We start from the raw sequence: 72,089 nt of genomic DNA on the forward strand, positions 1-72,089 counted from the left end.
TGAACGGTTAATTTAAGTTTCAGCTCGTGTTTTAATGCAGAAATAAAATTCATTTTTTTGCGTGGATTCTCCTTCAAAGGCGCTGGTCTTTAATTTTTGCCTTTTGCATAAAAAAGTGACCGAAAATATCCTAAGGTTCTGAGTTCGAACCTCAGCTCAGAAAAAAAACTATTCGCAAGGCAAGTTTTTGCGAAAGTTCTTCCTCATAAGGCAGAATTTAGTTATGCCTTAAGACAAATTATGCCTTATAAGGCATAGCTTCTATAGTATTAGTTATACCTAAGACAAAGGTTATGTCAGACAAGGGGTAAAGTTATGTCTTAAGGCATAACTTCTATATAGAAACTATGTCTTAAGGCATAACTTACCTTACGATTTATATATATATATAAACTTATAGGGGGATACCCAATTTTTCAATAAGTTAAATTTTTCAATAAGTTCTTTCAAAAGTTCAAGGGACAAAGCAGGAAATTAATGTTGTTTTCAAATAAATTTTTAACAATCCTACTCGGTACTTCCTCACTCCTATATTTCTCTTCTTATCATGTAGTTATATTTATTAATTTTCTGTCTATCTCCCAATTAGTTTTTATGAACAGTACTACGAGTAGTACCGTGAACAGTACTATGATTTGTCACGAATCTTGTTATTTTTTTTTATTTTTTTTTTATTATTATTATTATTATTTTGTCACGAATCTTGTTATGTTGTTCATCTCTTTCTCTTAACGTTTATTCTTAATAACAGTCTTCTTTAATCACACCCTGGTAACCACGGCCAACATCGTTCTTTATTATTTGGACATTAAAACGGCCTCTTTAAAACCTAGGAATTTACAGGTTAATCCATCGATGTTTTTAAGAAGTTAAGAGAATAACCATATACTAAGAATAACAGATTCATGATGATAAGGAAATAATTACTTAAACATAATAATCACAAAAATAATTTACATAATAGGGAGATTAGTACAGAAAACATAGTAAATAAACTTACATGGTTTGAAGAAGGAGAGAGGTTTCCCTTTCGGGGAAACCCCAAAAACTACTTCACACTAGGGGGTAGTTATTACAAACTTAGTACTAATTTACAATAGGTGTTTATATTACACAGGTTTTGGACTGGGCAAGGGATTGGAGCATTTGATGAAAGAGAAGGGGAATATGAAAGTTTTTTTAGAGAGAGAGGTGGTTGATGCTCTTCTTGGTGATGTCTTTGCTTCTTCACAAATGCTGCTATTTATAGGTGTCTGGCGGACTTCAACTTCAGATTTGAAAATGCTTAAAGAATCTCTTGAGTTCAGCCGGGTGCTCTTTGGGCCCCATCGTCACATGAACTTTTTCAAAAGAAACTTTATTTACTTGTCCGCTTACTGTGAAAGAAACTTCATTTACTTGTCTTTTAGCTGATCTGTCCGTTTACTGTGGCTGATCTGTCTATTTACTGTGGCTGATCTGTCAATTCACTGTGGCTGCTTTATTAAAGTTGCTTTTAATAAAGCCTTCTTTTTCTGCAAATGTCTGCTAGCCGTTGATTTTTTCAATGAATCTTTCAGCCTTTTGTATCATCATGACTATTTCCTCCACTACGTTTGTCTGATTACATACATATATATATATATATATATATATATATATATATATATATATATATATATATTTAAGTGTCTAAATTATGTAATGCAATAGAATCAAAACTCATTCCCGAATCGTAGTCGTTTGGGTCTTGTTCTGAACTATGGACTGGAGACATCCTTGGACTTGGAGATAGTTCTGGACTAGGGTTCTTGATTATATGCTTGTCTTGTTCTGCTTTTGTTTGGAAAAATCTTTCCAAAGTCTCTTTAACTATATTTTCTATGTTGTCATTTTTTTTCTTTTTTGCAAGTATGCTTTTCTTGGTAGAAATAGCTCCTTGCGTCAATGTCTTTGGTAGTCTTCTTCTTGTCTGGAGAGATGAGCATCCCTCATCTTCACTTTTTGGCAAAGTGACAGCCATCAACGGATTTGATGAGTCTTTACCGGCTACCGTTTGAACCGGACAAGCTGTATCTTTATCCGATACAGTGGATCTATTTGCATTCATTGGGGAATACACACCCGTCTCATCCATTTTATTCTGAGATGGAGAACTCTGAGATTGCATTAATTCGAACTTAACCGCTTGTAGTCTTTGTTCTAATGTCTTCACTTGATCCAAGAGTTTCATTTTTTCTTGAACCAATGTCTCTTTCTGCTGGTTTAACCTTTTGACCACGTTAGTCATAGTAGAGCAGTGATGACAAAAAATTATTTTGTCTGTATCTTTTTGTACATTGTACTGAGGGATCTGGTCTGGGTTTTGTCTGAGAGCTGGAGAAATATAGTAGTTTGGACCCAATACTCCTCTAGCATAGTCTAATGCTTCAGTGAAATTATTAAATCCTTTAAAAAGAGGTTTTCTTATGTCTTTGATAGAGTCTACAACTTCTATCCATGTTTGAAAAATACCATTAGTTTTACCGTGAACTACAACATAAAATTTAAATTTTTTATCTAAATTTCGGTCTGTAAAATACTGACAAAGAGAATTTATAGTGGCTACAAAATGTTTAGCATCTTTTCTATTATGCGAAATCCATAAATTATCCACTAAGCATCTTTGTTGTCTGTCTATTACGTATTCTGGTAATACTTTAAAAGTCCAGTTTGATGGCTGAAAAGCTACTAAGTTATTGGCTCCGAATTGTATTCTTTCCATAGTATTTCTTTCTAATAAAGATGTAGGTTTAAAATGGAGGTTACCTAATACTGTCTGCCTGTATGTATCTTGGGTTGAGGCTATGCCTTTCCCCTTGTCTGCTGTCTGAGAACTGGAAGGTCTCATGCTGTTCAAATAAAAATTTAGTTAGCAGTAATCTTTAGTCTACTTAATTGGTCTGATAAATTATTATCTTTTCCTTTTATATGTTCAAATTGTAAATTATAAATAGAAATAGTATCCATAAAGTTTAACCATCTTCGTCTACTCCTACTTTTATCATTAATTTTTTGATAGAATTTAACTATGGCTTCGCAGTCTGTTCTAACTAGTATTTCTGGTTTATTTAGGATATATAGTCTAAAACTATTTAATCCATATATTACAGCTAGAATTTCCGCATCTATACTACTCATATTTCCTTTTTCTTTATACTTACCACTTTGATAAGCACATATCTTTTCTTCATTTTTATTACTATATTTATTAGGTTTTGCTTTTAGTACTGCTCCCCATCCTTCGAAACTACCGTCTGTTTCTATAATTAAGTAGTCTGTTTCTAGAGGCATATTTAAATCGGGAATGTTCTTTATTTTTTCTTTTATTTTTTGTACCAATTTAATGTCTTCAGTATTAAAGTGTTTTTGACCATTAGATGCAGTCTTTGAATACAATGGGCCTGCTATCTTTCCTAAATCTTTTATAAAATTTCTAGCATAATTGACCATTCCTAAAAAAAATTGCAATTCTTTCACATTGTCTAGCTTATCTGGCATTTCTAAAGCTTTCTTGGCTATATGAGGTTGTAGCTTTATTTTTCCTTCTCCTAGTATTACTCCTAAAAAATTTATATAATTTTTACATAATTCCATTTTTTTCTTACTAATTATTATTCCATTTTCTACAAATAGTCTAAATACTTTTTGTAGGTGTCCTAAATGTTCTTTAATATCTTTACTAAATACTAGTATATCATCTACATATACTAATACAAACCTTTTGTATTCTCCAAATATACTATCCATTTTTCTTTGAAAAATTGGTGGAGCTGTCTTTAATCCAAATGGCATTACTAACCATTTGAAATGTCCTTCAGGACAGGTGAATGTAGTCCATTCTATACTGTCTTCATGCATTCGTACCTGTCAATATCCTGATTTACAATCAAACTTGCTAAATATTTTCTTTCCTTGTATTCTATTTATTAATTCTGTTTTGTCTGGTAACTTATATCCGTCTGTTCTAGTATTATCATTAAGTCTTTTATAGTTTATTACCATTCTTGCTTTTCCTCTTACTATTTCGCTATGATTTCTTACCATAAATGCTGCAGATCTATGTTTAGAAGTAGATCTCCGTATCACTCCTAAATCCAATAGTTCTTTTATTTGTACTTTAAAATCTTCTACATCTTGATTTGTTGCTTCAATCGAAGCTGTTTTAATTATATAGTCTGGATTTATTATATCTAATTTACATACAATCCTATTATTTTTCCAATGTTTTAATGGTCTTTCTCCTATAATTTCTATTTCATCTAGTATTTTTATTATATTATCTAGGTCTTTTTGATTTTTTATTATTCCTATTCTTTCTATTCCTGTTTTGAAATTATATAACTCTGTTTCTATGTCTATTAAAGTATAATCTTTTTCCAATGAATCCTCTTCTCCTAGAATTTCTTCTTCTTCTTGTAGAGTTAAATTTTTTATTTCTGGCTTGTCTTTACAACATGTATTATTTTCTTGACATTCTTTACAACAACTATCCTTTTTCCTTTGCAGGTCTGTAGTAGGTATCTTTTTATGACGGATCCTAATTTCAGTCTTAAGAACTTGTACTGGTGTATGGGTAATATTTTTTAAGAACATTACTCCATCTCTTGTAATGATACAGCTGCCATTATTATGTAACATAAAGTCCAATCCTATGACAAAGTCTACATTTATATTAAGGTCTCTTACCCATATCTTATCCATTTTATAGCTTGGTTTGTAAAATTTTGAACATGTATTTATAAAGCTAATGTAGGCCTTATGAACATAATGTGTATATATGTTATGTCTTCCATCCATTTGCATGGCTGCAACTGGTTTTTCTAGAATTTTTATTAAATTAGGTGGAACTATTCTTTTATTTATTATGCACTTTGTGCACCCTGAATCTACTAATGCTAATGTTTCTATCTCATAATCATCTATTTTAATCCTGGCAAGTATTTTTATTGTTCCTAATTTTTTATCTTCATTACATACGAATGCTTCATGATCTTCTATACTCATTAATTCTGCTTGAGAATCTTCTGGTATTATTCTTAATTGTTTCATTATTGGTTGTATATTTGATAATCTTATTTCTTCGTCTTCACTATCTACTTGTTTTTGTTTTCTTTTTTCTAGGTTACATAATCTAGTTTCTAATTCATTTATTCTTGTTTCTAATGTTATTATTCTTAGATTAATAGTAGGGTCTTCAATTTTCTTATGAGTTTCTTCTCTATTTATTTTTGTCTTAAACTCTTTTTCTATGCACATTGTACATCCTTCTATATAGCAATTTTTACATTTAGCTCTTTTGTCTCTACTAGGATACCATTTACAAAAGAAACATGCATTACTATCCAATCCTTTATTTCGTTCGAACTCATGGTTACAGTCTTCCGCTATATTTGCCAAATTATCTATTGCTTCTGATTCTAGATTTTCTAATCCAATTTCATTTATTAATTCTTCTGCTTCTGAGTCTGACGAGTCTGTTTTGATTTTTTCTTCAGTGTCTACACTTACAATAGAATATATACTCTCTGTGTCTGACATATATTCGTCTACATTTATTAATGTTTCTTGAAAATCTTCAATTAACTGAGAATTTCTTGTCTTATTATTTATTCTTTTTGGACATGTATTTGCTAAGTGTTCTACACTTCCACAAGTAAAGCATTCTAGTTTATTTTTATAATTCCTTTCTGTTCGATATTTTCTTACATGCCTATTTCTGTCTAAATAAGGTTTTCTGGCTGCTGATTTTCTAAGATAATATTTCTTTCTATTATATTGAGGATAATTTCTATTATAATGTGTTCTGTATTTTTTATGCCTTTTCTTTTTGTAATTGTCCTTATCGTAGCTTTGTGTAGTGTAAACCACGCTTTTACAAAAGTTCATTTCATTTTGTTTTAGCTGTTTTTGTATCTGTATATGAGTACATTTTTCTTGTAGTATATCCATTATATGTTGTATTCTATGTCCTATAGACCATTTTAGATTAGGATTTTGTACTACTCCGTCTCTCTTATTCCATCTATCTTCTATTTCTCTTCCTAAGACTCCTGGTAGCTTATTAAATAATTTTTTACCTAATTCTTGGTCAAACGCATTTCCACTAATAGTGCAGTAGTAAAAATAATCGTTTAAAAATTTCTTAATATGAAACCAACTACTTATACTCAGTTGTTCTAATTTTATTATCACATTTCTTTGTAGTACCAATAATCCACTATTTGGGTCTTCCCCTGTAATTAAAGTATGTATTTTATTAGTAAAGTTATATGGATTTTCTCCCATAGATACTAAGTGTTGAAATTCCATTGGAAAATTTTCTTTATAGGCTTCCCATAAAGCTTTGGCTGATTCTCCTAAAAAGGTTTCTAAATATTTATACATTGTTTCCGCGTCTGTATCACTATATGTTTTTATATAGTCTGCTACTATTATTCCCTTCCAAAGATCTATTACTGAATTCCATCTTTGTGGATCATGTATTGCTATATTTAATATTTTACCTTTATTGCCTCCTTCTTGAAGAATAATGGGTTCTTCTATAGGCATTCTTTTTCCTGATGGTTTAACATTGTCTATAGGTTCTCCTGCTGTTCTAAAAACTCTTCTTCTAGGTACATTTCCTGTATTAGTATCTACAGTGTATTGTTCTCCAATAGTTGTTCTTTGAAACGGACTAGAACTAGATGCACTGGATTCCATTAATTCTTTTTGACTTATTATCGAGTCTATTTCTATTTCGTCATCACTATATTGCATATCTTCTAATATTCTATCGAATTTATCTGATTTCTTTTGGTATATATGTTATACTCTATATCCCCAATTATCAGTTCGGGCTTCACATAATTTAAAATGACTTATGGTTTCTTCTATTGTTAGTTCTCCTAACTTACACCCTTTACATCTAAAAAGCATATTTGTGTTTTCTTTTTGGAGTCTTTTTGCTTCTTCTATAGCCATGTCTACTTCAAAATCTTTTTGTATTAATTCTATGTTCATAAAGGTTGACTCAGTAGTTTCATTTTCATCTAGAGTACTTTCTTCTTCCATGTCCTTTTGTGGCGTATAATTATAATTAGTAAAACGTATAGATGTTTCTCCCTTAGAATTGGTGTACATTAGATGAGATTCTGGCTGTAGAATCTTTTTTCTATTAAAATCTTCTAGATTCCATTCCATCCCTGCATATTCTTCGGGATTTATCTTTATGGGTTTTATTAGTCTTATTCCTCTATTTCCCATTACCTCTACTACATCTTCTACCTTAATTTTAAATTTTGTATTACTATTATTAGTCATTTTTCCTAGGAATCCTACGCATATTAATAAATTATTACCATTACACATTTCTTCATAGCCTTTGGTCTGTATTCCTATTTTTATGTTCTTTCCAAATTCTGCTAAATTCATTATAAAATCTGGGCTAATATAAAAGATTCCTCCATTATTTGTCATGTCTACCTCCGTTAGTCCTATTATTGATTTCTTCATGTCTGACCATCTATCGTCGTAAATCACTATTAGAACTTTAGTTCCTAAGTTCTTTCTAGCTAGTCCTTTTAATCCTACTACTATTAATCCCATATGCATCAAACTTCTTCCAGTATTTTTTATTTGTCTTACAGCTGTTGGGTCTATTAAACTTATTGTATTAACTTTAGTTCCTATGACTAATAATTGTTCCTCTCTATAATGTCTATATAATTGTGCTGTTCTTGAGAACTGTCCTATATTATATAAAATTTTTGGATTTAATAGTTTTAATTGGTTTTGTTGGAAAATTTGTATATCTCTATCTACGTCTATTACCTCACTTAGCTGTTGATTGTTTTCTTCTGGTGTTCTTCTACTTAGAATTCTTGATAAGAAATTATTATATATATATATATATATATATATATATATATATATATATATATATATATATATATATATTTTACTCTGTTGGGATTCTATAGAATAAGGCCTAATTTTTGCCCGAATTGGCCTAATATGCTATGAAATTTTGTCTTGCGAAATCTTCTTTTTTATACTCTGCTGGGGCTCGAACCAGCATCTCAGGGGTATTTTCGGCCACTTAAAGTGCCGAAGGACAAAAATTAAAGACCAGCAATTTGAGGGGCAAAAATTAAAGACCACCCCCGAATAACGCCATTTGTGCGAATGACCCTCAAATTGGATAAAGTATCTCTAATTAAAACACGGAAAAATTCAAGCGCAACGTGATAGAGTTCAAAACTTTTACATGTGAAACTAGAGTGTGTTGGAGTTCAAGAAATTACCGGAGTTTGAACTGCATATTTCAAACTCCTAAAATTTCATAGAGTTTGAACTGTCTTTTTCTCGAACTCTAGAACAATGTCATGGAGTTGTCCTGTACTTCCACCATTTTAAAAATCAAAATTTTCTACAATATATTTGGTTTTGTAAAATTTTAAGCAAAAGCAATCTTAATCAATGTCATATATAGGTCACTTATAGGCAAGATGTATCCCCGTTAAGACTAGTTTATCAACCTCTAGTCCTATCAAATTTAGTTTTATTACTTTTATAGAATGGAGATGGGATTGTTAGAAAAATATTTCCTTGGCTTAATAATTGGAACATGATTAAGAAAGATTAGTAGATCGTTAATCATAATTGGCACTAAACTTCCACGTAGCAATCAACACCAGACATTCAACTCTCACCCATCCCTATAATATTTTACTCTATAAGTCAATCTTTAAGTATAGATGGTAATTGTTCTCCTTTATGTATGATAATTGCTATGACGTGCTATAACGTGTCAATTGTCATATAGCTTGGTATTAATTTTAATTGAGTCTCCAACCGTTTCATAAGAAAACACAGAGCATAATAGATTTTTTAAATGTGTAAATACTTTATCCTCGAGATAATCTTCATCTCGTTTGGTGGAAAGCTTTAATAGGCCAAGTTACTATCTACACTTCTCTATAATAACATTTTATTACTATGATCAAATATTTTTTAAACTATTTTTCATATGATGTTATATTATAATATTTTCTATAATAGTATTTCGCTATAACAATTAAAAAATATTTGAACAAACTATACCGAAATAAAGAGATTTGACTGTACTACTTAAGTATTTGAGTTTATTAATGTAAGACTTGGTTTTGAACAAATTAGATGACTGATGGAATTCCAAATTAATTAGATAGTCGCTATCCAAATTCAGGGGAAAGAAAAATAAGAAGATCAAAGATATCTTAAATTATCCATGAACCGCCCTTTTAAACTTTGTTCCATTAATAAATTAGCATAAGCAAGAACAGGATCATCATATATCATACTTGCTATCTGGTACGTCCCACGTTTGAAAAATATCGAACACGTTGATATTACACGAAAAGTTGGTCATTGTGGAATCCCCTTGTTTTGAGCACTCTTGGTTTTGACTATTCCCGATTTTTAACAAACATAAGGTAAGTAATTTCTACGGTAAATTAAATTGCACAATTGTATAGAACTTTATAAACTGTTAAGTGAAATTAGATTTATTTTATAGTGGGGGTGTGCTCGTGAAGAATGGAGGAAGGGAAATTAGAAAGAACATTTTGTAAAAATACGCAACCGCAACTCCTTCATGTTGACGTTTCGGAACAGTTCAATTGGATCTACGAATCGAATCTAATTTGTTGTCCTAATTGGATATTACTAGCAGTACTTTTTTATGTTTGTACTTCTCCTTTAAAAAAGAGAGGGAAAAAAACAAAGAAATACTATACAAACATCAAAACAACTTGAGCAAATTATTTGGGTAACTTGATATGAAGTTTTCTTATCAATAAGAGAAGCCAGCCAAAGTAGTTACTAATGCAAATAATAAAGAATAATAGCATAGCTGCTTATAAAAGGGTTTGGCCTGCAAGCAATCTAATCTCAAATATTAGATTGAGATTAGATTGGTGGAGTGGTAAGTATTTCTTCATCCTTAATTAGAGGTTTCGAGTTTGAGCCTAGGATATGAAATCGTCTTTATTAAAATCGATTTACTCCATATGAGACTTTCCGATATGAATCAGGATTTAATCGGGCCCTAAGCATACCGAATACCGTCTCAAAACCAAAAAAAAAAAAAAATCTAATCTCAAATATTTCTTAAGGAAACCAATCACTGAAATGATTTGATGAAATTTTCAAATATGTGTGGCTAAACTGAACTCCTGAATATATGTATGTGATGACAATAAAAAGAAGAACAGGAGTGACGGAGACAAAGGGAGGAATGGGGACAAAAGTCCAATAATACGTCTGTCCATACACCTTAATCTTATCTAGTACTACTAGTCTTTTGTTTTTATTAAATAATTTTTAGTCGTATGTATTTTGGCCTTTAAGGATATATGGTATAGTCATGTTCATTTTTATTTGTCTAGAAGGAGTAATACTGTATTTCATGAGTGGGTGACGCAAACTCCTTTTGTGATATATCAAATCCCATTTCTATCTCTGTTCGATCATAACCTAAATTTTGTGTGGTAAGGATGTTGGGTTTGGTGGAGCCTCTACTACCCTTCCCACTATATTATTTTTCTTCTTATTCTCATCTCATATCAATATCATCATCCCCTTTGTAGGGGTCCCCATATATAGATATTGGAGTTTTGAGTTTAAGTTTGTCACAACTTTATTGTGTGAACCCATTTCATGATATTGCCTCTATAATGGTTCAGTACAAGTATTCATTTTAAATGAGTCTCTTTCTTGGGGGCCGCTTGGCTGAGTGAAGCAGTAAAAAATAAATAACCTACGGGGTTGTTTATACCAAGATATTAGGTGGTTTATCCCGATTTAAGATTTGAGATTAAATTTATCTCATGTTTAATTGGAGGTGGCTAATAAATTGATAGTAAAATCAGGATAACTTATTCCGTATAGAAGGTAAGATAAGTTATCCATGTTATAGTTCTGGTTTTAATCCCAGAATTATAATCCTGCATTATTCCGGCCAGTTTCAAACCAAATAGCCCCTAAGAGTTCTTCCTAGCAGCTTGAAATTGATATAAGTTCGGTTAAACTAATCCAGTGATATGCGTAATTCTTCCTAGCAGATTGAAATTGATATAAGTTCGGTTAAATATGCGTCGCATAGTGTAATATTGTTTATCCGCGATGTTTCCAAAATACCTCACACCATTATAATAATCTACACCTTATAGGTAAACCGGTTTGTAGACGGGCAAAGATACTAGGCAGGGTCCCACACCATTACTTGGTCATATCAGTATTTGTTTTGTCGAAATTAGATATCAGCTGTTGGGATAAAACAACTCAAAAATACTCTTAGCATGGTTTAATATTATTCGCTTTAGGCCAAGCATATACGAATTTTCCTGAAAGCTCACATCCATAAGTGTTTCCTACACGTCCTTCTATGTAGTTTCAATTACCAATGTGAGATTTTATTTGCACATCTAATAATATCTTCTACATAACAATTTTTATCATCCATAGTAACTAAATGATTTTTTTATACTATTAGGGGTCGTTTGGTAGCTGGACAAGAGTCAAGTTATTCATGTATTAGTTTCTACATTAACTTATACCATGTTTGGTAGCTAGTAAAGAGACACCTTATTCACGTATTAATTTCTGCATACTTATACAACGGTTGATAGCTAGTTAGGAAGTAAGTTATTCATGTATAAAATTAGTACGGCGTTTGGTTTGCAATTTAGAAACCTGCAAAACTAATATATGTATAAGTTATGAGAGAATCTATGTATTATTTTATGAGGGGTAGAAGATAAAATAATTAATACATGAATAAAAAGTTGAAATGACAATATTGCCCTTATCACCCCCACTTAAATGCTTTCCTTTTCTAAACAAATTTTTATATATTTTAATATTTCGTAAAAAAATATTTTAATTTTAATTGTAAACAAATATTTTAATTTTAAAATATATATAATATTTATTAACTTTAATATAACAAACCAACATTCAAACAAATAATTATACATAACTAAACTCTGCCTAACTAATACCTACATAATTAATACCTGCATTACTAATACCCGCATAATCCTAACCAGCTAGCAAACGACTCCTTAGTGTATATAAATTAGTACTAAATCGTAGCATTAACAGAGTCATAATGAGATTCCTGTCAGCAATTGTCTCACGTTAGGAAAGAGAGGTACCCTTTTTATTTTAGCAACATAGATCTCCGGGCTCAAGGCAACTTGTGCATCATCTATTCTTTCTCCCCATATGGAACACTATATACAAAGACGTGGGAAGAAGAGAATATTTGCTTCACTAGTTGGCGACAAAGTAAAGGTTTTTAGCAGTGAAATTCAGGTAGAATAAATTTTTAAAATAGTCGCAAGCCTTGTTAAAATGCAAAAGGATGATGATGCTATTTGTATTGGGAAGAAAGCCCTACTTTCACTCACACTCTGCCTCCTCTCTTTTATTTAAGCTACATGCATGTTAACTTAGAAGTATATACTATACACTTTTTTTTCTGTGGCGCAGAGCAAACCAGAGGCAGTATCGACATTTCATACATAGATTTGTGTGAGCAGCTAGCGTGTATACATGTTATGATTAATGTCATTATCCCTATAGCTAATCATATTAATTTAGTTTAGTCAGTAGTTAGTCCCTGTCATTTCATTCATTATCCCACCCGTGATCTCATCACACACAGAAACACATGGCCTTTACTCTTGACTTATCTGTACCCTCAAAAACAAGATTTCATGAAAATCCAAAACAAACTCCTGATCCAGTGGATGAGTCAATATTTTAGTTCAGTTTCCCCTTTATTTTTTATTTATTTATTAATTTGGGAAAAAAGGGACTTAATAGAAGGATGGTGGTGCCTCTTGATATTTGTTGTTTGCAGTGTTAGGTAGATTTATGACAAGAAGAGCATAAATAGCCAAAAGGAAACTGTGGAAGGGAAACAGTAGTACTCATGAAAGAGAGGAAGATATCATACACTACTTTTGGCAGGACTTTCTTTGTAAAGTGATGAAACATTTTGTGGCTGAAGATCCAGTTTAGGACCGAGCATTTATTCATCAAGAAAATATCCCATCTTTGGTCTGAACACTAAAAAAGATAAGATGATGCGCACTTCCTGTAGCAAAATGTACTAGCAGTACTGCATTATCTTGGGCATATATCATATTCTATTTATAATATACACACACATCTAAAAATGGCTAAATACATGGTCTCTTAAACTTGGTACCTTTTGTGACATAGACACTCAAATTTTAATCCGTAACCAGATAGATACTTGAACTTGGCAAAAATATATCTCTTGAACACCCGTATATATAAAGTCAAGTGTGTGAAATACATTTGCTTATAATGTGTTAAGTGCACAAATTATTGAATGACACATGTAAATTCAAAATAATTAACAAATATAACTAAAAAATATTTTTATATAAAACTAAATAAAAAAGAAATATAATAAAGAAAAAAGAAAAACAGTTAAAACAGAAAAGGAAAACTCCCAGCCACTAACGCAGTTCCCAACTTTTTCATCTTCTTCCCCAAAAGGGAACCCAGCCCTCCAGTTAAGTCAGCGAATCGGACCAAACCTCAGACCTTCCCCATTTTTTTTACTCTCTCCATCGCAATTTATGTGATATAGTTTGACTGAATACGGAGTTTAAGAAATAAAGGAAGACTTTAGAATATTGTGGTCTAAAATAAGTCAAAGATATTTGTGTGGTTATAGATCATCTCGTTATGCGTGAAAAATAAAGTTTAAAGTTAAATTGTTGCCAAATAAAAAAAATGTATCATTCTTTTTGGGACAAACTAAAAAGTAAAGTGTATCATATAAATTGGGACAGAGGGAATAGTACAAGATTTCATATTTAGAAATATCCATTTGTTGGGTATAACGCTTAATTTACAGTATGCATATTAGAAAAGATAAAAAGATTTATTTGTATAATCATATTTAATTGGGGTTTATTCTGTAAAATTATGTTTTTGGTGATATAGTAACAATATAATTAAAAAAAGAAAAAGGTCTCTGTGAAGCTAATAGTGAAGAAGGAGTAAGCAGAAATAATGAAGACCCACATGGAATAATATTTTGGAATGTGAAAAATTAACTTCATACGTAAAGAAATTTGAGTAAAAAAAATGGAAAAAGAAAAAAAATCAGAATTCAAGCCATTTACTCGCTCATTTGTGCGTGTAAAACGTGTCTTTTGCCATGTCACAGTGATATGTTTAGAATATACACAAGTTCAAGTGTCTATCTGGTCATTAAAGCTAAGTTTGAGAGTCTACCTTACAAAAGGGGTCAAGTTTAAGGAGCTATCTAGGTATTTAGCCTCTAAAAATTCTTACATGGGAATTCAGAAAATAGAATATCACATCTGAGATTTGGACATGCAATCTAAAATATTGTCCAAGTCCCTTCTAACACTATACTACAAACTTCTCAATTCATAATCACTCAACTATATAGTTTTATCATATTCGTGCAGTATAATTTGCTAACGAAGGAAATTCAATTGAACCCTTCCTTATAGCTCCGCCTTGGCTGACAAATTTATCTAGCTATGCCCTATATACCAACCCTATCCAATCCACAAACCATTGCAAAAAGTGAGAATTAAAGTGATATATACGAAGATTCCACTAAGGAGCAAGAATTTAGCCACGCCAACTAACAACCTAAGGTCAAGTTGGAAAATAACAATTGAGTCATGTTTTGAATTATGAAACACAAAGTGATCAGAATTAACAGTAGCATATCATCTATTCATATTAGTACTCTATGTGATGATGCCCATTTTTTTTCTTTCAAAAAGGGGGATGGGACCAAGTAACAGGAAGGTGAAGGGTAGGGCATGGGTCAGCCTTTTAGTAAAACCCAAAAGGACGTCCCTACCACCCCCATACTTATGCACCTTCATGAACCGGCAAAGCGTGCTTCTATGTCGCTCTCTCTAGTGTTACATCCAAGTGCTATCATGTTGTTTTGATTTTATCATATGGACACACACATTCTTTGCATCTTTCTTTTCTTTTCATTTTTCTTTTTTTCTTTTCGGATTTGGATTCTTCTCCAATTATGATGTTAGTACAATTTTACATAGTATGTGTATCAATACTCTATGATTTTATATCCATGTAGATTATCTATGGCGCGGCAAGATGCTGAGAGTGACAGAGGAAACTAAAAAAAGAAAACTTGAAAAGAATGCAAAAATGATATCCTTAGAAGTTTCTCCTATCTTGAGAAAATTCGACAATTTACATCTATATCAAAATAAAAAATAAAAAAAAATAAAAAAAATAAAAAAATAAATATATATATATATATATATATATATATATATATATATATATATATATATATATATATTTTGCACGAAAATGATTCAACCAAACCCTCTTTTTTATCTTTAGCTCTACCACTCAATGTTGATTTCGCTTTCGTTTATACTTGCAGCCAACTAAACATGATTTTAAAATATATGCCAATTAATTAAAATGGTAAAATATAATGCTAACGAAATCCATCTCTTCCATATTCGTGGTTATGTGTTGGAATATTATCTTTGCCTTCTAATCCATCTGTACCAATGGGTACAGCTAAAAACACATCAAAGACAAAGCCAGCTCTATTATTCTTCCCTAAATAATTTAATTTGAAGTCTATCCATCCAACCAAATTTGCCTTATAAATGTGCACATGCTCTTATATATTCGAGGCCGTAGACCTCTATACGCAACTTTTAGTCCAACATAAACAATCAAATCGAACAATCAATGAATCTAAGCCCTGGGTTTCCATCACAGTTATAATTTAGTTAAGAAGCTAAGCTCATCACATGGTCGCATTCAATGTCCATGACATTATGTAATTCGCTTATTAGATGGTGTTGCGTTGGCTACCGTGTTGAGTTAAGGGTCGGATCCAGTTAATCAAAATCGATGGAAAATTATATTATATTAGTAACATTAATCATAAAGTTTAAGTTTAGTGCATTGATAATACATGTATATATTTTCACTATCAAGAATAGTTAATCTACAACAACAACAGAGTAACTTCATAATAAGTTGTCTAATATACCTTGAAAAATAAAGTAATAACCTGATTAATATTAAGCTGATGGTGTAAAAATATTTGATTTTTCAATGAGCTAACAACACATAATTGTTTGTTGATCTGCAACAATTGGCAGCAATAAGCATGATACAATAACTCAACAAATATGGTAATAATCTACCTGTTAAATTGTATTAATGGTATAAAAAATCATTAAATCCTTAATCATAAGCTAAGAACAAATTATTGTTTTGTTTATTTTAATTAGATTCGATCGTATGTGTACAATAATTGAGGCGTAGCATGATGTGGGTAAAATGTTGAAGATAAATTGATCAACTTTTGGAGTATACGAAGGGGTACCCACAAAACGTACGGCCAGGATCAGATCTATTGTCGGCGGGGCCAGGTGATGACACCTCCCTTCAAGGCCACAAGAATGGATGGGGATTGGGGACAATATCAGATACGACTATTTTTCACAACTATAAGGCAAAGGTTGAGACAACTGTGTATGCAACATAATAAGGTTATATTATATTATTGGATTCTTGTATTGCATGTGATTCCTTCCTAAGCTGTTATTTGATGATTGCCCTTAAACACCCCCCCCCCCCCGCCCTCCTTTTGTGGTGTGATCCACATATATAGAAGTATATATTATTCTTTCCCCCTGCATTATATGACAGTACAACTATATATTACTATAAGTTAATATGTTATCGTGATTAGAAAATGTTTAAAAAAGGTGTGCAGTGCTGGACTTGTCTGGGGCATCTCTTTCACAAATCTTAAACCACATTGGCTAAGGGGACTGGATTTGTTTGGCATGCTTCCTCCGTAGTCTAGGTAGTCTCTATCTCTATCTCTCCCTTTCTCAAAACTCCAAAAAATGCAACAACATTTGCTTTGATTTCTGTGTGATAAAAGAGAATCTTAAATTCTTCCTCCGCAGTACCTAATAATGCTATTTTATTCTTTCCTCTTTTGATTTTTTGTAGTTATATATATCTTTGGGGTCACTTTGGCAGTATATACTGCGGAATGTGAAGGCAAATTAAAGGCTATCACAGAAAGAAAGCCTAAGTCTCAAGTTTGGGTTGCAAGCTCTCCTGGCCTCAAAGTTCTTCCTCCTCCTATTCTCTTCTCTTCATAGAAGTACTACGTACGTTACAGGTAAAGACGCTCAATTTTGTTGTCTCTGCTAGTAGATTACTTATGTTAGTGATTTTGCCTGTAATAAATTTTGGAAAGAATAATAATTTCTTGTTCTATCGATCTTTCTTTCTTGATAAGCTAAGATTCTTTTTATGAGATGTTAACTTAATTTACATGAAAGGTTGCATGCGTTAGTCTGAAAAAAAAGATCTCGTATATCTGATTACAAACTTTGTTTGAGAATCAAAAATATTTTGTCTTGGTATATATTTTTCCTAATTACCTAACAAATGAAAAAACTGTAATATCGAAAGGATCCCCCCCCCCCCAAAAAAAAAAAAAAAAAACAAACAAACAAACACAGTGAAGCAGTCAAGGATAAGCACTGGCTTTAATTGGCTGAGATGCAGGTGGCATACAATAAACTACTAACTTAGAAGTGGCAAAAGATTATAGTTTAATTTGTCGAAAAATATCTGTATATGCACTTGATTTTACAGGAATATTGCTGTTCATATGACAGTGACGTATATCATGACATGCTCTATAATAGGGCATATACAGTTGATTTATATATAATGCTAGTATTAATTATTATTATTGCTGTGGCCCGAATGGATAGTAATTTGTATGGAAAAGAACGAACAATAAAAACAAACAAAATCATACATGCCAAAAAAGGGGTGAGTTAATTTCCTTGAGTCATCAAAAGCTTGTGCAACAAATTTGGAAGCCTGATATTTTCTTGGCCGATAGCCTTTGACGTCTATCAAATTATTAGTATTACATATATCATAGTTTAATGGCTACCATTTCTTTATTCATTTTTCAAGAGATTTACCCTGATTTCTGCTTCTTTTAGGTAATACATTCCCAATTTGGAGATATTGAGTCTAATTGAAGAAACGTCTCTTCTTCTTCAATCTTCTTATCAGAATTTCTTCATTTTTAAAATGGAGAAGCTTCTCAATCCATACGATAAGCATTGCATGAAGATGGCCATGTTAAAGCACGAAGAAATCTTCAGAGAACAGGTAAATTATTATTACTCAATAATTCTCCCACCCCCATATATTATTGCCACTGTATGTTGTGTTCACACGCATTCTGAATCACCGGACTCTAAATTTTGTATGTGTCTCTGATACACTCATATGCATGAATGTTAATTAGTTACATGTTTTTCTCAGTTGTACGAACTTCATCGTCTATATCAAACTCAGAAATCACTGATGAAAAACATGTCAAGTAGCCGGCCTCAACAAGTCAAAGATCATCAAGTGGTCAACCATCATCACATTAATCTTGACTCAAACAAGAAGGCCCCCCGTCAATGTATTGACTTGGAAATAAGGCCAACTGATCAAGAGCACATTGCAGAATCAGCTGGTCAAGATATTGAAGATGATAATCATGAACTGGAGTTAACTTTAGGCCTGTCAAGTTATAACAACCGCAGGAGAAAAACAGCTAATTTTGATTCTTCACCAAGTTTTTCTTCTTCCAATTCCACGGCATCCGCTTCTAGCCAAATAAAGCATACTACAAATTTAGCAAGAAATCCGAGGAATGACCTGAATGGACATAAATGGGGAGTTGAGAATTTACCCGTGTCGAGTCCGAGTTTCCAGCTTGGTGGAAGAACACAAAGTAATCAAAATGTTGAAGAGCAATATAGACAAGATTCATTGAATAATCCTCCTTGGCTTTTTCAAGTTTTGAGTTTGAATATGACTTGAAAGAGAAGAAGGGAAAAAGCAAAAAAAAACGTAACTAAGTACATTTGATCAATGAGCTGATGATCAGTCGGGTGTGATAAGATTTTAGACTTCATCCTACCGACTACTTCTGTGATTTAATTTGTGTGAATTAAATTTAGTATCTTTTGTTTCTTCAGTTAATAGTATCAATGGTTTCCTCATTTTTCTTCGCTAACGGTATTTTTAAGATTCAAGAGCCACCCAAAGCTGCTTTGATTTGAATTCTTGGCTATGTACGTATAGAATTAGCTTTCAATTCCTTGAAGGCTTTGTTGGATTCATAACCAGTTTGACCAAGCTACATGGAGGTTAAAAGCAACAAAAAAAAAAATGATATTTCTTTTTACAGATGTGAGGTGTCGGGTTTATATAAAAGTAAAATAGCTTTTTAAGTAAAAGAATAAGAATTTCCCGGAAAAAAAACTACAAATTTCTACTTTTCCTAAAAGTAAAAACGGAAAATTAATTTTTTTCCAAACAAAAATATCGCTACTATAAATTCATAGTATTTACCAAATCATCACTCATTTGTATAACTCATTTATCCACTACTAAAAAACTGTCAAAAATTGACGGAAAAAACCAACAGCCCACGTCGATTTTTTGCGATGGACAGCGTCGCTTACGTGGTTCGCCGATTTTTTATCCAATATTAAAAAAACTGACGCAGTTCTGATTTTTTTTTTAAAATAGAAAAAATATAGATTTTATGAAAAATCGATGCATTGCGTCGGTTTTCTATTTTATTTTAAATAAAAAACCGACGGACTACGTCGATTTTCTGGAAAATTTCCTGCATTTTCTGCAGCCACACTTGCACAAAAACCAGTACTAAAAGGTGCTCAAAACCAGCATTAAAATGCTCCAAATCAATTCTAAAAGAGCTACAACACATAAAATCACCCTAAGTAATAATAAAACACATCAAACACTATCTAAACACATCAAATACAATCTAAATAGACCTTCAACAACAACAAGCCCGTATAATCCCACCATGTGGGGTCTGGGGAGGGTAGAGTGTACGCAGACCTAACCCCCACCTTGAAAGGTAGGGCGGCTGTTTCCGAAAGACCCTCGGCTCTATCTAAATAGACCTTCAAAGTTCAAAAATATTTAAATGTCCAACCAAAAGTACCATTTACTAGTTTTAACATAAGTCCATTATGAAATTCAAACTACTACAACTGATCATCCAATGTCCGGGCTACGTAATCACCGTCATCATCATCTTCTGGGTCGGGGGGGGGGGGGGGGGGGGGGGGGGGGGGAAGGGGGCACACCAAATGGTCCACATGCAATGTGGCTTTTAACTTGTGCCTTGAGCGATTCAAGGCTCGTTTTCATGAAGTTACTTTCCTCAACTCTTTTTGCCTCAGTCTCAACTAATTTCCTATTAAGTTCAGCGATTTGCTGCGACCTGAACACCATCAAATCCCTCGGCTTGTTGAGAAGATCTTTCACCTCGCAATCCTGACCGAAGGCGACTTAAGTTGTTCCTTGGGTCTAGACCCTACACTCTACCCTTTTGTACTCCCCCAACTGCTCTACACCAAAAATCTATCTCTAATTCAAGTGGAGTTTGGCTGTACTGCTCCACATCTTGCATAAATTGCGTCTGTATATTAAAAAATGAAACTTAGTATATAACGAATATATCATAATTAGACTTATATATATAATTACTTAAATAATAAAATTATCACTTTTAGGGATGTCGAATTCCGGACTAACTAGTTCCCCCACAAGCTTAATCATTGAGTCCATAGCAGCTTCAGCAATAGTCCAATCTGATTTGATATTAATCATTCTAACTGCAACAGACAACTTAGAATGCTGACTCCGTACCCAAAGTGGACGACTAGCCTCTTCTAATTCTTGATAGAAGTGCATTGCTCACTACTAAAAAAACTGGTTTTCCCGACCTCAAAAAACCGACCTCAGTTGAGGTCGGAAAAAAACCGACCTCATGAGTCGTAATATTTATTTTTTAAAATAAACCGACCTCATGAGGTCGGTAATATTGTACCAAAATTTGAAAAAATAATATATCGACCTCACTAGGTCGGGAATTTATTTCATGATAAATATTATAACTTTATTTTAAATAAAAAATAAACTTATTAAATATACCGACCTCATAAGGTCGGTATAATTGGACAAATAAATTAAATTAAAACAGACTCAAATAAACCCTTCTCTCTCTCTCTCTCTCTCCCTATCACGTTTTCAAATTAATATCACACATCACTCAAATTTTTCCCCATTTCTCAATTTAAACTCTCTCTCTCTCTCTCTCTCTCTCTCCCGTCAACGTTTTCTCTCTCTCCCTACTCATCAGCCATCGCCCATCTCCGGTGACTGTCCTTCGCCCATCGTTAGTCGTCCCTATCACCGTCTCCGCCGTCGCCACCCACCAAAAAAACTCCTTTGTTCTGTCAAAGCTATTACCTGAATTAGGGTTTAAACATCTTCTCCTATTTGCACTGGTAAGTATCCCTCTAATTAATTATATGATTTCTTATTTGCAATTTTGCTTGAAGAAAAAGTTTTATTGTTAATTTTTTAGCTCTATTTTCTAATTGATGGTTGTGTGTTATGTTGGGTTTTCATTTCTCGAGTGCATTTGTTCAATAAATACAAATGTTAATTAACTGACAGTATAATGCCTTTTTTTTTCCGTCTTACTGCATAAGTTTACTTGATTTTGGCCAATTCATTTGATACTTTAGATGAGCTTGGAGGAGTCACTTAAAATGACTTACTTTAGATGAGCTTGGGGGAGTTGCTTAAAATTACTCACTTTGAATCCTTCTTGGTTTGAATGATTGCACCCATTGTTTGTGGTTTGGTTCTCTCGTTATTTATCTTTGATGCATCATTCATCTACTTCGATCTGTGACTTGATTGACATTCTTGGGATCTCTATTTCTAGTGTCTTAAAGTGTTTAACACACCTTCTATGGGTTCTCAATCTCTGTTTGTTCCCCTTCTACATTTTATTATGTCTTTAGTTTGAATAGAAGTTCATATTTGAGTAGTCTGTTTTGGTTCCTATGTGTATTTGTTATTCTTCAGAATTCTATTGTCATTCTAACGAGCCATTATAAATTTAGAAATATTCAGAATTTATTGAAACCTCCATATGTTCTTTGAGCCATTTCGACATTATAGAGATCTAAGAGGGGTAATGCACTTGACCATCTTGACGGTGTAGTGGTACGTTTTATGCTTTTTTCCCTTTTGTAGAATTTTACCTTACTAATCCTATTGAGGCAAACTAACATATCTGTGTACCATGTATACTAGTATACCATTTATTCATGTCTTTTAGTAGTTGTAATCTTTTTTCATGTTGTTTGACTAGTCTTGCTTAAAAGGGTGAACTTTGGTTGCATATTCTTGGCTTTTAGTAGCTGTACTCTTCTTTTTTGTTTTATGTTTTTTTTGTTGTTTAATAAATGTTTTTAGTCTTCCTTTTTTCTCTTTCTTGAACTTCTGTGATACTTTTGCATATTCACTCGAGAGAAGAAAAATCAGAAGGTTTTGAGTTTCTTTTGTCAATGTCAGATGTAAAGTTAGTTGAATCTAACCCTTTCCTCAAAAAACTGAAGTATAAATAGCTTCCATTTCTCCTACTAACTAACTACATACAGTTTGCTATTGCTGCATTTCAGCTGAATTGCTGCTAGGCAAACAGATGCCATAGTCCCATGGACCTTTGTAACTTTTTCCTGGAAAATGATTGCTATCCCATTAAAGAAACAGATGCTTCATTTTAGGTAAAACATTGCTGCTATGTGTTTGGTGTGTTGTACATGCCATTACACTTGTTAAAGAACAGATTGCTACACTTGCTTTTCTTGAGAACTGAGGTTAAGATTCCTGAGGCTTCTGCAGAAACTGCTAATTACCGACCTCATGAGGTCGGTTTTCTGGAAAATTTTCCCAGAAATTGCAAATTACCGACCTCATGAGGTCGGTAAAGTTTTTAGTCGGGTATTAATTAAATAAATAACCGACCTCATGAGGTCGGTTTTATGCAAAATATATCATATATTCATATAAATTACCGACCTCAGGAGGTCGGTAAACTCGTATGATTATATAATTAATATAATTTACCGACCTAATGAAGTCGGTATTTTATTTAATTAGTACCCGACAAAAAAACTTACCGACCTCATGAGGTCGGTAATAATTCCGACCCACTATTTTCCGACTTGATTTTGAGGTCGGTTTTGAGGTCGGTTTTTGGCCAAAACCGACCTCATGAGGTTGGAAATTGTCATTTTTTTAGGTCGGTAAAACCTGTTTTTTTGGTAGTGGCTTTTTCATTAGGAGGTTGCTCAAAATTTGGCTCAGGTTCAAACCTAGATTGTACGCCAAAAGCATCGTTAACCGTATCATTAACTCTATCATATTGGACATGACTATATTCCTGCGGCACACTACTTTCAGCGATATTATAAAATATACCATTGACCCCCTCAGTCTCTCCATGATTAGTCCAAACATAATATTTCTCCTTAAACGCACGACTATATAAATGAACCCTAACCGCTTCCGATTTCAAATACTTCAAACACTGGCAACGAGAACAAGGGCACCTAATTACCCCTTCATTTTGAAAAGGGTGAAGTGACATTGCATGTGTGATAAACCCATCAACAAATTCATCATGTACACCCATACGATCATTATTATTCATATTATACATCCACATTCGATCCATCTACAAAAATATACCTATAAATTATTGAGATTATAGAAATATATTATAACTTAAGAATTCTAACTTAAAATATAACTTAAGAAAACACAATCCCAACCAATTCTAACTTTGAATTCTCAATAACAATTCTAACTTTAATAACATATGGATTCTAACTTTAATATGACTTTTAAAAGCACAATCTCAATCAATTCTAACTTTAATAACTTATGGATTCTAACTTTAATTTTAAAAATTGAAAAGTAAATCTAGTCAAATAAAGTCTACATTTTAGTTTAGAGGTTATAGAAATATTATAACTTAACAATTCTAACCTTGAAAAGCACAATCCCAACCACTTCTAACTTTGAATTCTCGATAACAATTCTAACTTTAATAACTTATGGATTCTAACTTTAATATAACTTGGAAAAGCACAGTCCCAACTAATTCTAACTAAGCTAACACAAATACATTGACAACAACAACAACAACCCAGTGAAATCCCACAATGTGGGATCTGAGGAGGGTAGAGTGTACGCAGACCTTACTCCTACCAAGGTAGGACGGCTATTTCCGAAAGACCCTCGGCTCAATAAAAAGCAAAAAAAGAGGTCAGATAAGGCTAAGAAATTCAAAGCGATATGGAATTGCAAATAACGAAAGCGACACAGATAAAATAGAATAATCAAAGTATAGGAAATAACAGATAATTGCAGAAATCAAAGCACAAGAAATTATACTGCGATAATGCGACTACTAATAAGGAAGGATAACGAGACTATCTACTAGCCTTCTACCCTAATCTCGGTCCTCCAAACCCTCCTATCTAAGGTCATGTCCTCGGTAAACTGTAACTGCGCCAGCTGTAACTACGTCATGTCCTGTCTAATCACCTCTCCCCAATACTTCTTCGGCCTACCCCTACCACTTCTGAAACCATCCATGGCCAACCTCTCACACCTCCGCACTGGGGCATCTGTGCCTCTCCTCTTCACATGCCCAAACCATCTCAGTCTCGCTTCCCGCATCTTGTCTTCCACCGGGGCCACTCCCACCTTGTCCCGAATAGCCTCATTCCTAATCCTGTCACTCCTGGTATGCCCACACATCCATCTCAACATTCTCATCTAGGAAACTTTCATCTTTTGAACGTGAGAGATCTTAACTGGCCAACACTCCGCCCTATACAACATAGTCGGTCTAACCACCACTTTATCGAGACCCCCAACACTTCCCTTGCTACTACCCTAATGCAACTAGTCGTCCTATCCCACATACTGGTCGCATCCCCACTACTATCCTAGGCTCCCATATCCTTCAATTTCTCTCCCATCTCCAGGCCACTTGTCGTGGTCAAACCCCCCATCTGATCCTAGGTCGGTCATCCACGACCCTCTTCTTCCTCGTCATCTTGATCCCTAAATCCATCACCAAGAGCTTATATCGGGTTGTAAGGTTGTCGCTCAGAATGACCTGACAGTCTTTGTACAGACCTTTATCATCCTTCTTAAGGAGTAAAAAGTCTATCTGAGTCTTAGCCACCGAACTACGGAAGGTTACCAAGTGCTCCTCCTTCTTTGGGAAACTCGAATTGGCTATCACCAACCCAAAAGCTCTTGCAAAATCCAAAAGTGAGACTCCTCCTCCATTTCTGTCCCCAAAGCCATAGCCTCCATGCATATCATCATAATCTCCCGAAATAGGCTCGATGTGCCCATTGAAATCACCTCCCACGAATAGCTTCTCAGTAGGCGGTATGCCTCCTACTAACTCGTCCAAATCCTCACAAAAGTACCTCTTCTCCTCTTTTCCACTTCGCCTAAGCCCGCATGCGGCGCATATGCACTAATAATGTTCAAAGTGAGCCCTTCAATGACCACCTTAATCGACATCATCCTATCAGTGACTCTCCTAACCTCTACCACCTGATCGCTTAATTCACTATCTACTAAAATGCCTACCTCATTCCTATACTTCGACCTACCACAGAACCAAAGTTTATACCCGTCTACCTCCTTAGATTTAGGACCTACCCATTTGGTCTCTTGGACACAAGCTATATTAATCTTCCTCTTCTTAAGAATCTTAACATACTCTATGGACTTTCCCGTTAACGTCCCAATGTTCCAAGAACCTACGCTCAGCCTAGACGCTTCTTTAACCCACTTATCCCTCCTAACCCTCGCCCCCGTCCCCGAACGAGAACATGACCCTAGTCTACCATTAATAACCAAAGTCACGAAAACGAGTATGAACTAATAAATTATTCAAAGGTCTAAAGTCAGCAAAATGTAACTACAAGTGTATGAACAAAGAATGGATATGGCAACCGGAGGTACCAACTCCAGTTGAACTGAACCTATTCGCCGCGCGGAAAACACCGTTCAACGTCGGAGTTACTGTTCACCGTCGAGGTACTGTTAAATGTCGAGGTACTGTTCACTGCCGAAGTAATGTTTACAAAGACCTGAAAGGGAGAAGAGAAGAGGGGGGAAAGGAAAAAAAAAAAGAGAAAGAGAGGACTGGCCGGAAAAGGTCGCCGGCGACGGAGCAGTGGTGTTCTGGCAGCGCCAGAAGCAGATAAAAAAAGGGGAAAAAATGAGAAGAGAAGAAGAAAAGGGAAGAGAGAAGAAAAGTAGATTTGGCCGGAAAAGTGGCCGGAGTTACCTGGTCTTGTATTGACAATGAACATAAAAAATAGCACAATCGCAAGCAAATATATATATATATATATATATATATATATATATATATATATATATATATATATATATATATATATATATGAAAAGTAAACTAGTCAAATAAAGTTTACATTTTTTCACAAATTGAACATCAATAATTTAAGAAAGCACAATACCTACCAATTCTCAATAACAATTCTAACTTTAATAACTTATGGATTCTAACTTTAATTCTAAAAATTGAAAAGTAAATCTAGTCAAAATAAAGTCTATATTTTAGTTTTGAGGTTATAGAAATATTATAACTTAATAATTCTAACCTTGAAAAGCACAATCCCAACCAATTCTAATTTTGAATGCTCAATGACAATTCTAACTTTAATAACTTATGGATTCTAACTTTAATATAACTTTGAAAAGCACAATCCCAACCAATTCTAAAAATTGAAAAGTAAATCTAGTGAAATAAAGTATACATTTTAGTTTTGAGGCTATAGAAATACTATAACTTAACAATTCTAACTTTGAAAAGCACAATCTCAACCAATTCTAATTTTGAATGCTCAATAACAATTCTAATAACTTATGAATTCTAACAAAAAGCACAATCCAAAAAAAAAAAACTAGTCAAATAATTAAAGTATACATTTTTGCACATATTCAACATCAATAATATTACAAACTATTATAACTAAGCTAACACAAATACATTGACAATGAACATAAAATATAGCACAATCTCAAGCAAAAAAAAAAAAAAATGAAAAGCAAACTAGTCAAATAAAGTATACATTTTTTCACAAATTCAACATTAATAACATTACAAATGACGTTTAATAAAGCTAAATAGACTAACATTAGGCCTAAAATCTAAAAATAAAACTAAAATTGAAAGAATTTTAAAAGCCCTAATTTAAAAGAAACTAACCTCAATTTACTAAGTTAAAAACGGGTTTGGGGTAGGTGGGGGTGGGCTGCGCAGGCGGCGGGGCTGGGCGGAGGGGGTGGGCAGCGGGTAGGGGTTTAGAGGAATGGGGTTTTTTGTTTGGGAAGAAGGAGAAATGAAGAGTGAAACTCGTATGGGTATTTTGTTTAAAAAAAAACAACCTGTCCGTCGATTTTTTTAAAAAGTTGACCAACATTTGACCCAAAAAAATTAAAAACCGACCCGTTCCGTCAGTTTCCTTAAAAAATATTCGTTTATTAATTTTAAAAAAAAAACAAAATGAATTGTAAATTATTTAAAATATTTTTAAAACTAAAACCGACATTGTCCGTTGGTTTTATATTAATTATTATTATTATTATTATTATTATTATTATTATTATTATTATTAATAATAAAACCGGCGTGGGACGTCAATTTTTGTAAAAAAAAAAAAATTGGCGGAAATATAGTTTCAAAATTCTGCCAAAAAAACCGACGTCGTTCGTCGGTTTTCTAATTAAAAAAAATTAGAAATGCAAAAAACCATCACACTGCGTTGGTTTTTCAAATCGATGCAGTCCGATAATTTTTTGTCCGTCGATTTTTGGCAGTTTTTTAGTAGTGATCTTTTAATTATAATACAAATAAACTCGTTTCTCTTTGTTCTTTTTTGGTTTCTATCGTTGTATTTTCCTTTTCCATCTTTGCCACGTTTCTTCTCATCATTTAATTAATGTATCCTTCCTCTTCTTTTTTGGAATAAATATTTTGAATTATTTTTTATTCAACTAATCCTAATTGTAAAATGAAATTTGGTACTTGTCTTTTTTCATAATTTGAAATCAAAAGTACTTTTAAAAAGTGTGGCCAAACATAATTTGTTTAAGAAATATTGAAAAAAAAATACTTCTCAAATGAATTGATCAAACACAAACTGTTACTTCCCAAAAATACTTCCCCTATTTGACTTTTAACACAAGCAATTTTTGACAGCATTGCTAAACATGCTCTGCAGTTTGTTCCCTTTATTTCATTCAATACCTTTATATTCTTGTATCCGAATCTAACTTGCTCCTACTGATCGCCAGTTTCATGATGTCCTTAGAATTCCCCTTTATCCTTGTGTATGATATGGCTGTGTTTGGGTAAGCCAGCTAATTTCGAGTTTGCCAAATACCATAAATGCATGTTAGACAAAATTAATTAATGATAAGTTGATTGCCCTAACTTATAATTATTAACTTATAACCACTTTTATAATTCGTAAATATTTTTTCTAAAATAAAATCTGTAACTCTCTTTTCATTCCATTTCTTTTCCATGCAAAAATACTTTTAATTTATATATTTTTAAAAGAAACTTTAAGAGGATTTAAAAACTGTTAATACACCGATTTCTCATTATCCGTTCTAGTATTTCTATTCAAATATTTAACTGTTCATTTGTAAAATTGAATTTAACATTTAAGAGTGTTTTTCAATACTTGATAACTCCACTTATCAACTATTTTCAAGCATTAACTTTCGAACGGGGTTCTATATCTAAATAGAAAACTACAGCAAAAGGCATCTCGCACCCAGTGCTTCAAGAAATAAATAAATCTATAGAATAAGATAAATATTCATCATCAATTATTTAGGTTCAGTGTACTAATAAAAGCTCTTGATCTATGACATAATCTCCAACTTGGATGTCATTTAACAAACATAAGAAGGGTAGAGCTAGCTAGATTTGTGATAATATATTTAAAGAAGCTGATAGGAATCTGATCTAAACAGACTTTGTTAATTCCCACTTAAATGGGATGGGAAAAAAAGAAAGAGAAAAGCGAATAAGACGATTCTTAAAATTCTCTAATTTATTGTAAGTCGTTTTCCACCAACCACACGTAAACTACCCCTACCAACAGTTTGAGTAGGTATTGCTCTAGTTTTGTCTGCCACCAAATGAACATGAGATTCTCAATCCAAATAAATAAAGGCTTCTCTATGCAATAATATACTGGGATGAGTATCTTTTTCCTGAATATTTTCTGATCTAAAAAGTTAACGAAGCATCTGTTATTTGAAAGCACACACTTTCCATTGTACTAGTTTGTTTTATGATCATCATGAATTAGGATGAGAAAGGACTAATCATTTGACATCTTACTCTAATTGCCCGTCCCCACGCGTACGTTCTGCCCCAATCCTCTGCTCCACCGTCAGAGAGACGGATTGATTAGGATTTAAAGTTATAGATTCCTACACTAAATTTAACTTAATACTGTACGATAATAATTATGATTTCACAATTAAATATTTATAATATTTTAATAATATATATACATGAGAAAAAGTTACTGTGTTCCATTAACCCGTAACTAACACACTACTAGATCCGTCACTTTCTGCGATGCATTTTTAGTCTTCAAAAGTGCAAGCAGATTTAGGGCGAGTTTTGTGAGCTCATTTGCTTGCACCCGTTGCTTTCAGCTTGAATAATTGAAATTTAACCTCCTGTGACTCCCCTTTAACCGCTCGTTTGAGATTCGGTTCATTAGTTGGTATTGATTTACTCATGCAGACAATGACTGTCATTTTTCTAAAACACCGATGTGGATCTAGCTTTCAACAGCTTAAAACACATCATTAGACACACTTACAAGGTAGTGATGAGTTTCACACGCGGTAAACCCGGCTAACACACCATTAGGAAGATTGGCCGCAGTTTGCAGCGACATATGCACATAAATTTAAGATTACATCTAATAATATCATAATATACCTATGTTGAACCCACTAAACAAAATCTTGAATTTGCCTTCATCCAAAAGCTTATGTTAATTCGAGGAACTACTGAAACACAAAAAATAGTACTAATACTAATACTAGTATGTTCAGCCGAAAATACTCAGTATTTGAATTAATTAATTAATCCAAAGTCCGTACCAATGTTGGATCCTGAAAGCCTTACAGAGGGAGCGAATCAAATTCTACCAAAATCTTCAGTATAATCAAAGTATTCTACTGTTGTTTGTCAGTCATTTTTTCCCCATTTTCCAAATCGATGAAACCAAATCTAACATGATTTTGATCACGCTCACGTTTCTTGATTCTTGCCCCTTGGACAATGGCAGAAGCTGAAGTACCTAATAGCCACGGATGATCAGAACTACTTTTCCAGTGAGACTAGTATTTTATTGCTTGTTCATCTCAAGATTGCAAATCTTTCTTCAAGGTACATTAGAGAAACCAAGATTACAAATATTGCATAGATAATATACATACGGAAATCTTCCACGTCCATCTAAATAACATTCCACGACCAAATTTATACTTATACCAGATAACAACTTGCATGATTAAAATAATAACTAAATTTTGAATCCAGCACCGTACTCAGGCAATGCATGCAAATATACCTTAGTTCAAATCACGATATGGAATGACGCCTATCTTTAGGCGGTTTATTACGTGCTTTGCTTGGTGTGATCAGTCCATCAGCTCGAATAAACCTTCCGAGCTTTTTCATGAAATTAGATTTTCTTGGAAGAGGAGGTTTATCAGCAGATGGAGGAGTGATGGACAAAGGGCTGCTAGTAGCTGATTTGTTTGAATTTGAATTAGGCTTTTCAATTTCTTTCAACCTCATTTTCATTTTCAGCAGCTCAAATTTCAGCTCCTGATTTTCTCGTTTTAGACTCGAGACCTCCTCTGAAACAGGGCGGATGTCAGTAGATAACTGATGATTCGCTTTGGAAGGAACAAGAGCAGGAGGTTCAGTTGCTACAAGCTGGGTCCCATCCATGACCTCGCGAAGGCGTTGCTGCTCGTAGTAAAGTACTTGCACAACTGTCTGAACAGGGAGCCTATCATTTTGAGCAGCATGAGCACAAGCTTCTCTAGATAGCTTTTGACAGTCCATAACGCTGCAAACCTTTTTTCTTTCCATGTCGCTAAGAGCAGGATGTGCCTTCAAATTGTGCAATACCAAAAACATTACACAAGATGGAGAGTAATTTAACAGATATGTGCGATGAAGGTATAATTAAGTAATTAAAAGTGTGCTCATGTTAGCTTGCTCTAGCGGTTCAAGCTTTTACATAAGATGGTCCCACAATTCAGCAATAAGAAGATCATGTTAGCTTGGATTAAAGGTTCCACGCTTTTTATTCTGCATTTTGAAAAGCTTATACTTTCTGATCAAGTTCAACTCATTCTTCCAGAATATAATTGTTGTACTGACAACATGATATGTGAAGATAGTCAAATGGGGTGCATGGAATATATCTTATTACTACGTAACACAGTGGCAATAAGATTAGGAGCTTCTATAGTGAAAACCTATTGAGTCCACCTTCATTTTTAGAAAGAGGAACAGGGGAGGTACAGGTTGCACATCGATGAGCACATGTATAAGCTTCTTATTTAGGATGAGATACCCTATATGAAATACATGTATAGATATAAGTTTCATGTATTGACAGAACAACAATCTTTTACATAATAGTTATAGTGTAATCTATATATTATAGCATGTCATTTTAATCAGGTTACTATTTATTGCTTATTAAAGAGATTTACCTGCAATTACCTTATAAGTGAGCTAATAAGGCAAAGACTAGTTTTTACACCGTTAGCGCATAGAAAACTCAATATGTACAGGTATGCCAAGATCTTTAAGATGTTATTTCTCCCTGGTTAACATTCAGGTTTGAAATGATAGAGAAAGACCTCAAGTTTGAACAGTATGCACAGCAAAGCCTGCAAATTACACAGGATAAAACAAAGCTGCCACATTGTGGAGATGATCCTCTGCAGGCAGAATAAATGCCACGTGATATTTGGAGAGTAATTTAGCATGACAATTACCATGTATCTTTCAGGACCAAATGTTTTTTTCCATTACTAAACATGACCTAAAATTCTAAATTGATGAAATGCTGCTTGTATGCGTAAATATGCACAGATAAACTTAGAACTAATCATGTAATTTCATCGCGCATACCTTCAAATAAATGTCAATGGCCCTATACATCCCATCTTCAGTGATCTTTGCTTGCTCTGGGATGACTTCAGCAAGGTTAATGAATTTTGTAACGGATAGATTACGATCAGAGGCTATTTCAGCAAGGTAATTTTCCATAAGTTTCCCAACCCGCTCCATCTCGCTTAATGAAGGAGATATGTGATGATACTCTTCATCTCCCAATCGATTTCCCTCCATTTCATAGTCAAGGAAATTCATCAGAATTCGCTGCACGGTTTCAACATCAAACAATGTGTCCCCTGTGAAGGAATATGAAGGAATTAACAAATCATCTAATACAGCCTGTCCAAGCTGCAACGCCATCCTCTTCTCCAAGTCCAGCCTGCAAGCAATCGTGGTTTCTAGATATATTGCAGCTCGGAGCAGCATTGACAGAAAGCTAACCGACAATGAATTTTTCTCCCTTGGCAGAAGGCTAACGATGGTTTCTAAAACAACCCTCTTTTCATGTTCTTGTTTCGGTTCAATCTTTTTCCTTCCCTTTCCAAATACTTCCTGTAATAAACAAACAATTACTATATGCATAAATATTTCATTTTAACCAACTCATCAAGATTTTATAGGTCAAGACCTCACCAAACCTCGAAGAGACTTCTGTGCATAGAGCATTAATATTGGTCCAAGTGCATACTGCTTGAATCCCCTTCCCATCATTGCAATTAGAACCCTTTGGAAAAAATCAATTCTAAGGACAGTTAAATCCTCAGCCCACCAATCAACTATAGGCTTCGGGTTGGAGGAATTCAATCCGTTGATACCAGCTTCTGCTCTACCCAATGTGCAGAATTGGTTATCCTTGCAGGCTATATATGCAATTGCGTCTATGCATCGGCTCACCAATTTTGCTTTCTCTGCAATTGGAAGAAGGTTTTCGGAGGCATGCAAAATTGAAACTGCACCAGCGAGGCTCTTAATTGCTACTTCATTTAAGTAGGACTCAGTTCTTCCCACCAAATTTCCAACTGCATATTCTTCTGTCATCTCAAGATATTCCGCCGCACATCTCAGCAAGGCAATGTTTTCGGTGCTTATCTCGAAATTTATTCCATAACAAAACTTTGCTGCGAGTTCAAATGCATCTGCTCCACCAGGTATATCAGGGATTTCGATCGTAGAAACATCAGCATCATTGAATTCTGAGACCAACTTCCTTATGTATCCACTCTTTGAAACTAATGGGAACTGCATTCAACCCAATTAATTCATTACTGAACCTATTGATTCAATCATCAAAAAGAAAAAGCAAATCGAGGTGTGACCAAGGCTGATAGTTTCACTCCAATTAGGAATTAAACTAAATGAACAACAATTTTGATTGTCTGCGGAGTTTAGTTGCAACTTCTTAAAACATATGTAGAGGACAACGCACCTTGTGTAGTGTAAAGGAAGTTCCTCCTGCATTGACAGTTATATCACTTTCAACCTCTTGGGAGAAAATCCTGTTAAGATTATTATATAGGTAACTCATTTATCAGTTCTTCCAGTGAGTATCTTGAAAAACAGAATATAAATTCAATAATACATAAAAAGAGGCTACTTTTAGAAAGCACCAAATAAATTAAAGAACCAAAGATAGAGCATACCATTCAGAGGTCCTCTTCATAGCGGAGGAAAGAAGCTCCTTCTTTTTAGTGGACATGTTGTTAACAGCAGAGGGTTGTTCAATCCCATCTGAATCAAGATCAACATCCACCATGATCGCAACTTTAAAGGGTCTTAACCATTTACTTCCCTTAAGTTTTTTTCTACTGAAGCTAAAAACAGAAAGACATGTTCTTTTCCTTGCTTCTGTTAGTTCAGTTTCTTCCCTCGGAAGAGCATGTAATCAACAGTATCTGGCCCGTAATAATCGCATTATTATTATCACCTCTCACTATCAATCATGGAATTGGTGCAATTCCCATTATAGGCCTTAACGTTAGCAGAAGAAAGAACATATGTGAGCCCCCAATAGCAGACATACGAGTGGTATTACTGGTATTAAGTGAAGTATGGGGGTTAATTATAGTGGAAAGGGATTTAGTTTCAGTGTGTGGACGTAGGCACTGGGAAGTTTTAAAGGAAAAAAATGAGATAATGGCGCCAAAAGACATATTGTAGTAGCAAGTCAATGTGGGTTGGGGACTATCCTCGTCCACAGAGTAGTCAATACCTGATTTTTCTTTTTTTTCATCAATTTTTTTGGTGCTTTTAAAAATTTTAAAAAATTCTTTAGCTTTAAGAGATGCATGACTCTGCATGTGAGTTAACGTGGCATTCATCAATTTGTCCAGTCAGTCAGTACTCGTTTTATTTGGCCTTCCACGTCTGCACAAAACCATCCAATATAGTGTTCAATTTCCATTTTGAATTTCTATAGAATTTACTGTCTGTAGCAATTAATTGAAGGAGAATTTCCTCCTTGCTGTCCACCACACACAGCTAAACCCCACAGGCCACACTCTATGCTCAAATACATGGAAGGCGGGAGAAAAAAAAAAATTGACAAAGGTAGGAGTAATCAAGGCACATATTGAACCAGTTGATATATTGTTTCTTGATTGAACTCCACAATGGATTTTAATTTACTAAATTATTATACTAAATTACATAATAATGTTCTCGGAACATCATATGTAGAGGTTCTTTGCAGAGAATCATAGCCTTGAGGTCTCTCGTTTGAGTTCACGTGGTGGTCAAGAACTCAAGCAAGACATGCTGAAAATCGGTGCCAAGTTTCAAACTCAAATCCCTCTTCCACGAGCCACCACTAGTAAATTGAATTAGTGAGTTCAGAGTGGATATTGCAAATACTTTCCACCCAAACACATAGATATGTGATCATCCACTCATGTACGGAGCTAGAGTATAGGAGTCAGGCTTGATAGAACCCATTAATTTTGGTTCAAATTAAATACATGTCCAAAAGTTTATTCAATATGTATAAATTATTAATTTTTTTTTTGATGAAGTAAGATGTTGTCATTGATATAGGGCAGCAGGAAGGTGCCATAATACAGAAGCAAAAGCCAGAGGGTTTTTGAAGCAAAAAACATGTTAGTCTCCATTACATTAAAGCTATACTAGTAACATGGAGCTAACAAAGACCAAAAAACTGTCAATGCTATTAACAGGATATGTATAAATTATTAATTTAAAACTCAATAACTCAAAAAAACTAAAATTCAACCTCATAAACTTCAAATCCTCGCTCCACCGACTACGTGCTCCAAAGTAGGTGTGATTTCACCTGCTGCAGTAACCTAATTACCTAAATACACCGGTTGAAGATAGTGCACAAGTATTACAACCTGAACAGGGAAGTACTGAAGTCGTACTAAGTTAGTAGGATTATTTGGACCCTATACCTGACTACGGAAATGGTCCCTACTCCCTAGCTTCATATACTCCCAATTGGAATACCTTATCCACTGGACCTTGTCGACTAACGATTGATGTGGCAATAAAGATAATAATAGCTGGTGTAGGACGTCAATGGGCTCCTCCAGGTACGTTATTTCACATCATAAAGTTTAAAATCTTCCCTGCATAACTAAGTTACTTTGACTGATACATCTCTATCAGCAACTTTTTTTGGTTGGATTTAGAAAACCTATCACAGGATTCACATGCAAGCGAGAGAGAGCGCATTGAGTAGCATCTCTGGCAGCTTGTACTGTCTTCTTCAGCCTTCAATGAGTAAAGCAGCATCAGAGACCAAAACACGAGTGTAGACTAAAATGATCAAGACCTACACCAAAATAATTGATAGCATAAAGAAAATGATGAACTAAGTTTTCTGCAGAAGATAGCTTTAGATGTTTCCAAATACAAGGTTGTCCTGCAGATATTAGATACACAAAGTAACATGATATCTATGAGTATTTGCTGTTATTTATTTTACCCATTTAAAACAAAATAAGAACGTAGCTAGACTAATGCTGTCAGCCTTGGTTAACATTCAAGGTCTACAACTTACAAGGAACATCATACATATTTCAGAAAGAAAAGTTTAAATGCCACATCGGGATGTCTTATGCATGACTTGATGCATTCACGAAGAAATTTCAGAAATATTTGGCATTCAATATCATTTTTTTCAATTATTCAGAAGTATACACACACAACCAGAGTAATAGCCTGCAGACAAATGAAAGACTTTTCCCTTTCATGGCATTTAATTGGAGAAGTCAAACGAGATGTTTTAGTCTTCGGAATGAATGACTCAAAGACAGAATTCTACTGTACACTAATACAAACTCCAGCTAGTGAATCGCTCGGTTACACTTGCACAAAGATTATAGAGATCAATCTAGCATGGCACTGAAAACTTTCAAATTAGAAAATTTATGTAATTTTTTTTTTTCTTGGACAAAACTTACCCATGGCGGTTTATGTTAAAGGATCAACCAAGTGTTTAAACAAATGTAATCTTAGCGTCATTTTGATCTTTTACTTGCCGAGTATCAGAAGCAAGGTTTCTTGTAACTAAGATTCGATAGGCAGCGCCCATGTGGTGACTAGGAGACAGAGGAGAATGAACAAGGCCCACTACTGCACCAATAATTTTTGGAATAGTCCGGTCCAGATTCTTGCTGAGTTGGAATACATATAAGATAAAATCCAGCACAAAGATTTCAACACTTACTTCAGACACCTTTAGACCATAGATACACAATAATATACAGGATGACTGTCGTCAACACATTCAGAAGTCCTGAGTCACTTAATCTCCAGCTATGAAGATAGCAGAAGTTGCATGGTGGGGCCTCCTTTAAGCTCGATGCGACTTTCCTTTGTCCGCAAGAGATGATGAAGTTTGCAATAAAATCATGAAAAAATAATGCGCATCACTTATACAAGGAGAGAGTCTCCATTCTCTCAAGAAACACATGCAACTTCCCCTGCACAAGAATGTATATTGTAAATTATGCTCTTTTAAGTGCAAAACCATAATTTTCTACATGCTCCAAATAAAAATAGCTCTTAAACAACACTGCCGGCTGCCTTCGGATCTGTCCTATCCCTCTTTCGCTACTTCAGCCATCGGTTAACTCCAATCCTCTTCCACCTTCCAACTAAAGCAACGATCAATGACCGTGGTACTTCAGAATATTCTACCATTATAGAAGTAGAAGAAACAAAATAAAAACATCAAAACATCAGGGAACAAACGAACAAATAAAATAAATACCCACCTAATTGAAGTATGCCAGCGTGGTAGGTTCAGTAAAGAGCTGCTCCTGCAGAGTGTGGACATGCAATTCCTACGGGAAAAGGGCTAAGGATACTGTTCTCCAGAAACTAAAAACTAAAAAATCACAAGAAAAGAAATCTATGAAGTTAAAACATGGATGGAGGTAAGAGGACGAACGTTAAAATAGAACCATGGAGGTTACTGAGTGGTTAAGGTATAGGAGCAATAACCTGGGGACTCCAATTTGAATCCCGGTTACAACACTCAATGTGCGTTCATCTGCTCTAACCTTGTGGACGGATTTCCTGGCAACCGTGCATATTGTACAAAAGATTTGTCCGCATGCCACCATCGTTAAACAAAAAATAGAGAACCATATCAAAACAACAGAGACAAATCTACCATCTTAACTGAATACAATCAGCTAAAAAAAATAGACAGTCATTTTTCTGATATCTCCCTGCATATATCAACTAAGACTCTCTCGATCACCTTAATAAAATTAAGACATAATCCACCATCTCAGCTTCCGCCTCTATGGAATCACGACATGGAAACACTAATAGGACAACTAACAGCTTTTCTTTTTTTTGGAGTGCAGAAACATTTTCCAGAGTTTGAGAAGTCATAAAAGAAGTCTTTGATAAGTGTTCATCAGAAAATCATTATGGAACAAATCAAGCGTGGAGCTTAAAAATGACCAGAATATACCAACATGTGCATCTTGAGACGCACCTGTAACAACATCACTATTTTTATTTTATTTTTGATAAACAACATCACTATTTGTACTAAAGCACTTAGTTTCGAATCACCAAATTTTCATCAAATTCCCTTATCAGGCAACTTAATAGCAAAAGAATTGTTTAAACTATCAGTATATAAAAGACAAACTCACATAGAAAATGAAAAAGAACACCCCACGGATATACCTAGAGGACATTGCATTAGGGATGCCACCCTAAATGGTGCTCATGCAAAACAACCACTAAGTTATTCTTTTTTCTTCAACAACCACTGAGATTCACCAAGTTACCATTTTCCAACACCAACTATCTTAGTACTCGTGGTCTCTGCTTTTCTGCAATCTCTGCCTCTCCATCCACTCAGCTTCTTCTCTCTTCCGCCTCTCCATCCGCTCAGCTTCTTCTCTCTTCCGCCTCTCCATCCGCTCAGCTTCTTCTCTCTTCCGCCTCTCCATCCGCTCAGCTTCTGCTCTCTTCCGTATCTCCATCCGCTCAGCTTCTGCTCTCTTCCGCATCTCCATCCGCTCAGCTTCTGCTCTCTTCCGAATCTCCATCCGCTCAGCTTCTGCTCTCTTCCGCATCTCCATCCGCTCAGCTTCTGCTCTCTTCCGCATCTCCATCAGCTCAGCTTCTGCTCTCTTCCGAATCTCCATCTGCTCTCTTCCGCATCTCCATCCGCACAGCTTCCACTCTCTTCCGCATCTCCATCCGCTCAGCTTCTTCTCTCTTCTGCATCTCCATCCGCTCAGCTTCTTCTCTCTTCTGCATCTCCATCCGCTCAGCTTCTTCTCTCTTCTGCCTCTCCAGCTCATCATCAGTCACACCATTTGCACTGTCATTGCCGATATTGATGTTGGTGGAGCTTCTTGTTGTTGTACTTTTGCTCCAAAGAGTAAGCTTTTTGGATGAACCTTTGCAAAGGCTAACAGGGTAGTTAATGGCATTTATCTCCAGTTTTCTCAGTGCAGCTTTACCAAGATCAATGCCACATATATCTGAAAGCCTGACAAGATAAAGCAATACATCTGATAGCTCCTCACCTAAATGTTGCTTCTCTTTCTCTTCCCAATCTGGTAGCCCTCTTGGCACCTCACCTTTCCACTGAAAGATTTCAAACAATTCTCCCACTTCACCCACCAGTGCTAAAAGGAGATTTCTTGGGCTATGGAACTGATCCCGGTCTCTTTCTTTGGCAAAATCAGCCATTTTCTTCTTCAGCTCTTCAAGACTCACCCCTTTTGTTCCTTCTCCTTCATTCTTTGGCTCTGCCTGTCCCTTCATCTTCTTCTTCGTTCTTTGGGCAGCTGCAAGTTGAGATTTTGAAACTGCACCAACAAAATTCCCCCTAGTATTATCTCCCTCTTCCTCCACAGAGGACCAGGACTGATCCCCCTGAGCCAAGGGTGCTCATTGACAAATCTGATGTTCACTAATCACTGTACCTCACTATCCACAATTAAGCGAAATGCAATCTAAAGCCATTACAGGGAATCTACTACAACACTAGGGATTGGGGGATTTCATATACTAGAGCAATCCCTTTTGGATGAATGAAGTCTATTTAACTTACAAGACATTGCACGCCCAAATTCACCTTATAAACAACTGGGTTAAAGAAGTCTGTGCGTCTTACTAATGGTAATGTAGTGTTACCTTGTATGTGCAATTTAGGCCACAAAAAACCTACACTGTTTTTTTTTTAATAAGTTAAATTAATATGTTAAAAAGCTACACTGTTAACAACTCAACACTTAAGAATTAGATATATGACACTTCAGCAGGACTACTCATGCAGTATGATATAATGATTATGGCGTACAAGAGTCAAGAACAGGTGGAAACCAACCTCACGCAAAAATACCAATTTTGGCATTCCTCCAGTTACGAAACAACAACCTGCTTGATGTAGGAGAAGTAGAGAAAAAGAGATCACTGACCAATAGAGCGGCTGAAGAATAGGGGAGTTCACTAGACTAACTTAGCACTTAGTATATGTTTTGCCGATTTAGGAGCAAATTGTGTTTCTAAGAAGAAAGAGTTAATGAAGGACTTGAGAAAGGGTGGATTTAGGAGCAATAATCTGTTCTGATACAATGAACATTATTCGAAGAACTACAACAAGGGGCGTGAAGTGATCCGTTTAAAAATATGCTTTGAAGGAGTAGCCACGCAAGGAGAAGTAGAGAGAATATGAATGAAATATACACTTTATATTAATTGCACAAACTTCCACAAGAACAATATAGTAGGGAACATAAGGAAATGAAGGCTCAAAAGACCATGAGAACCCCTGCTAAGGATGGAAAGAAAACAAATACATACAATAAAACAGTAAAATTATTTTCATAGAGGACCTAACACTCCAAAGATTTCCCAAATAGCAACCTCCAGTATTAGGAACAGGGCTCCAACTTAGGACACTTGTAAGTCAACAACAACATACCTAGTATATTCCCACAAAGTGGGGTTTGGGGAGGGTAGAGTGTACACAGACCTTACTCCTAACTTGAGAGGTAGAGGGGCTGTTTCCGATAGAACTTATGACACTTGTAAGTCGAGTACTAAAACCCTACCTATTCATCCAATACTAACATAAAAAGGCATTAACGGGCACTTCCTCATATCTCCAAGTAAGGCTTTCTTTCTTTCACTTTAGACCCTTAAAGCAAACTCATTCTTGTCTGACCTGGTAATTACCTAATTGCATAAGTAGTTGGAGGGGCATGTGTAACTACAACTGGTAGTAGTTAAGTGAGCTTACGAAAATCCCCAACTGCCAGGTAACGCGTGACAAATGATCCATAAGAATGTTTTAAATTTTGCATTTTCAGTCACCAAATCAAGGTGACACAGCAACTTTGAAAACCAGTTTTTTCCTGAAGAATCAACCAACAAAAAGAAGAAGAAAGAAGACTTGTTTTCACATTAATAAGCTCTTACTAATGCTTTAGTAAATGGCAAGGAAGTCGTTCTTGTGTCAACAATACGCATCACTTATCTTCCAGTCCAAAAATGAAACGTATGAAAATTCAAACAATAAAGCTTGTAAAAAAAAAAAAAAAAGGGGGGGGGGGGGGGGGGGGGGACACACTATCGCATATTTCTTATTAGTTCTATTTTTGCAAGCAGGATTCGTAGCAACAGTGAAGACTGAAACAAGGACATCTAAATTCTTAGCAAGCAAAGAAGATGGATAAGTATGAACATATTCTAACCTTTCCTTGTCAGTGCTCGTATAGATGACAATGATATATAGGGATCTATCCAACTAAAGGTTTCAGCAACTAATTAAAAGCGTACAGTGAAATTTTCTTCGAATATACGGAAATAAGATGGTTTACCAGACAATCTCTACTGGAGAGAAGTAGCAAGTTGCACTCACCGAACAATGCAAGATTTGGCCGTTGAAGAGCGAAAATTACACAAGCCAATAGTACTCATTTTACCCCTATCTATAATGTTACTTATTTAAGGGAAAAGGGTAAAAATACGTCTTTACTTCGATAAATTGGCTACTTTAACTCCTTCACATCTAGAGCCCGTTTGGATGGGCTTAAAAAAAGTGACGTTTATGTATGAAGTGCTTTCAGAACTTTTAAGTGCTGAAAGTTATTTTTATAAATAAGCAGTTGAGTGTTTGGATAAAAATACTTATGCTGAAAATAAGTTATTGATGTGTTTGGTAAATAAGTGCTGTTAAGCACTTATTTTATGTCAAAATGACTGAAATGCCCTTAAAGCTGTTAACGCCATAATAAGTTGATTTAAAAGATGTTCATTTATAAATTCTTGTGAAGGCAATTTTGTAGAACTAATTATAAAAAATGTTCATTTATAAAAATGTCCTTCTCGTGTATAGTCTTTAAAAAATTTATAGCAGTGTGATTTTAAAAAAAAAAACTATTAGTGAATTTAACACGTTATAAATGTTACCAAAGTGTTCATTACAACCCAGAAATTGCTGACCAATTCCTATATATTTATCCAATAAACGGTAATTTCCACGATGAAATTGAATAATTTCAGACATGTGCTTTTTTCTTATTCTTCCAGCAGCCCTGTGCAAAAACAATAAGCTCGTGAATATGAATTTTCTTTTGCCATTTTCTGACCACATTTTCTCCACTGGCAACCATCATTAATCTGCAAAATTTTCAACAAATGACTAAGGTTGTCATACTATTTAACCATATTACTCTACTATTGACTAAAGCCTATACACAACATAACTAGCATCTAATAAAGCACGGGTGTCAAAGATGGAGAATTTGACACAAAATAAAAGTGCTAATACAACCGAAAACACTCCACTATAAATACAAGAAGTGAAAAATATTCATATAATACAAGCATCAAGCATTACAAATGTGACTAGCAATCATATCACGAAACCCCATCCAATAGACATCATTTTGTTCTCCTACATCTTCGACATCTACATTGTTAGCTCTTGAAGTTGTGCCAATATCATTAGAATCAACCAATGGAATATAGCTCTCATTCTCGGCTGTTTGGAATGCATCATCCACATTGCATTTCTTTCTAATATAATTGTGAATGGCCATAGTAGCAAGCACGATGTCCCTTTGTGTGTCAATGTGATAGTATGGCATGTCTCTCAAAATAGACCATCTTGCTTTCCAAACGCCAAATGTGCGCTCTACTACATTTCTACAAGAAGAATGTAAATAGTTAAATTTCTCAATGCGTCCTGTTGGCTCTCGCAATTGTCGAGTTGCACCGCGGCGAAATTCAGCTAGGTGATATCTTACATTATTTCCTTTGTATGGAGCCATGTATCCTTTCATGTGTGAATATCCTGCATCAATTAGATAATATTTGTTTCCGCGTGGATGTGGAAAGTTGAGCTCTTCTCTACGAAGGGCCTCGGCAAATATACGACTATCGTGAGCTGCTCCTTCCCATCCAGCCCATGCAAATGTAAAACACATATTAAAATCAACAACGGCGAGAATATTCTGAGTCGGATAACCTTTACGTCCAATATATGGTATCTCTTGACCTTGCGGTAATCTAGCTTTAACATGTGTGCCATCAATGATCACAAGAGCGCATTGATGTACGACAAGGTTCTTTGCATAAGTATTTTTCACAATACATTAAAATGTATTTACTGTTATACGACATAAAGCCATCCACTCCTCATCTTGCTCTCTCCGAATCTCTTCTAGTTCTTGATCTTCGTCATCTAACAAATCACTTAAATGAGGAGATACCACATTGCTAATATCCCAACTCTCCATTTAACTGAAAATGGAAATGACTCAAATTAGTAAAGAATGAAAGTTTTTACAACAACCCAATTTCAAGATTTTTTAGAAACTCCATCATTTCAATGCACTCATATCTATCTTCGGAAAATCACATTGCAAATCTCAAATTACTATTCCATCAAAGAAAAACAACCACAGCAATACATAAAGTTTCCACATTCATTAAAGCCAACACAACAACAATAACCATAAGGTCTAAGGATACAACAATAACCACAAATCTATTAATTTAATGTTGGCATCATCATCCCACTTAGCATTACTTCGTGCTTTACTAGTTTCCGGCATGATTGAATGTAAACAATCTGAAGAAAGGAGAAATAAACGTTCATGAACTCTGCAACATCAAAAGAAGAAGTGGAAGCCGTAGCCGCAGCAGCAGCAGCCAGAAGCTTCAGAAGAGGCTGGAACCAGCAAGTTTTGACATGAGGAATCATTTAAATAAGAGACAAGGGAAACACAGTGATCAGCACAAGTGCATTTGTAATATCGAAATTCTGACATGTTTTATAATTTTAAGTCCACCTCAGAAAGAAGATAACAATAAGTTTCAGCAGTCAAGTTCCAAACTCAGAAATAAAAATAAAACACATCACCATAATTGAAAGACCTTAAGCTAATAGCAACTACAACATCTAAAGTGCTCAGCATGGTGGGTTGACACAAGACTGAAAAACGGATGGTGACATCTTAAAATCTGCCAGCTATTAGTTTTTTGGTCCATTCATTTCTGGAACCACCCCAGTTGAACCTGCATACGATGGAAGAAATGCAGCAATACCTTCATCACTAACATGCAAAGTGTATATTAGATTGGAACTTGCACAACAAGGAAACCACAAAATGATGGTGCCAACAGAATTTAGTTTATCATTATTAAATGCCTCAATCAGAAAAAATTACATAAAAGCTCTCCTATGTCGGAAACAAAACACAGTTGCTGTCTACTGGTGCATTATGAAAATATAGGCAGCAACTCTTCAAGTAATCCATTGCAATAACAGATTGGATATAACATGATCATAATGACATTTTACTTGGAATAGTCATCATCATGTTGATTATTTAAGGCATAAAGAGTCATTTGTCAAGGAGTCAATTCACCAGCTATAACCATAATAGCGGAATGAAAATTACTAGTTCACTTATGGTATATGTTACTGAAAAAGGGGAGCAAATAAACCGCAAAGTGGCATATAGAATCAAAATGGGAACAAATAACATTCAATATCACTTACAATATTAAGTGGTAATTATTCTACTTTAGTTGGAGGATATGACATTCAGTCTGATATGGAGGCATAATATGGTCAACTTAACAATTAAGTCTAGGGACCACTCACTTGCACCTCTATCCACTGAAAAATGATAAGTGTCTCTCCCTTTAAATCATCATTGATCACAAGAAAGTCTAAAAGCAATTGCTTAAAACATAGGATAATGATGAGTGCTAATTTCATTTCGCAGGGGATGTCAGAACAAAAAACTAACTAGGTTGATGCCCGACTCTTGAATCTTCTGACGTCTTTCCTAAACCTTGATAATTGGTCACTATTTAGATGATGTCTAGTAGCTCCAAGTTTTATTAATAGCCAAGATTATAAGTTTTATTAACAAGTCTATCTCCTCAAAATGCACAAGCAGATTCAACTCCACCAATCATAATAATCCAAAAAGGAGTAATCTTGATTTCAAAATAAAAATAAAAAATCAGAAGCAGATTCAGCTCCACCAATCATAATAATCCAAAAAAGGAGCAATCTTTATCCAAAAAAAATAAAAAATCATCCGGCTATCTCTCTCCCTAAAACTGCTAAAAAACTCAGCAACATTAGGAAAAGTTAATTAGAGTATCAAATAATAGAAGTTCCATACAGATTTGACGAGACCCATCAATCAAGAACTAACACAAACCAAAAAGGGTGCTAAAAAAACTTACTCAAATAGTCACCAAGATTGAAAATCTGTTTAGCAATCCAAGCAGAGTAATCAGATGAAGCTTTTTTAGGAACAGAGATCGTGGATGATGATGATGCGTTGTTGTAGATGATGATGAACAGAGATGTGGAGGCTGCGTTGTTGGTGAAAAAATGAGGGTGAATTTTAGGGCTTTAGCTGTGAGGGCACTTTGGGAATTAAAATAAAATATAAGGGATATAAAAGTAATTTCCATGGTCAACGAAACTGGCTTTAAGCCATCCAAAAAAAAAAGTTAGGATTTCCAACTTTTCATTTTTGGGTGACTTTAAGAACTTTCTGACTTAAATTTGGCATTTTAAGTTGATACCCAAACACCACAATAAGCTAAAAAGGGCTTATAAGTTGGTTTGACCAACTTATAAGCCCATCCAAACGGGCTCCTACCCTCCCGTAACAAATTGGGGCCAAATATACCCTTATCATCAGCAAATTTTCAAAAATATTCATCATTTCTAACATATTCCCACATAAGCAAGCCTAGTCATTGAAATTGGATGTCTAGTGACATTTAACTTATTCTATATGGTGGCAATTTTTTTTAAAACAATCTGAAATTTTGATTTTTTAAAAACAAATCTAAAAAAATGGCGTTTATTAAAAATCTAAAACGTGTGTTGATTTTATAAAACCTGTTTTTTTTAAAATATATTTTCTGAAATTGAATTTTTTAATCAAAAATTTTGAAAAATGATTTTTTTTAATCTGGAAAACTGTAAAGTATTTTTTTTCTAAAAAAGTGTCCTAAAAATATTTTTAAATCTGGATTAATTTAAAAAAAAAACTGAAAAAACTGATTTAAAAAAAAATCATTTTCCAAATTTTTTAATTAAAAAATCCAATTTTCCATAAAAAAAATTTAAGAAGCGGGTTTTATAAAATAAAAAAAAATCAGATCTTTAATAAAAGCTATTTTTCCAGATTTGTTTTTAAAAAAAAGCATCACATATAATAAGTTAAATGTCATGTGGCGTTCATGTCACCCAATTCCAATGACTAGGATTGCTTATGTGGGAATATGTTAAAAATGAGGGTATTTTTAAAATTTTGCTAACGGTAGGGATATATTTGGCTCCAACTTGTAACGGAAGGGGTAGATCTGACCTCAACTTATAGCGGAGGGTAAAAATAGCCAGTTTATGAAAGTAGAGAGGTAATTTTGACTCTTTTCCCTAATAAAAGCCCTAACATAACTGAATTAATGTATATATTCCAGGCATAGTTCACATGTTAACTATCCTAAAGCAATGTGACATTTTCCTCAAAGCAAAATTCTCAAACTTAATACCATTTGCAACATATATCTAAACTTTTAAGTATTTCTATTACCTTTGATCTTTAAATTTTTATATTTATTACCCATAAACGAAACCCCTAAAAACTAAACTTAAAATAGATCTTGATATCCTAAACAATTTTTTATGATTTAATTAGATTGAAGGGATGAAAATTGTAAAATTTAGAGCTTCTATAATATGTTATTAATAAATTGTAGTAGTTTATTTTAAAATGTTAGTGCTTTTCTTAAATTATTTTTTCTACTTTGCAATTAAAAGAAACAATGACATCTCACAATCTTTTTTTTTTTTTTTTTTTGTTACACCTCCCTCTTGGAGCTCCCCTTTTGCTGTTTTGGTGACTTGAACCTACAAACTTCTAGTTGAAGGTGAAGAATGCTTACCATCTGACCAACTCTGTTGTCTCACCTCACAGTCTTAAATAGGTGGAGTGTATATTAGTGCTATGTTACTAATGTGTGTCTAATTTAAAGACTATCTTATATTTGGCCAAATTTAAATTAACAGCAAGCTACTTCAAGATTATCATCAAAGTAAGTTGGTGACATGACTAGGAGCAGGGTCATTTGCTCTTTTGTCCTATTTTGTGTCGGTTTTCTTATTTTTTTCCCTCAAGTAAAATAATTTTTTCGTGTGACATAAGTTTATAGTTTTATATCATAGTATTTAATAAGTTATGGCTTGCGCTGTTAAATAATTTATGCCCGGTTAAACATAAGTTTCATTTTGAAGGGCAAAATAAAAAGGGGAAAGAATGTGCGCGCCTCTTAAATCAAAATAATTATCCGCTCATACCTCCTATTACTTTCGTAGCCCCAGAAAAAATCAAAACTATTCACCCGAGATGCCTCCCTAATTATGATATCATCATGGTATATAAATATAATGAGATGATATCATTGAAGACTACTTCAGTTCTTCTCTTAGTCCTCCATGATACCGTCATGGTATATAAATATACCGAGATAGTATTATGGACGATCATGTTCATTTATTCAAAAAGACACACTTTTTTCGAAAAAAACATGTTACATCTCGAAAAAATTTCGCGTCGTTTGCGTTGTAAGTAAACTAACATAAGCTCGGAGAGGTCATGGAACCCTTATAAGATTAAGGAATACTCTTAACAAGTGTTAAGTAAGTGTCTAAAGGTTCCGGGATCAAGCAAACTGAAGAAAATAAGTTTGTCGAAAATTTGAAAAAAGTTGGTAGAATTTTGGAGAGAAATTTTGAGCCAACTTTAGAGGGGTATATCCCCTAGTATATCAGGAGTTTTGGAGTGAAACAAAAGCCTAAATTGAAGTTCAGGAAACGTAGTTTCCAACACAACAAACCGTTCGTCAAAATGACATCGGAGTAGGGAGTTATGGGCATTTCAAGATAAGCCTCCAAGCTGCCAAATGGCTCCCCGCGGGCCCCACTTGGAAAGTCGGTGGAACCGACTCTCAAGGAGTATAAATACGCTATTATTCCACTTTTGTCATCATTTACACTTTTTGGGAGTTCTAGACACATCCATACATTTCTCTTAAATACTTATAACCTCTTAAATCAAGAATTCAACAAGATTACACCAAAACTAGTTCATGAAAAGTGATAGTTCTTATTTCTACTTGATGTTGTGGTGAGTTTGGTCTTAAAAAAGGTTGGTGTGGCTAAAGTTCTTCGAGTATAAGGTATGTTCTTCATCCTATCTCTTGTGTTGAGTTGATTTGAAGGTTTAGCAAGTCTTAAAAATGAAAACAGTTATGGAGGAAAGATCATAAAGTGTTGTGTTGTAGTTGTTGAGTTTATGGACTATTTTGAGCATGTTGTAGCCGTGTTGTTGGGCTAATTTCCATGTATATGGATGGTATCTAATGTTGTTGGTGTGTTGATGAGATTATGCTCCTTGATTGGGAAGAAAGGAAGTGTATATTGTTATTGTATGTTGATAAACATCGTGTGGGATGTTTTATGGAATATTTTGATATTGATGATGATGTTGTTAGTGTTAGTATTGTTGTTTTTGTGTTGGTTATTGGTATTGTGATTTCGGGCTGGGGATATAAATAAGGGAGATGCTGCCCGAATTTCGGCAGATTTTAAGGGGATTTAACTTAAAGGCTTAAGAAAAGCATACGACGATAAGCCTAACAATAGTATGACTGGTTTTATATGTAGATTACAAGACCACGAATGATCTTGTGTAGATTGCAAGACGGGAAGTAATTTGGAAAGTCGAGAAATAAGCTTCCAGGTATGTTAACGCTATCCTTTCTTTCATTTTGGCATGATCCATGATGAATCTACTCCTAGATGTAGGAGCTCATGTCCCTATGTTTATATTGGTATTGTTCATATCCCGGGTTCTTTGACTTCCATAAGTTGTACGTTTTCATAATGATGTCTAAATCCCGAAAGGGACATTCATAAGTCTTCTTTATTCATATGCATTTCATATTTGATTTTTAAGTCTCAAAGGAGACAAATGAAAATGGGAAGAAGTTCCCATTTTGAACTAAAAGTTGCTCCGAAGGGATTCCTTTGATGTTTTACAAAGATTATCATGCATTTGCACACTTATATATATATACGACATGACTTTATGGGGAAGGGGAAGGGCTATGGCGTTATATATGCAAACCACCTAATTAGCTGGTATACGATGATTATGATGTCCGAAGGGGCTGCCCGATGAGGCCATTATGCTATTATGCTCGAAGGGGTTGCGAGCAGGGCGAAGGTATGCATTATATATATACACATAATGCTTTAAAAGTTCATATGCATATACATAATTTCAGTGTTGGTTACAGGTACATATTGAGTATGTTACTCTTTTATCATTCGAGTCGAGATATATATTGTTTCAGTTCTGCCTTACATACTCAGTACATCATTCGTACTGACGTCCCTTTGCATGGAGGGCGTTGTGTTTTCATGCCACACAGGGTACACAGATGGATAGAGGACCCTTGCTGTCACACCCCATTTTAACCCGGGAGTTAAATTAGAGTTAGATGTTGACACCCAATTTTGTCCCACCTTTCCTCCAAAATACCTATTTTTCACTTCTAATATTTTGGCCACATTAAAAAAATAATTATTTGCATTTTTTACTATAATTAGCTTTATTAATACTGGCATTTCATTATCCTGTCATTATCGTTTACTACCGTCATTACTACCATTATTATTATTATTATTATTATTATTATTATTATTATTATTTTGTTACTATTTTTTATTATTACTAGTATTATCAAATTATCATTTCAGCATTTTTTACCGTCTTACGCACACGCATCACATTTATCTTCGCATAATTAAATGACAGCATTTACTCACTGTTGAATTTCAAATATTATTGCATTGCTATCATGACGACATATAATTTATTATCCGAGTATTAATAATTGCACATTTTATATTAAGTAATTTAAATTGGTCTTTTATTTAAATGTAGTAGCCCAATCAACTCATACTATTTTCGGACCAATTCACAAACCAGTCCACATTTTAATTTACCAGCCCATTTTTAATTCAGCCCAACCCATTTTAATGCCCAATCCACATTTCAAATACCAGCCCAATATTTCAAAACGGACCAGCCCAACCCAATACACTACCCGACCCGACCCACTACTATTAAAACCCTAAATCTCTCTCCTTTCCCTTTTTCCTTTTTCCCGCTCCCTCTCTTCTCCTCCTTCCTCTTCCGCCGTGCACACCCCTCCCCCTTTTCCTCCTTTTTCTCCGCTTCCTCCACTTGTCCCTGTTCCCCGCTTGTCCCCCACTCTTCTCTCTCTCCCGCTCCTCCCTCTTTCTTCAACGCCAAAAGAGCAAAAACCCTATAAATAGTGGTTAGTTGAATTGCAAAAGGAGAGGTTTTTTGGAGTCACGAAATTCCCCAAGAATTAGAGCTGGAATAGAAAGCCCCCTTGAAAATCAAGTTCCGAAACGAGTTTTCTTTTGTTTTCTTCGAAATCCCAAAAAATCTCTAAAATACAAGTCCTTTTAGCCGCGTAGAATTCCTTAAAATCAGTTTCTTTAGCAGCCGAAATCTTGTTCTAATATTGGGTCAAAATACTAGATCCAATTTGCATTTGCTTGTCTTGTCGTCGCTGTGAATTCGAGCACCGCGAGCTCGGATTTGATAATATTCGAGTGTGAATCGGAGACCCCGCGCCTCACTTCGCTGCACCCGAAGCAGGTAATTCCCCTTTTCATCTATTTTTTTTGCATTTTTCTCGTTTCTTTAGTTGCTATGTGTTAGCTTAAATTTGCCATTTTTTTTTGTGATTAAGGATGTTCATGTGATGAGTTAATTAGCTAAATATTTTTTTTTTCGGTGTTAGTTCATTTTACTGTTTCTGTGTGATTTGTGTACGTAGTCTAAACATATGTATATGTGTTAGAATAGTTGGTCCGTGTTGAGTCGTATTCGTGTTCAATCTTGATTTTAGATTGAAAAGGAGTAAATATTATATGAATCAATTTAACTAGTAACTTAATTAGTGATTATGTGAACTAATTTAATAGTGGTGATTAGTTTGTTGTTGCATTCATTGGACAGTATACTATGTTTAGTCTGCTCGTATAAACATGCTTTAGAAGTCATTTGGTCTAGGCTGTTTATGCTGGGTGTGCACTATATATATTGGTCGTGTTCTAGTTAATCATGATTTACAGGTTGTTTTTGTTAGAATTGATTAAGTAGGCGGATTTAGATGTTGTTTGATCAAGCGAGCTAGTAAGGATTTCAATATGTTGTATTAAATGTTCAGGATGTCTGGCATAATACCATGGCTTCTTAAAGTTGATTATGTCATAGTTGCTGTGCTGATTGTTATTTCCCTTAGATAAGAGCTGATGGTATATTGTGCACCAAAGAGTCTGTTCATTTGTACCTAATTAATCTGTTACTTTTCTTAGAACAATAATAGCTTTGTCATAATCGGATGCTAATCTTTATCTCTTTTCCCCTTTCTCTTACATGTACACATCGGAGCAAACGGAGTCTTAATTCGGGACTTTATCAAAATAAAGTCTCAAGATGAGACTCGGCACACCCATCCATAGAGTCATCTCGTGTCGCAATTCTTAAATCACCTCGGGCAGGCGAAACTCGTCAGAGATCTCCTGCAACATTTTATTCTCTTTTTCTTATCATTCATTTCCTCTCATCCATCTTTATGATTGCTAATTTGTCTGTGTTTTGGATTGTGTGCGGTTTAAAATTAGGTGGAGAACCTACGATTCATGTAGGATTAGAAAGGGGTAGATTCTATCATTTAGGATTACCGCTCTGAACATTAAGTACTTAGTTTCACCATATAGAGTGCATCATTCACATAATAGTATTTTAAATTTTGTTAATTATAAGTTATCCTTTTTCTTTTTATTTTTTCAAGGCTATTTTCTTAAATTTTAAATCTTAATTAATTAACCTAAGTTTGGCCGGATAACCGTATTTAATGGATTCTAAAGGATGCCTAACCCCTTCCCTTTAGAATGATATAGAACCCTTACCCAGAATCACATTGGTTAAGCAGACCATTAACGGAGGTTTAGTTTTAACTTTACCTTAGTTAATGATTAGGTGTCCTAATTCACCGTAAAATCAATTAGGTGGCGACTCTTTAATCGAAGCAATACAGAAATCTCCAATATGTTGTACTTCGTTTCAACCCGGTTAAAATGGGGTATAACAGCTTGGCGACTCCACTGGGGATTAATTAGGTTCTTGACCATAACAACTTAGGTTAATAATTGATTTGTTGGATGTTTGGTTTTTTATTTTATTTTTTGCCTTTATTGTTGCCTTATTTGTTTCTCTTATGTTTTAAGTAATTGTTTTATTATGTGAAATTTTCTATGTAATAATATGTTACTGCTTTCTTTAATTGGCATTCCGTTCATATTTCTTCCACTCCTGGAAAACTCACACATATTCACACACTTAAAGCGGCTTCGCGGTTCGCGCCCGTGCACTACTAAATTACCCTTCTAGTTGGATCGATCTTGTGGATTTAGTCGATCGGCGGTGCAGTCGACGGCCACAGACTTTCCACTCCCAAGTTGTCCGCTTGGGGGAGCCTTGTGTCTAGTAAGCCAAATCTTAGAAAACTTAAGATAGAGCTATGCCACCAATTCTATTTAAGTCATGCATGCATAAGCCTTAGGTGGGTCGGTCCTTGGTATCGACTCCACAATTAGAAAATCTACCAAATTGTCGACGGGTTTCATAACCCAACGACCAACAAGCATATTATGTGTAACGTGATAATGAGAGAAGGATCCAAGTCTAACCACGACATGCCAAGTTTGGGAATCATTTCTTTTTGTAGGATAGTTCTACCATAATGTTGCATTATGTGTTCTTTATGTGCTTTGTTTAAAATATTTTTAATTAGATTAGGTTTATATGTCTGAAACAATATTCAACATAGTATCGAGGCTTCTTTAGTTTTAAAGCTGTGAAGATTAGCAATATCTTAATGAGTACTCAGCTGTTACAATTGAAACATTTGATCTGTCTAGATGAGTACTCAGCTAATAGGGATTGTTTAGTTCATTTTTTCCAATCGTAACAGACCTATCTAGTATAAACCAGACTCGAATTGGTGTGCTCATTGGCTTTGTCAGTCAGTCTATGTCAGTTTTTGTCGCATATATGCTTTGTTCAGCTGTTCAGTCCAGTAAACGTTTGTTCATTCTGTTTGCATTTCATTTGAGTGCCTTAGTTTAAGTGTCTATCTATGAAGTTTTGAGTGTTCACCACGTCTAGACTTTTGAAGTTGTCTGGCTATTTAGTTAAGAATTAGCTTACAAAATGAATCATTATTTGATGTATATCATGTTTGTGTATTCTCACTTGAAACCAAAGATTGATTTAGTTAAATCAAGATGATTAGGAGGCTATCCTAGGCTTAATCAATTATTAAACATTTTCTTTAAATGAATTAAGGGCTTGACCATGCTAAGCATAAATCTGGTGTATGGTAAATGATCTTTCACATTGGATAAGGATTCACTAATCTTGTTGGAAGCTTATTTCTCTTTTTGTTGAGATATATTATAAAGAAACTGATTATGAACATACTAAATTAATTGCATATCATGAGAACTATAAGTTTCCTGAATATCAATGACTTGTGTGCTGTATTTAGATTCAGATTTTAGCCTACTAGTTTTGAGGGCAAAGCAGCTCAAATATCTGTTACATGAGTTCCCTCCCTCAGCTAATATTTTGAGTCAAGTTTAGGTGTTTGAAGTCATAAAAAGTTCATCACTGTTTAGGTTTTGTTATGGCCTTCTGAGGGTAGGATATGTTTCAAGGTTATCTCATTATGTTCTTTGCAAACAATTAAGTTTGAGTATGTGCCCTCTCAATAGCATGTATCTCATTTCAATAAGAAATCTACCTTAAGGACTAGCATGTGACGATTCATGTAAACTCTTGATTAAGTTATGAGATTATGTTGATGAAACTATTTTAAAAGGCCTTAAAACTTGAATCCTCTGTCTCCTTGAGTTGTTATTTTTTCAAACCTAGATTAAGTGGTGATATTTATTAAACTAAGAGAAGAATCTTTATTTCATTTGGCTATCGTTTGTTGTGAAAACTGTTGTTGGATACTCTCCTTTCCCCTTTTGTTTTCTTTGCATGACTTGGGGAAATTTGCAAATCCCCCAACTGCTCGTAAGCTGCTGCACATCTGGGGCTTTGCTGCATTTTATTGAGCCTATACTAGAGTTCCTTGGAGCTTGTTGTACTATCAGATAAGTTTGCTAATCCCTTTAGTCCTTTATATTGATTGCTATCATGACTTATTGAGAGGCAAGTTTCTGCTATCACTGCTACTCATGTGAATAAATACACCATGATTCTTGTTGCAAGTCCATAAACTGTCTGCTGTGTCAAGAGGTTGCTTTTCAGCACTCTGCTTCACTCCTTGAAATGGTATTATGAGGTATAAGAATCATCCGTTGTAAGGCTATTTGTTACCATGTCCTGGCATGAACTCTTGATTGTAAATGAGGCCAAAAAGTGATTGAACTGCTACTGCTATGCTGCAAATTGATTAGGTTAACCCTACATCTTTGAGGTCAAATATGGTTGCTTCTTAAAGGTTGTTTGGTTGTTAAATTCCCTGCTATGCTTCAATGTAATGCCTTGGTGCTGCTATTAATCAATTACTGCCACACCATTTCCTTTGATCCCTGCCCTTAAGAATTATTGTTCTTGTCATACAAAAAACAAGCAGAACAGATCACTACACTTGATTACCCTACTACATATGGGGTTGAAACTGTTTACATAAGTTGTATTTTCTGAGAAAACTTGACTGCTTGTTGTTGCATCTTGGATAATTTGAGGTTTGAAGTGTTGCACCTTGAATAAACTAATGGTTATCTTGTTGAGATATTAAACCTCTAGCCTATTGATGTTTCCTTAGTATCCTAAATAAGGGTGGGAATTGTTGCAACTCTTTAGGCTAATTTATTGGTTTCTTGGATGAAAAGCTGCAATTTCAAAAAGGTGTAAAAATCTCTATTAAGTGATTCCTCCGCTACTATTGTCATCTGGTTGGTTGTAAGCTAAGGCAAGTTTGGGTTTGGTTAAGTCTCTTCGATAGCCTTCCATGCCTAAGGTTCTAGAAACCTTCGGATCTTGTACAACATCGAATATGGAAGGTGATAATTCCCTTTTGCTATTTAGGCCTTTGAGTTTAAGATTCTGTCATAGTGTTAGTGTTTATCTGTCTTGGAGGCATATACTATATTGAGTTATGTTTCATTTGTAGCTAAGGTCTTACTCATTGAGTTTGTTCTGAATACTGTGGCTGCAGTTGTTGCCAGGATCCTTCTTCAAACATTTTAAACCAAGATGTGATATTATCTTGTTACAGTTTCTCTATGCACAAATACTCATCCTTCACACTTTTCTTCTATGCATGACTTGGGGGAGTTTCAAATCTCAAACGATCTTAAGGTGCTTTTATTGTTGATCCCTGCCCTGGGAGTATTTTGATGAAGCTAACAGAGGAAAGCTTTTAAATCATTTTGTTACTGCAACTTCTGAGTGAATGTCACTATGTTTGGTTCGTTATTTCTGTATTTGAACTAAGTTCTCCTGTTGCTGTGGTGGGGCTGAATATTTGTTGTATTTCGGGGCTAAAAGGTGCCATCTTTTGTGTCAATTTGATGTTTCCATTTGGTTTGTAACTGCTGCATCTTGTCTGAATGGTTCCTGCGTATTTGAGGCTGAAAATTGCCACTATTTTGAGTAAATTTGCTGCTACTACACTAGATACAAGTGTTGGACCTTGCGCAAAACTGTTGCTGCTTTATTTGAGCTTTGAGGTTACTGTTGCTGCATTCCTAGAGCCAATTGCTACGATGTTTTCTTGATTAAAAAAAAAACTGCTGCTGCTGCTATACTATTTTAAAGAGCAGATTGCTACACTTAGTTTTTGGGAACTAATGTTATAATTGATCTAGTTCTGGACCAATTTGCTACTGATGGCTATTTATCGCTATTGTCTGTTGTAGTCTGTTTGTTGTATGTTAATCATCAACTGCTGTCTTCGATTCTAGGAGAAAGAATACTTACTTGAGCTCACGCTCACATTTTGTGATTGAGCTGCAATCATGTGGGTGGCTAAGTTGTTTGCCTCAAAATAAACAGATGCTGAATTGGTGTCCCAATGCTGCACTTTAAAAGGCAACAACTGCTGCACTTTAAAACAAACAGACGCTTCATTTAAGCTGTTATATTTGATAGACTATTGTTGCACTTCAATGAGTTTGTCGTTGTATTCTATGGGCTGCATCTTTAGTAAATATATGAGTTTGGAGGCTAAATATTATTTTGCTTTTGCTGAAGTCCGAAATGCAATACCTTGAGCAAACTGCTTTCATCATCTATTCGAAATGACGCTTTCTGATCTCGTTTGGTATTTTTCCTAGGGAAAAGTTATATGTGGTGTCCCATAGTGTGTGAAATCACCTTTGTTCACTATTCATTGTCCGTTGAGCATTGAGCAAAAATCCTTCAAGGATGGTGAACATGTGCAACCTTAAGCACACAAGAATGTTTAAAATACCCATATGGATCACTTTCGCATGGAAGACGAGTGATAGAGAGGATAAAGAACATGTTAATTTAAGTGTTGTCCAATTTATATGCGGTTGGTCAATATCACAGAAGTGAGAAGTTGAATTTATTGGTGGAAAAGAAATCTATAGAAGGGAAGAGTTAAAAGTAGTCACAGTTTGGGTGTGGGAGTGTAATAAAGAAATCTCAAGTGCTTTTTCATTTAATAATCGGCAATCAGTGAATTAGTTAATTTTTTATTCCTAATACAATCTCTCGTCTTAGGTGTTTGTAATGTCAATCTTCCTTGCCTATCTTTAGAAGATTGGAATTTGCTACTTAAGCTTTCATATTGTTTTAATTGATATTTATCAGTTGAGTTGTAGTTTCTTTAGGGACCTATGCTTTGATATGTTTGATTATGTGTTTGTGAATCATTCAGTAGGTGATACATATCCTTTTGATGCATATGAGTGATTGCAAGAGAATTGATGTTAGGCTTTATTTGTATTGCTTGATATGATAGTTTGTGTTGAGCAGGAAATAGCTTTATTGACTTTTAACTTTCCAAACTAATGGTGGTGATCCTGCTGTCCTAAGGTGAGAAGCATTCGTGCTTGGCGGGACGAATGATACTGTGGAGACCGAAAAGTCGGAACGTGGGAATTTGTAGTCTAGTATGCTACATTGTCATCTTTGAAGCGTGATCAAGTGCAAAAGATTTAGGCCAAGTCTTAAGATTGTTTTTACATTATATCATCTTTTATGTATTTTAGTCACTTGCCTCATCAACACACTCGTTTTTATTTATTTCAATGAAACTTGGCCTTTTATTTCCAAACTTAAGTGTCTCAATTAAAGGGCTTGGATCACTCTATCATAATCTCGAATATTTAGCGTTAGGCCTACCTCTGGCACAAAGAGGTCCCTGCATATTAGGACGTGCTATTACTGTTTGTGTTATAAACTTTGTAAGTCATTTGCTGGCTTACTTGCTAAGTGATTTACTGAAATTTATTTGTAATATGCTCGCTTTCGAATTTATTTGCGATTACTTGATGCCAAGAGAATTATTTGAATTTATTCTCTATTTGTTTAGTTTTAATTCTTTAGAGGTTGCCTAGCATTGAACATTGGGTTGGCTGCGAATCTGCGTTAAGGACAAGATACAATGGCAAAAAGATTTGAATCATTCAACATCGGTGTGGGATTGGTGCAAGCGCAAAATGAGAATAGCGAGAAGAATGTGGTACAAAGAAGCGTGTTGGTCAATTTGGGAAATACCTTTAGCCTGCTTCCTAACACAAGTTCAGCTTCCCGCTCAACCCAAAACATTTCCTTCACTATTTCTCCTCCCTCAGCTCCTACATATGTGCCGCCAAGATACTCTGTTAAACCAGAAATTTTGCAAGTCACGTTGACGCCTAATGTCCAAAAGCCTGCACTTGCGGCGCCCTTCACAGAAAACCAGCAAAATCAGCTAGCGGTATGCCCATACAAGAGATTGAGAAATGAAATGAATGCAATCAATCAGAATAACTCGAATAGAGAGCTTCACAATTTAAGGAGAATTATCGAAGAAGAGATGCGGGCAAGAAATGTCCAAAGTTTAAGATATGAAAGTTTGTGCATGCTTCCGAATGTTGATTTGCAGCCCGGATTCAAAATGCCAAAATTCAACACCTTTAATGGCAGAGGAAATCCTGTTACGCACTTGAAGGACTATTGTAGCAGATTAATGGGAATTGGACAAAATGAAGCCATAAGAATGAAATTGTTCATTCAGAGCCTATCAGGGTTGGCGTTAGATTGGTACACGGAACAAGACTTTCGCAAATGGTACACGTGGGAGGACATGGCCCGTGACTTTGTAGAACATTTCAAATTTAACATCGGGGTTAGTCCAAATCTGTATGATATGCTTGAGATAGAAAGAATGCCACATGAGTCTTTTCAGGAATATGCCATCCGGTGGAGATTGGAAGCTTCAAAAATACACCCTCCGTTGCCCGAGAATGAGCTAATTTCAACTTTCGTCCAAATGCAAAAGGGCATATATTATGAAAAGTTGTTATGTGCGCGGTTACGCGACTTTTCTGATTTAATTCAAGTTGGAAAGCAAGTAGAAGCGGGCATTCGAGCAGGAAAAATTGTTGACACTTCATCAGTACAAGAAACTTTTCAAGCCGAGACATTCAACAACTTGCAAGGCAAAAACAGAGAGACCGACTCAACTGTCAGGTCTACACGTCCGCCGCAATCACGGCAGAACCATCAATGTTCGCATGATCATGTATACCTTCATCAACGAGGCTTTCGATATCAACCCGATCAAACACAGTCTAGCTTACGACAGTCAGAGCACGCAAGACTCCGCACTTTTACTCCTCTTGAAGAGTCATTAACCAGCATATTTGAGAGAATGAAAGCCAAAGGACTCCTGAAGCCAAAGAAAGGATGGATCCCTAAAAGCCTACCGCCAGATTTCGATTGGTCCAAGAGTTGTGCTTACCACTCTAATATTCCAGGTCATGACACAGAAAATTGCCCGGCACTTCAGCATAAGATCCAGAACATGATCGAAAAGGATAAGATAAGTGTGCAACAAAATAAATTGTGCGACAACGAGGGCCCTCCAGTTGTAAATGCAATTATTGTTACCGGTGATCCATCAAAATTAGCACCGAGACATTTGAAAAGGAAGCGTGGAACTAAGTAAGATGATTGAAAGGATCTACTGTCACTAGCATTCTCCACCCACTTGCCTCATGATCAACTTTCCTTCTTGTAATTTTTGCTAAAGCTTTGTATTATGAACTACGTTCGACCTGATTCCTGTTGGTAGCGGGATACGTAGGCGCCTATGGTGGGTTCGGTCTTAATATAGTGAAAATTTCATTTTCCTACGAAGCAACACTGAGGCAGCTTTGCAAATGGACTATCATTATTCGACAAAAGCATGAATCGAAATCTCGAGCAATATATTAGCGTCACCAAATTGTTGCAATGCTATCACCACGAGAAATGCAGATTCAACGCCAAAGCTTTGGTGTTCAATGCAAGGCAACCATGTTATTTTACACTAACAAATTTTCTTTGAGTAACGCAGGGGCATATTTTAGCTATTCTTGAAGGATATCGCACAATATCAAAGTCGGGAATTGCAAGATTCAGATAAAGCAAAGGGCAAAGTCAACTTAATACTGACTAAATTTGAAACTTACAAATTTATTTGAGTGCAGGAACTTTTAGATGCAAATTTTGGCGGGATAGAAGGTCCCCAAATCTTCGGCACTGCATCATGAATATTTGCTGCTGTAAATTTCGCACTGCGTCAAACTCGTCTCACCGCATATGAATCAAAGCATCGGAAAAGCCATTCGCTCTGCACTAATTTTAGTAATCATAAATCAAGCACTGCATTAGGCTCGTCCGCCTTTAACAGGACATTTTAGGCTCGTCCGCCTTTAATAGGACATTTTTAGGCTCGTCCGCCTTTAATAGGACATTTTTAGGCTCGTCCGCCTTTAATAGGACATTTTGGGCTTGACCGCCTTTTATATATCGCATGGGTTGTGCACCACCCCTTTGAAATTTCTGCATAAGGCTGAGCACCGCCTTTTATATGTTGCGTGGGCTGTGCACCGCCCCTTTGAAATTTTAGCATAAGACCGAGCACCGCCTTCTATCTCAATTTTATTCTGCTTTGAAATTTGAACTACGCTTGACCTGATTCCCTTAGTGGGATACATAGGCAGCCTATGTCAGGCTCGGTCTCGTCATTCGCAAAAGCAACATCCTCCTGTACCAAAAACTGGGACAAATTTTAAGGGCATCACCGCAAAAGCTTAATATCCTCCTATACCAGAAACTGGGACAGTTTTAAGGGGCATCATCGCAAAACGACACCCTCTTATGCGAGTAACTGGACAATTTTTAAGGGCATCATCGCAAGCGACATCGAGAAACAGGAAAGAGAATATGGCCAACAGAGTCATCAGGCAAAAAGAAGACTTGGGAGAAAGGACACTCGCTTTGTTTCACGGTTCCCAAGTTGCAGAAGCCAAAACATATAATGTTCGCAGCCTTGCAAGGATTGCACGTCGAACGGTTTGATCTTTATTATAACAATTATGCCTCTCGAGTATCAATAATTTGCGAGATTCGCAACAAATTAATGCTTGAGTCTTGCAAATGATTTTTCAAACGTGTCGACGCACAAATATTATTGCTTTCAAATGCTCTCAAATGCACTGCGCATGCACTACTATTTTAAGTATCACGCACTGCTGCTTTAAATTCCCCGCACTGCATGCACTATTATTTTTAATACCACGCACTGCATATGCACTATTGCTTTAAACTCCCCGCACTGCATGCACTACTATTTTAAAATACCATGCACTGCATACGCACTACTGTTTTCAAATGCCCCGTACTGCAAAAGCAACCGCACCTACATTACATTATTACTTTCAAATGCCCTGCAAAGGCACATCATCATTGTTCGCAAAAGCACCACATTTAGGCTCGTCCGCCTTTAATAGGACATTTTAGGCTCGTCCGCTTTCAATTTGACATTTAGGCTTGTCCGCCTTTAATTGGACATTTGGGCTTGTCCGCCTTTAATATGACATTAGGCTTGTCCGCCTTTAATTGGACATTTTAGGCTAGTCCGCCTTTAATAGGACATTTTAGGCTAGTCCGCCTTTAATAGGACATTTTAAGCTCGTCCGCCTTTTATATGTCGCATGGGCTGTGCACCGCCCTTTTAAATTTCTGCATAAGGTCGTGCATCGCCTTTCACATGATGCATGGGCTGCGCACCGCCCTTTGCATCGCTTTTATATATTGCCTGGGCCATGCACCGCCTTTCACATGATGCATGGGCTGCGCATCACCCTTTGCATCGCTTTCATATATTACATGGGCCATGCACCGCCCTTTGTAAATTTCTGCATAAGGCTGAGCACCGCCTTTCATATATTACATGGGCCATGCACCGCCCTTTTTAATTTTCTGCATAAGGCTGTGCGCCGCCTTTCATGTGATGCATAGGCTGCGCACCGCCCTTTGCATCGCTTTCATATATTACATGGGCCATGCGCCGCCCTTTTAAATTTATGCATAAGGCTGTGCACCGCCTTTCATATATTACATGGGCCATGCACCGCCCTTTTTAATTTTCTGCATAAGGCTGTGCACCGCCTTTCATGTGATGCATAGGCTGCGCACCGCCCTTTGCATCGCTTTCATATATTACATGGGCCATGCACCGCCCTTTTAAATTTCTGCGTAAGGCTGTGCACCGCCTTTCATATGATGCATGGGCCGCGCACCGCCCTTTGCATCGCTTTCATATATTGCCTGGGCCATGCACCGCCCTTTTAAATTTCTGCATAAGGCTGTGCACCGCCTTTCATATATTACATGGGCCATGCACCGCCCTTTTAAATTTCTGCGTAAGGCTGTGCACCGCCTTTCATATGATGCATGGGCCGCGCACCGCCCTTTGCATCGCTTTCATATATTGCCTGGGCCATGCACCGCCCTTTTAAATTTCTGCATAAGGCTGTGCACCGCCTTTCATATATTACATGGGCCATGCACCGCCCTTTTAAATTTCTGCGTAAGGCTGTGCACCGCCTTTCATATGATGCATGGGCCGCGCACCGCCCTTTGCATCGCTTTCATATATTGCCTGGGCCATGCACCGCCCTTTTAAATTTCTGCATAAGGCTGTGCACCGCCTTTCATATATTACATGGGCCATGCACCGCCCTTTTAAATTTCTGCGTAAGGCTGTGCACCGCCTTTCATATGATGCATGGGCTGCGCACCGCCCTTTGCATCGCTTTCATATATTGCTTGGGCCATGCAACGCCCATTTAAATTTCTGCATAAGGCTGAGCACCGCTTTTCATATGTTACATGGGCCATGCACCGCCTTTTGTAATTCGCACCGCCCTTTGAAAATTTCCGCATAAGGCATCGCACCCCACCTGCCTCGCTTATTTATTTTCAAATGCCTCTGCGTATGCTCGTAGCCGCATTGCACCGCACTTGCATCGCTTTACTTCAATATTTATTTTTACTGACTATTTTTGTCTAGTTTAAAGTTTCGCAGGAGCTTTAGAGCAACGTGGAACTATTTCTTCGGCAGCGAACTGGGGCAATACGTCGGGAAGGATAAGCAGACTTCCCGACAAGGGTCAAAGATCTACCTCGAACACTCAGCTCCAATTCCAAATATCCCGTTCGCGTTCGAGCACACTCAATTTTCAGAGTTCTATCACAATACTCAGTGTCATCATAATTCGACACTGGGACAATATTTTGCAAAGATTCGCACCAATCGTGATTTGCCAGTCATAGGTGTCGTAGTCATCCAGAACTACACACAGCCTGATTCTCGTGCAGCCCGAGATATGTAGGCGATTCAGAGACCAGAGTTCGGCCGTAATTTTCTTTACCCTTAGTCCTCCACAATCCTCTAACCGGGACAAAATAGGCTACTAAGTCAACGTCTTTGCCCGACAACTCTTTTCATCATTACCGGGCAAAGAGGGACAAGTTGTTGACACCCAATTTTGTCCCACCTTTCCTCCAAAATACCTATTTTTCACTTCTAATATTTTGGCCACATTAAAAAAATAATTATTTGCATTTTTTACTATAATTAGCTTTATTAATACTGGCATTTCATTATCCTGTCATTATCGTTTACTACCGTCATTACTACCATTATTATTATTATTATTATTATTATTATTATTATTATTATTATTATTATTATTATTATTATTTTGTTACTATTTTTTATTATTACTAGTATTATCAAATTATCATTTCAGCATTTTTTACCGTCTTACGCACACGCATCACATTTATCTTCGCATAATTAAATGACAGCATTTACTCACTGTTGAATTTCAAATATTATTGCATTGCTATCATGACGACATATAATTTATTATCCGAGTATTAATAATTGCACATTTTATATTAAGTAATTTAAATTGGTCTTTTATTTAAATGTAGTAGCCCAATCAACTCATACTATTTTCGGACCAATTCACAAACCAGTCCACATTTTAATTTACCAGCCCATTTTTAATTCAGCCCAACCCATTTTAATGCCCAATCCACATTTCAAATACCAGCCCAATATTTCAAAACGGACCAGCCCAACCCAATACACTACCCGACCCGACCCACTACTATTAAAACCCTAAATCTCTCTCCTTTCCCTTTTTCCTTTTTCCCGCTCCCTCTCTTCTCCTCCTTCCTCTTCCGCCGTGCACACCCCTCCCCCTTTTCCTCCTTCTTCTCCGCTTCCTCCACTTGTCCCTGTTCCCCGCTTGTCCCCCACTCTTCTCTCTCTCCCGCTCCTCCCTCTTTCTTCAACGCCAAAAGAGCAAAAACCCTATAAATAGTGGTTAGTTGAATTGCAAAAGGAGAGGTTTTTTGGAGTCACGAAATTCCCCAAGAATTAGAGCTGGAATAGAAAGCCCCCTTGAAAATCAAGTTCCGAAACGAGTTTTCTTTTGTTTTCTTCGAAATCCCAAAAAATCTCTAAAATACAAGTCCTTTTAGCCGCGTAGAATTCCTTAAAATCAGTTTCTTTAGCAGCCGAAATCTTGTTCTAATATTGGGTCAAAATACTAGATCCAATTTGCATTTGCTTGTCTTGTCGTCGCTGTGAATTCGAGCACCGCGAGCTCGGATTTGATAATATTCGAGTGTGAATCGGAGACCCCGCGCCTCACTTCGCTGCACCCGAAGCAGGTAATTCCCCTTTTCATCTATTTTTTTTGCATTTTTCTCGTTTCTTTAGTTGCTATGTGTTAGCTTAAATTTGCCATTTTTTTTTGTGATTAAGGATGTTCATGTGATGAGTTAATTAGCTAAATATTTTTTTTTTCGGTGTTAGTTCATTTTACTGTTTCTGTGTGATTTGTGTACGTAGTCTAAACATATGTATATGTGTTAGAATAGTTGGTCCGTGTTGAGTCGTATTCGTGTTCAATCTTGATTTTAGATTGAAAAGGAGTAAATATTATATGAATCAATTTAACTAGTAACTTAATTAGTGATTATGTGAACTAATTTAATAGTGGTGATTAGTTTGTTGTTGCATTCATTGGACAGTATACTATGTTTAGTCTGCTCGTATAAACATGCTTTAGAAGTCATTTGGTCTAGGCTGTTTATGCTGGGTGTGCACTATATATATTGGTCGTGTTCTAGTTAATCATGATTTACAGGTTGTTTTTGTTAGAATTGATTAAGTAGGCGGATTTAGATGTTGTTTGATCAAGCGAGCTAGTAAGGATTTCAATATGTTGTATTAAATGTTCAGGATGTCTGGCATAATACCATGGCTTCTTAAAGTTGATTATGTCATAGTTGCTGTGCTGATTGTTATTTCCCTTAGATAAGAGCTGATGGTATATTGTGCACCAAAGAGTCTGTTCATTTGTACCTAATTAATCTGTTACTTTTCTTAGAACAATAATAGCTTTGTCATAATCGGATGCTAATCTTTATCTCTTTTCCCCTTTCTCTTACATGTACACATCGGAGCAAACGGAGTCTTAATTCGGGACTTTATCAAAATAAAGTCTCAAGATGAGACTCGGCACACCCATCCATAGAGTCATCTCGTGTCGCAATTCTTAAATCACCTCGGGCAGGCGAAACTCGTCAGAGATCTCCTGCAACATTTTATTCTCTTTTTCTTATCATTCATTTCCTCTCATCCATCTTTATGATTGCTAATTTGTCTGTGTTTTGGATTGTGTGCGGTTTAAAATTAGGTGGAGAACCTACGATTCATGTAGGATTAGAAAGGGGTAGATTCTATCATTTAGGATTACCGCTCTGAACATTAAGTACTTAGTTTCACCATATAGAGTGCATCATTCACATAATAGTATTTTAAATTTTGTTAATTATAAGTTATCCTTTTTCTTTTTATTTTTTCAAGGCTATTTTCTTAAATTTTAAATCTTAATTAATTAACCTAAGTTTGGCCGGATAACCGTATTTAATGGATTCTAAAGGATGCCTAACCCCTTCCCTTTAGAATGATATAGAACCCTTACCCAGAATCACATTGGTTAAGCAGACCATTAACGGAGGTTTAGTTTTAACTTTACCTTAGTTAATGATTAGGTGTCCTAATTCACCGTAAAATCAATTAGGTGGCGACTCTTTAATCGAAGCAATACAGAAATCTCCAATATGTTGTACTTCGTTTCAACCCGGTTAAAATGGGGTATAACATTAGACATATTGGTGATTCCTGTTTTTTTTATTTTGTTTTAAGGAGTCGCCACCTAATTATTTACGGTGAATTAGGACACCTAAAGTTAATTAAAGTTATGTTTAAAGTTAACTCTGTTTAAGATCTGCGAAACTTAAGATTCTAGGTAAGGGTTCAATTAGTCTAAAGGGAAGGTATTAGGCATCCTTTAAGACCCATTAACAATGGTTAAACGACCGGACTAAAATTTAATTAGGCTAAGTGTAAATATAGTATTCTAGAAAAAGAAAGTAGTTTTGTAAATATAGCTAAAATTACAGATAAGAATGCTGTTTAAAATAGGATTTGTAGAAGATAATAATTTGTACAAAAGAGTACTTTTAATGCTATTTTGAAATACGACTTATAAATGTTGTTAAGGTTTTAATAATAGTGTTGTTTAAAATAATATTTGTAAAAAATGTAGTGATTTAATAAAAAGAGTTTAATTATAAATAAACCGAAAGAAACGGAATGAATATATTCATATATATTCCGAATAGGAGTTGCGCCAACTAGCAAATTAAAATGTATTTGTAAAGTTATTGTAAGATTAATATTAATGTTTTAACAAAGGTGTCGTTCTAAGATAAAGAGAGTAAATGTTGATTCTTTTTAACTCAAATATATAGTCATGCTATTTAAAAATTACTCCAAATAAATGTTATAGATACTATATAAGTAGTTTAGAACATAAATAAAAGTGAATGTGACTTGTGGAATTAACTACTCATTATTAAACTAAAACCCTTAATGTCACTAAGGTTTATTTAATCTAGTAAGGCAAAAAATAAAATGATAGTCATACAAGGCAAATAAATACAACCATAAAAATAAGGAAGAGAGAAAAGGTTAAATGGATCTAGCCCATTTATTAAGGCCCAATTGCTGCGGACTGTTCACGTTATCGGGCTTCAGCCCGGTAAACTCCCTTATATGGCCGCTACGGACCGTTCCTGTATGGGGCTGACTCGAGAGGAGTTGTGTTGGGCTTTAGCCCAACGCCAAAATGCGGAAGGAGATGATGAGTCGCTTGGACTCATATGCGAGATGCCATGCATAAAACGAAAAGAAAATGATTAGTATGCAATCAATGGATAATGTTAAACATGTAGGATATAAACTCAAACAAATCGGCAGAGTGTATATATTCTATGTATATTTGAAGTATACCTTATGTATACATAGGTATACAACCTCACTGCCTTAACAAAATTGAAGCAATTGTAGATGCATTGAAAATATTCTAACCAGCTGATTATGCTAAACACAGAAAACTCAATTATGGATATTTCGAAACCGTAGCAGCTAGGCTTAACACTGCATTCTCATCAAATGAAAGCATTTGTTTCCTTTTAAAACCAGTGGTTCACTTAGTATAGTATTGACATCATATTATGGCAGCCAAATGCAACAAGTTTCATCAAGGCATCAGTAGTATAGTTTTCTGTTTTAAGAAAGATTTCAGCACACCTAATTGGTTAACAAATTAAGACAAAAACACTGCTTAAACTACATAAATAAGTATGGGAGAACCTGCTATATTGTCAAGCATTTTAGACTGATAACAGGACCAGTTTCAACAACACATAAAGATTACTAAGCTGGTCATGCTCAACAGACTAAGATAGCAGTAGTTTCAGCTAACCACACACTCATGGAATCAGCAGGTCATATCATGCCAATAACAAGTTAAGACTGCATGAAAAATACTTAAACAATCCCATAAATTAAGGCTACAACATCATTGTCCTAGTTAAACAAACCATGGAGCATATACTGTCGCATAAACAGCCTACCAAACAACATAAAGAATAAAAGAAACAAAACAGCACAATAAATTGAAGTAACAACATTACTTAACATAACTATATAGACACAACTTTAACAAGCTACACCATACAACAGATTAAACAAACGGCATAATAAATTAAAGTAACAACATTACTTAATATAACTAGAAGAGACTACTCATTTTAGAAGGCATGCTCAAATTAAAATCACATAAGAGAAACTTAGAGAGCTTTAGCTTAAATCTAGAGACCTGTGGGAACACTGTTGACACCTAATTTTGTCCCGCCTCTCTGCCAAAATACCTATTTTTAAGCTTCTAATATTTTTTGAAAAAAATAATAAAAATATATATATTGTTTACTATAATTATTAGCCTCTTATCAATACCGCCATTGTATCATCCTATCAATTATTATTATTTACCGTATTTTATTATTATTATTATTATTCACAATTTTTTATCATTTCAGTATTTTTACCAGCTTACGCACACACATCGCATTTATCTTTGCATAATTAAATAATAGTATTTTTTCTTACCGGGGATTTTCGGAATATTATTGCACGGCTATTACAACGCCATTTTTTATCTGAGCATTAATGTCTGCATATTTCGTGTCGATCAATATTTTAACACAAGTTACTTAAATAGGTCTCTTATTCAAATTTAGAAGCCAAACTATTTCTTGCACTCGGTCCGTATTTTGACTTACCGATCCCCAAATCAAAGTCCGATTAACTCCTAATATTTTTTGGACCAGACCATATTTTTTATCTCAATTTTCAGACCAGTCCATGTTTTAATTCACTAGTCCATTTTTTAATACCCGGTCTAAAAATTGACCCGGTCCATAAATGAACCGGGTTTGACCCATTTCAGTGAAAATAAGGGGAACCCTTTTAGGGTTTCCCCTCATTTTCGTTCCCACCTCATCACCGCCGCTTCTCCCTTCCCCCATTTCCTCTCCTTCTCCGTCTTCTCCACCTCCTCCTTCCTCCACCGCCGCATCTCTTTCTCCCTTCCCCCCTTTTTCTCCACCTCCCCATCGCCGCCTCACCTGACGCCCCACGTTTCCTCTGCCAACTCCACCACATCCGGTTCCCCACGCTCACGTTACCCCCCCCACTTCACTTCCTCACCTCCCCCCCCACGTTCTCGCTGTTCCTCACTCCCACTGTCACTCCCACCATACCTTGTCTCCACCCACGCCCGCTGTCACCCCCACTCAACCTTGTCTCCCCGCTCCTCTAAATAAAAAATTAGTTCGCCCCATAAGGAGGGGCTGGACAAGCGAAACCCCCCAAGAATTGAAACTATAAAATCAAGAAAATTCCTTGAAGAGAAGGGGAGGGAAAATAAAAAGAAAGGTTTTTTTTAATCGGCGAAAACCCTCCCCTGAACCTGGAGGATTGTTTTGGATTCGTGAAATCCCCAAGAACAAGTTGTATTAATGGCAGAAATTCCCCCCATAGACAAGATTAGTTCTTGAGTATTATCGTTTTGATATCGAGCCAAAATCCACACTATTTTTGTTCTATTTTTTCCCTTGTCATCTGTTTGGATTCGAGGATATATAAATTCAGGATTCGCGGCATTTCGAAGTAGATTTGTGGTGTTCGAGTGGATATCGAAAACCCTCGCCTCACTTCGCTGCGTCCGAAGAAGGTAAACCTCCACTCTTTTAAGCATAACACTTTTAATTCGGTATCTATGTACGTAAGTCTGTATATGGGATGGTAGCTGTTAAATTAGTCTACAATTAGTCTTAACGCGTCTGTTTTAGGTTATTGTTTGTTGACGATTGTGTGGATTAACTGGTTTATTCGACATTAATGTTCGGTCCATATGAATGTGCCTGATTAGTTCATTGGCAAATATATAAAATTGGGATCTCTGGAAAATTGCTAAACGCTAACAGTGTCTGTTCAATCAAGACTAGTTTTGGTTATTCGACATCTGTTCAAAGTAGTTAGCTAATCTGTTGTTTTTTTTTCTTCATGAAATCAGTCAATTAATCGTTAGTGTGCTTGCGGATTTGTTTAGTTTGGGTGTCGTTCAATTATGTGTTTATAGATGTGGTTCAGATGTGTGCAGTTCGATCTTTGCTTAACTGTTGTCTTTATCGTACTACATGTGTAGTAAAAAATGATTATATGATCCATCATTCGTTAATCCACCAGTATGACTAGTCTGTCCATGATTCAAGCACTAGTTAGAAATTATTAGGCTTGTGGAACTAAAAAAATGAAAGGAACTCTTTGTGTGATAGATAATATTCTATCTTGAAACTTCTTCATTTTCTGCTTGTCAATAATCTCCCTCCCTTGTGCTAGCAGTTCGAATAGGATACTCTTACTTTGTGTCAATGATTGGTTGCAGCTTAGTTGCTTCAAAACTGTAGCAAGTTAGGATTATTATTTGGCCAGAATATTTCTCATCTGAAATGACCATCTTCTAATGGTTATATCCAAAAGTAGAGTCCCTTTTCTCTCTCAAATACAAGCTTATATGACTATGGAGTATCTCTCTTCCCTTCTTTGACAAGCTGGTTGATAAGTTCCTTTGCGTTTAGAATAGTGGTTTCTTCTAAGGACAGCGAATTAGGCAATCAGGTAAACCAAGAAAGTTGAGTTCTCTTCCAAAGTATGGTCTTAGTATTTGTAAAATACAACCAGTTGATTTTTTTTTTTTTTTGCCTTACTTAGATGAAATGCTGTCCCTGATAATATGGCAAAGTGGTTGTTCCTTTTCCTCCTTTTAAAGAAAATTTGTTTAACTTTCTCGAGGATTCACTTCTCCATTTTGATAGTCAGCATGCTTTTAAGGTTTTCCAAAGAATTATGGATCGACTGACTTCGGGAAAGTTGGTTTCTTCTTCATAATGTGATTTGGAGTGTGTTAGGCTTAAACTAGAATCTGTTCCTTTCCCTTAATTTGTATAAGAAAATTGTATGAATGTTATGGTGATTCTGTGACTATTCAATCCCCTATAAAGGTCTTTCCATGTCATTTGATTATCACATTTCGCCTGGCTTGTTAGATGAGTTTCACTTATGTTTCTTTTGTTTGATACCACGATCATGGTATCTGTGTTCTCTGTTTTGAACTTCATACACGTTTAAGCATAATGAATATCATGGTGTCTGATTCTGGCTATGTCGAGTGCCGCCCGTTCGTATGTCATAAACGCGTGTTGGCTGAATTGCGTATATATGCTGAACATATACACAGTGTATGTATTTAACCTACTGGTCTGCTTTGAGTCTGCGTCTTATATGTTTTAGCCACATTTATCAATTAGATACTAATCCTTTTTGTTTATTTTGTTTGCATGACCATCACGTATGAGTTCGAGAGACTCATCTCCCGCATTCGGTGTTGGGCCAAGGCCCAACGAAATACGATTTCCCCCTCTGTCCAGCTCTGTCCGCAGCCAAAGAAACAAAAGTGGAATTCCGGGTCAAAGCCCAAATAGAATAGCAGCAGCAGTCTCGAATGGGCTGGCCCATTTAATATTGTTGGCCTCTTCTTTTTTTTATTTTATTTTTTTCTTGTGCATTTAACTTGTATCTATGCAACTAACCCTTTATCCTATTTTATTCTCTTAACTTAGATAGGCTTTAGTGTATTAACGGGCTCAGTTTAGTAAGGGGTAATTTAGTTTAAGAAAGACTAACAAAATCATTCCATTAGTTTATTTCCCTTCTTTTTCATATTAAATGTCTAATATTTTTCATTTTTTGGAATGATTAATTTGCAAAATAGTATGACTATATATTCTAAGTAAAAGGAAATCGTGTTATCATAAATGTTTCAAAATGCTACTAATACGCAAATATAAATTCAAGTATATTTTATAAACAATTCTTCAAATTTGGAATCAATCATGCATACTTTTAACTAGGCATAATTAATAAGAAAACTCACTTCCTTTTGAATCCTATTATAAGCTTAGATTTTTACATTGCCACATTCACGTTATATTTTCTACAAGTCTTATTTTAAATAGCATTTACTATATTTCCTATAAAATCT

General features: G+C 35.3%; 4 protein-coding genes across 8 annotated transcripts; 1 reads left to right on the forward strand and 3 right to left on the reverse strand.

Annotated features, from left to right (window-relative positions):
* The first annotated feature begins 16,773 nt into the window (after positions 1–16,773).
* On the forward strand, positions 16,774–19,153 carry LOC132623919 (uncharacterized). Of its 2 annotated transcripts, none has more exons than XM_060338735.1 (4): positions 16,774–16,948; positions 17,101–17,275; positions 18,193–18,291; positions 18,448–19,153. In XM_060338735.1, exons 3-4 carry the CDS (start codon positions 18,211–18,213, stop codon positions 18,994–18,996), a joined length of 630 nt encoding a protein of 209 aa, XP_060194718.1. In that variant the 5' UTR covers positions 16,774–16,948; positions 17,101–17,275; positions 18,193–18,210; the 3' UTR covers positions 18,997–19,153. The 2 variants fall into 2 exon arrangements, with proteins under 2 accessions (XP_060194718.1, XP_060194717.1); XM_060338734.1 differs by having other exon boundaries at positions 16,778–16,948; positions 18,120–18,291.
* Positions 19,154–30,503: 11,350 nt separating this feature from the next.
* LOC132622277 (BTB/POZ domain-containing protein SR1IP1) lies at positions 30,504–34,414 on the reverse strand. The gene is made up of 5 exons (XM_060336858.1): positions 33,961–34,414; positions 33,747–33,816; positions 32,954–33,559; positions 32,336–32,872; positions 30,504–31,300 (listed from the first exon to the last, which is right to left on the reverse strand). Exons 1-5 carry the CDS (start codon positions 34,071–34,073, stop codon positions 30,761–30,763), a joined length of 1,866 nt encoding a protein of 621 aa, XP_060192841.1. The 5' UTR covers positions 34,074–34,414; the 3' UTR covers positions 30,504–30,760.
* A 3,911-nt stretch (positions 34,415–38,325) lies between these two features.
* Positions 38,326–41,780, reverse strand: LOC132622278 (uncharacterized). Of its 4 annotated transcripts, none has more exons than XM_060336859.1 (2): positions 41,641–41,780; positions 38,326–39,624 (listed from the first exon to the last, which is right to left on the reverse strand). In XM_060336859.1, the coding sequence occupies exon 2, from the start codon at positions 39,578–39,580 to the stop codon at positions 38,924–38,926; it is 657 nt and encodes a 218-aa protein (XP_060192842.1). In that variant the 5' UTR covers positions 39,581–39,624; positions 41,641–41,780; the 3' UTR covers positions 38,326–38,923. The 4 variants fall into 4 exon arrangements, with proteins under 4 accessions (XP_060192842.1, XP_060192845.1, XP_060192843.1 ...); XM_060336862.1 differs by having other exon boundaries at positions 41,682–41,700; XM_060336860.1 differs by having other exon boundaries at positions 41,515–41,653.
* Positions 41,781–42,434: 654 nt separating this feature from the next.
* On the reverse strand, positions 42,435–45,867 carry LOC132622947 (uncharacterized). Its single transcript, XM_060337640.1, has 2 exons — positions 45,533–45,867; positions 42,435–43,567 (listed from the first exon to the last, which is right to left on the reverse strand). Exon 2 carries the CDS (start codon positions 43,249–43,251, stop codon positions 42,652–42,654), a length of 600 nt encoding a protein of 199 aa, XP_060193623.1. The 5' UTR covers positions 43,252–43,567; positions 45,533–45,867; the 3' UTR covers positions 42,435–42,651.
* Between the last annotated feature and the right edge of the window lie 26,222 nt (positions 45,868–72,089).

This window comes from Lycium barbarum, chromosome 12 (genome assembly GCF_019175385.1).
Source record: "Lycium barbarum isolate Lr01 chromosome 12, ASM1917538v2, whole genome shotgun sequence".
Classification (NCBI taxonomy): domain Eukaryota; kingdom Viridiplantae; phylum Streptophyta; class Magnoliopsida; order Solanales; family Solanaceae; genus Lycium; species Lycium barbarum.

Bases quoted from the DNA above. Each gene is read 5' to 3' on its own strand.
- LOC132622278 (XM_060336859.1), bottom strand. From the start codon at position 39,580: ATGAAGGGACAGGCAGAGCCAAAGAATGAAGGAGAAGGAACAAAAGGG.
- LOC132623919 (XM_060338735.1), top strand. From the start codon at position 18,211: ATGGAGAAGCTTCTCAATCCATACGATAAGCATTGCATGAAGATGGCC. The intron at 18,292-18,447 runs GTAAATTATTAT...TGTTTTTCTCAG, and splicing joins AAGAAATCTTCAGAGAACAG to TTGTACGAACTTCATCGTCT.
- LOC132622277 (XM_060336858.1), bottom strand. From the start codon at position 34,073: ATGGTGGATGTTGATCTTGATTCAGATGGGATTGAACAACCCTCTGCT. The intron at 33,817-33,960 runs GTATGCTCTATC...TAATCTTAACAG, and splicing joins ATGAAGAGGACCTCTGAATG to GATTTTCTCCCAAGAGGTTG. The intron at 32,873-32,953 runs GTGAGGTCTTGA...TGTTTATTACAG, and splicing joins AGAAGTCTCTTCGAGGTTTG to GAAGTATTTGGAAAGGGAAG.
- LOC132622947 (XM_060337640.1), bottom strand. From the start codon at position 43,251: ATGTGTTTTACATTTGCATGGGCTGGATGGGAAGGAGCAGCTCACGAT.